This window comes from Neolamprologus brichardi, chromosome 15 (genome assembly GCF_056152115.1).
Source record: "Neolamprologus brichardi isolate AB-2024 chromosome 15, ASM5615211v1, whole genome shotgun sequence".
NCBI classification, from domain to species: domain Eukaryota; kingdom Metazoa; phylum Chordata; class Actinopteri; order Cichliformes; family Cichlidae; genus Neolamprologus; species Neolamprologus brichardi.
In genome coordinates, this window is record NC_142118.1 from 35,134,844 (window position 1) to 35,206,932 (window position 72,089).

Sequence of the window (72,089 nt, forward strand, 5' to 3'; positions counted from 1 at the left end):
TTTTCACAGGAGCTCTTGATGCTTCTGGGCTAAAAGAATCAATGGAGACTCAAACAGCCATTCTACTCTTCTTGATTCTCTTTGTCTCACTCCTTTCCTTGTGGCACAGTGAAGCTGAGCCTGATCTCCATTCAGCCTGCCCTCCTAATTGCCTCATTTGAGAAAATAGAGCAATCAGGTCCCTTTTCCCCGCTACTCCGCCATTGATGCCTCAGACAGGGGTCTGTGGAGCAAAGAGTGGGATCTATAGAACAATTCTGTCTGCCTCCATTCTGTCTATCAGATTGACTGTGTTATTCAAAATCCAGTTCCTCGGTGCATGGTTGGTAATAATAATTAGCTATTTCAGTAATTAAAGTCAATCCCAAGTGCAGCCAAATAGTTTAGGTAAGGAAATAAACCTTTTACCTTTTTGGCTGTTGCATAATGCAGAGCACTTTTGAGCTAGAATGGCACAGTAGGCCAATTTAACCCCAGCAGGTTTAAAAGTCTGATTGATTGTGTGTTCAGTGTTCATGCAGACCTCTGCATGTCCTATCTGTGGTGAAATTCTTTAAAACCTCACTCTAGCATGAATTCAGCATTGTCTACAGGCTGGGGAAGAGGATGCTGGGATAAAGATCTGAGGGGCCAGGGGGATGCACAAAGTGCCAGCATGAAGAGAATTTGATACTGAATCTAGGGCTTCTGCACAGTAGAGGAAATATAGGGGGCTTAGGGACTGACAGAGACATAATTCAATATAGCCTCAGGAGAAGATGGAAGGTGAAAAAAATACACACACACACATGTGCACACACACACACACACAAAAGAAGAGAAGCAACACACTCCTCAGACCGTCCACTACCGTTGAGCAAGACTTATGAGTATTCACAATTGGTTATCGAGGGTCGAGCTGTACACGGCAGGATCCAGATTGTTGCAGTCAATGAAAAGCTGTCCAGTGGAGAGCTACATTTCTCTTCCTGCGGTGACAATAAACCTCATGTCAAAGAACATGACTGATCGCTTTCACGGACGCCTCTAAGGTTACCTCAGCGATAAAGGGTGTGATGAGCTAGCAGACCAGCCGTTGTTCCAGGACAGTAAAGCAAATACAGCCTGCCCCGGTGCCTCTACAGACCAGATGGATCTGCTGTATGGGAAAAAAATCTGGTGCATTACACAGTGAAGAAGAACAAAGCTGCTTGCCTGGCAGGGTCCACCGACAGCCTGTACGAGGGATAAAATGCGCATTGTTTACATGGAAAGGTGACAGTTGATGTAAATGCACGAAGCTGACACAGTCCTTAATGGAAATTAAACAGGGCACACAAGCAATTCCCCAAAGGTTTAGAGTTGTATAATTAGAACAGAAGCGGGTACCCCAGTAGTTAAATTATGACACAGTATTCTTGTTTTTATCAACTGCTAACTGGAGAGTCAGCAACAACGAGCTGTGTTGCCAGGCAGGCACATGCACGCAACATCCCAACAAAAGGAATTTGAACAAGCTGTAGTTACTGTACGAATGTCTGGTGTTATAAAAGTTTCCTTGTAAAACGAAATAAATAAATAATGAATACCATCTGCGATTACGCCTTTGTACCCCAGAGACGTGTTTTCAACACAAATATTTTTCTCCTCGACCCGTGTTGTGACAGGCCAACAAAGACCTCTGCACATTTAGTGGTTCCCCTGATGTGAGGGTTGAGAGGGGAGGATGGGGAACCAGTCAATCTCATCCTCAATGGTACATTAAGCCCTTTCAGTGTTTCGTGGCACTTAAAAGTACAGCCATGACCTTTCAGCTGTGCTCTAATTACATTCATGTCCTGGGGTCGGCAGCAATCACAAAACAACCCATCGTCTTTTATGAACTCACCACTGGGACATTGTCCCACACGCCTGTCACCTGGGATCTTGGCTGCCCCCAGCGATCCCCCCCTGTCGATCCCCCAGTATGTGAACGGAGCGGGCACAGTTCAGCAATGCAATGCTTCTTTCTGCTAAGGCATCTGGCTCCTTTCACACATCAGCCATATTGGCTCCAAACGGGGCTCCCTTACCTAACTGGGTTTTTTTTGGAGGTTAGCGGGTGTCGGGGAGGCGAGTAAGTTGGGTGATGTTCAGCAGCCAACCCTGCGTCAGGCCCCAACAGCTCAGCATGGGCATCTATAAAGGCAGCCGACATCTTTCATGGCAGCAGGCTTTTGAAGGATCCAGGCTGGGATTTGTGCCCAGCCAAAGGCTTCCTCCTTCCGAGATGCTTCACTGCACCCACTTTCATTTCTAATCTAAAAGGGTCTATGTGGTGGCGTTACTGGGGAGAGAAGAACTCCAGAGGAGTGGATTTTTCTTAGGCTGAGTTTATTGACACTGTTTTTTTTTTGGGTTTTTTTGGTGATGAGTGATACTGTAATTTAGCAGCTTTCACTAGAGTGCGTTCGGATGTGGTCAGCACAAAAGTACTCCTGTGGTTTATCAGCTATTAGATTTCTATGCATGATTAATGTGGATCTGCAACACTATCATTCAAATCCTGAGCAGTCATAGTTCCCATCTAATTTGTGACATCTAAATAATTCCCTGTCTTTATGGCAAGTTATGTCCAGCCGCATTGGTTCACTTCATTTAACTGCAATGCCGGTGGCAGCATGCTTCATCTCATAGTGTTATTTTATTTTATTTTTTTTATGTCCGTCGAGACGCTGTGATCCATGAAACTGGCAGGGATAATGCCAGGCTGAGAAGTCACAGAGAGCCAACACTGATAGACTCCTCTAAGAAAAGGTCATAAAAAAAAAAGACAATTTAGTGGAGGGGTTCTTACAGTTTCATCAAATGAGATAAGATTGAATTCTAGCAGCCTTGTGTGCACCTAGTAGACTCTTGACAAGGAGTTATCAAAGCGCTAATTCAAATCACACAACTTAACTTGCTACCCGAGATCATAGAGAAATAGAAAAGAAAAGAAAAGAAAAGAAAAGACCACTACGCAAGATCTCTTTTGAATGGTCAGCAAATACAGACTTAACTTATTTTCTTAAATGTTTGCAACTACATCCAGCGCTCTCATACTTAAAACTGCCAGATGTACCATGGTTTTCTTACATCATTAGCTTACATGTCCTTTCAATCAAACACACTGTATTAAACATCCCTTAGATACCATGTTGGCTTTTAACAATAGGAATTTAATACGTGGAAGCCACAGGATGTCTTTCTCTCTTTCATGTTACATCCCTGTGCTTTTCTTTGGCAAGACAGTATATTGCATTTTGGCATGTGATTTGAGACTCTGCTTAGAGGTTGTGATATTCTTTTGAAATGTATTCTAATAGTACCCCGTGGATCTCAGACAGAGTCCCAATGGCTGACCAAAACAGGGAAAATCTGATCGTTTAGGAGGCCAGCCCAAATGGAAGGAAGTGAAGGAAATGTCTGGGTTTAATTAATGGTTTGCCTTGTCAAAGGCAAGCAATTAAAATGTAATTAATTCATTTCTATGCCTTTTTGCATCCACTCTTTACATGACTGCCATCTCTTGGCCTCAGTAGGCTGTTGTCTCTGAAAGCTCCACTTGTTTAGTGGTCATACGAAACTTTAGTTGTCTCCATTTTATGGGCGTGTCCATCTCCCCTTAACAATGTCTTGAGACAAGTTGAGAGCTGGGCAAGTTGAGAGCCCAACAGCTTCTTTCTGGTGGCTTCCACATGCACAGTGTGGATAAACTGCTGGTTGGCGCTGGGCGTGGCCTGCGGTGCCATGCAGCAAAGGCGGACACACCTGCACTGCATCCGCAATCATGCCAAGTATTGCACTGGGTCCTGTGATTTGTGTTTTTGATATGTGTGGCTGGCAGCGCCAGAGCTGCAGCCTGTTGTGAGTGTCGAGCAACTGTGCATGTAAATAAAGGATGCAAAGCATGTTCATGCTGTCGAGTCTGCTGTGGTCATTCAAACTGGTATTTCACAGTATAAACATGGATGATCAGTGCATAAGGCAAGCTGCCACTGGCTCAGCTCTCTCTGCTCTGAGATTAGTTACGATCTGCACAAAGCTAGCACTAGTACTTAAACGCACTTCGGTGATTTCTCATTGTAAGAGATGAGCTTCCTCTTGCTAACCACCTTAGTTAACATGTGTGATGTAAAGATGATGACATGTGAAAAAGTTGTAAATATCTCTTCTAGTACAAAAAGCTCCAACCATGTCCGGCTTGGTAAAACAGGCAGCGCTTTCAGACTAGCATCTATTAGAAATTACTTGGTTGACTGAATGTAACTGTTTGACTACCTGTTTTACAAACACCCAATATTCCATTCATATTTTCATTTATAATTTAATCTATCATTATTTTTGTGTCCATCCATCCATCTACTTCGCTTATCCGGGGCTGGGTCGCGGGGGGCAAACAGCCTAAGCAGAAGCCCAGACCTCCCTCTCCCCGGCCACCTCCTCCAGCTTGTACCGTCAAGCACCTTGGTCAGTACTTGCTGCTTTAAAGTGCTTTATAAATAAAGCTGGCTTGACTAATGTGCAGGAGTGATAATAATCCATTTAACACAGAAGAATAATGCAGAATTATTATTTTTACTTTTGTACAGTTTTATGTGTAATGAGATGTTTTCATAATGTAGGTTCAAAATATTCTTCCACCACTTGTCATTGTTAACTAAAACTAAACCCTAAATACTTTTACAAATGCATTTTTTCCCGTTTTATCCCTATGAATGGAAAAAAACTTGACTACACAGACATATTTCAGCATGGCTTAATACACATTTTTCACTATTATTTATCAAAGAAGAATTAAATCACACTGTCCATAATCTGAAGAAGCCTTAGTTAATGTGAAGAAATGTGTGTTAATTTGTCAGGGTTCTGGGTCTGAGCAACCCAGGATCCCTGAGCAGTTATGGACTGGTTATATTATATGGTGTTGCTGTCTCTCTTCTTTCTGTTTGCGGATGTGTGTATGTGTTTTTGCGAGCACCGGTCTGCGGGCGCCTTCAGGCCTCGTGGGTGTGGCCCTGCTGGTGGACTGGCCACACCCGAAGCCACACACCTGCTCCTGATCAGGCCTCGTCGGGGGAGCTACTTAGGAGAGTCTTGGAGCTCCCACCGACGCGGGATCATTTCGTGAGACTTCCCGTCAGTTCTCCAGTTGGTCTGTTTGTGAGTGTGAGCTTACCTAGGGTACTGAGGGTACTAACTACTGCCTCTATTTTCCCAGGAAGGATTGCTGGACGAGAGGGCAGCAGACACAGAGTGCACTGGCACGAGGGAGCGGACACACGAGCACAAACACTGGGAGAAGACACGGAGTGGAAGTCGGGAGCACACGGGGATGTATTGTTGTGTGTACAGTTTTCACTGTAAATAAACGCACTGCTTGTACATAGAGCACCGCGCCTGGGTCCTCCTTCCCCACACCCCCCCACGGTTTGCCACGCCAAACCGTGACAGAATGATCCCGCCAGGCATGGACCCAGCGGTCTCTGAGGAGAGGCTCAGGAGGGAGGTGATGGACAAGGTTTACCGCCTATGCGAGTTGTGGGGGGAGAAGCCCGCGGAAGGTTTGCGTCACGCCGTGGAGAGGCGGCTGCAAGAGACGCTGTTCAAATTCCCCTGGCTGGTGGACTCCCTCAATTCAGTAGTCCTGGACTTCCTGCTCTCAACTCTCCACCTTCACTCTCCTACTCAGGCTGCTCGCCAGCCCGGTCAGCTGGTGGATGCACAGCCTGACACGCCGGCCCCGACGTCTACCCGGAAACGACGTGCGCGCCGCCGGCGTTCCTCACCGCAGCCGACTTCCCGGACATCTCAAGAGCCGGCTGTGGTGAGTAATAAGGACACTTTGTCATTTCCTACCCCATTTGCTTCTTTGTTTTTAGTGGATGGTGACACCGCCGACGCTGCTGTAAGCCAGCCAACAGTGCAGCTAGCGTCTCCTCGTTCAGCGATCTCCACACCGCTCAGCTCTTCACCATCTGTAACAGTGCCACCTGCTACGACGCCGCAGCCGGTGGAGCTCAGCGGGCGGGAGGAGCCCGCGCCGCAGCCGGTGGAGCTCGGCGAGCGGGAGGAGCCCGCGCCGCAGCCGGTGGAGCTCGGCGAGCGGGAGGAGCCCGCGCCGCAGCCGGTGGAGCTCGGCGAGCGGGAGGAGCCCGCGCCGCAGCCGGTGGAGCTCGGCGAGCGGGAGGAGCCCGCGCCGCAGCCGGTGGAGCTCGGCGAGCGGGAGGAGCCCGCGCCGCAGCCGGTGGAGCTCGGCGAGCGGGAGGAGCCCGCGCCGCAGCCGGTGGAGCTCGGCGAGCGGGAGGAGCCCGCGCCGCAGCCGGTGGAGCTCGGCGAGCGGGAGGAGCCCGCGCCGCAGCCGGTGGAGCTCGGCGAGCGGGAGGAGCCCGCGCCGCAGCCGGTGGAGCTCGGCGAGCGGGAGGAGCCCGCGCCGCAGCCGGTGGAGCTCGGCGAGCGGGAGGAGCCCGCGCCGCAGCCGGTGGAGCTCGGCGAGCGGGAGGAGCCCGCGCCGCAGCCGGTGGAGCTCGGCGAGCGGGAGGAGCCCGCGCCGCAGCCGGTGGAGCTCGGCGAGCCGGTGGAGCTCGGCGAGCCGGTGGAGCTCGGCGAGCCGGTGGAGCTCGGCGAGCCGGTGGAGCTCGGCGAGCCGGTGGAGCCAGCGCCGCTGCCAGCCGAGGAGCAGCTCAGCGGGCAGGAGCCGGAGGAGCTCAGCGAGCCGGTGGAGCCAGCGCCGCTCGTGCTGCCAGCCGAGGAGCAGCTCAGCGGGCAGGAGCCGGAGGAGCTCGTGCTGCCAGCCGAGGAGCAGCTCAGCGGGCAGGAGCCGGAGGAGCTCGTGCTGCCAGCCGAGGAGCAGCTCAGCGGGCAGGAGCCGGAGGAGCTCGTGCTGCCAGCCGAGGAGCAGCTCAGCGGGCAGGAGCCGGAGGAGCTCAGCGAGCCGGTGGAGCCAGCGCCGCTCCCAGCCGAGGTGCAGCTCAGCGGGCAGGAGCCGGAGGAGCTCAGCGAGCCGGTGGAGCCAGCGCCGCTCCCAGCCGAGGTGCAGCTCAGCGAGCCGGTGGAGCCAGCGCCGCTGTCGGAGGGACCTCCACGTCTAGCGCGCCCTCCCCGCCGTCCACATCCAGCGCGTCCACGTCAGCGACCAGCGCGTCATCAGCCATGTACCACATCTCGCTGTTGCTCACCGGAGCAGCACCGCCGGACCCGGGGCAAGCCGCCGGAGGAGCAGCTCAGCGAGCCGGTGGTGCCAGCGCCGCTAGCTGATGAGCGCGGCAAGCCGGAGGGGGCCGAGCTGGAGCTCAGTGAGCGGAGGGAGTGGGACGAGCCGGAGCAACCCGCGCCGCAGCCTGAGCTGGAGCTCAGCAAGCCTGAGGAGCTCAGCGGGCAGGAGGAACCCGTGCTGCCCACGCAAGACCTTGGAGAGCCGGAGGGGTCAGCACGTCCGCGACCCGCACGACCGCAACCAGCACGTCGTAGATCAGGTGCCACACCTCGCGGTTGCTCGTCGGAGCCACGCCGCCGCCACCGGACCCGTGGCCGCCCACCGCAGCTGCCACGCCGCCGCCACCAGACCCGTGGCCGCCCACCGCAGCTGCCACGCCGCTGCCACCGGACCCGTGGAAGCCCGTCGCTGCTGCCACGCTGTCGTCACCGGACCCGTGGCCGCCTGCCGTGACCGTTTCGCAGCGGCTGCCGGACGCATATCCGCCTGCCGCAGCAGCAACGCCACCGCCGGACCCGTGGCCGCCCGCCGGAGTTGCAGCGCCGCCGCCGCCAGATCCGTGGCAGGCCACCAGAACCGTTTCGCCGCCGCCACCGGACCCGTGGCAGGCCGCCGGAGTTGCTGCGTTTCCATCAAGGGGTTAGAGGTAGGCCACCTGAACTGTTTTGCCGCCACTGCCTAACCCACAGCAGGTCCCGCTTGTTTTGCCGTCCTGCGGGTCGGCCGCCAGAACTGTGTTTGCTGCCACTGGACCGGGGGATTGGACTGTTGGACTGTGTTTTTCTTTTGTTGCTTTGTGGTGGCTGTTTGGCGGAGAGGTTTTGGGGCCCTCCGTCCTGGACCCCCCGCCACCCGCCCTGGGTTGGTTGTACTGTGGTTTTGTTTTTGCTTTTGGGTCGTCGGGTGCCGACCCTTGGAGGGGGGGTACTGTCAGGGTTCTGGGTCTGAGCAACCCAGGATCCCTGAGCAGTTATGGACTGGTTATATTATATGGTGTTGCTGTCTCTCTTCTTTCTGTTTGCGGATGTGTGTATGTGTTTTTGCGGGCGCCTTCAGGCCTCGTGGGTGTGGCCCTGCTGGTGGACTGGCCACACCCGAAGCCACACACCTGCTCCTGATCAGGCCTCGTCGGGGGAGCTACTTAGGAGAGTCTTGGAGCTCCCACCGACGCGGGATCATTTCGTGAGACTTCCCGTCAGTTCTCCAGTTGGTCTGTTTGTGAGTGTGAGCTTACCTAGGGTACTGAGGGTACTAACTACTGCCTCTATTTTCCCAGGAAGGATTGCTGGACGAGAGGGCAGCAGACACAGAGTGCACTGGCACGAGGGAGCGGACACACGAGCACAAACACTGGGAGAAGACACGGAGTGGAAGTCGGGAGCACACGGGGATGTATTGTTGTGTGTACAGTTTTCACTGTAAATAAACGCACTGCTTGTACATAGAGCACCGCGCCTGGGTCCTCCTTCCCCACACCCCCCCACGGTTTGCCACGCCAAACCGTGACATAATTAAGGCCCCTTTATGAAAATGCAATGAATATTAACAGAGAAAAGGAGCCATTTAAATCCACGTTACCCTGAGTTTTCTTACCGACACTCCCATAGTAAATTGCACCCACTGATTATGTTATTTTCCCTATCAGGCGTTTCACTTGGGGAATCTCAACATATTGTTGTGGTGTTATGGGAAGAATGAGAATAGATAGTCACTTAATTAATCAGAGACAACTTAATTACTTGACTTTGCGGGCTTCCAAAGAAACCTGGTAAACACAGGGGAAACATCTAAATGACTCACTTGCACGTCTCTTAGAGGAAGAATTAAACCGTAATCTCTCTCATCATTAACACATCACAATATATTACAGTTTTTACGACTGCTCCAAGCCGTTAAGTGGGCAGTGTGGTTACAAAAGAAAGCCCTGATTAGTAAGAAACAACACATTGTAAAAGGTAAGTTTAAACGAGTCATATTACGTAACAGCATATTACTCAAAGAAATTCTAAAAGATGGTTTGATTTTTGTCTTTTGTGTCTGTCTCTTTCTTTTCGTAGGTAAGCATTTGTGCATTGTGTATTTTTTTGTTTGTTTGTTTTTTTTAGAAACACAGTCTATAAGAGGAAAACAAAGTTTCTCCAATACTGAAAAGCTTAACGGTCAATATTTTGAATGTGCAACTTTATCCTTCAACACAGTCTGAACTCTCTTGGGCGAGCTTTCTTTGAGTAGTGTTCAGGTTTAGGTCTCCAGGCTTGTTGAAGGACATTCGAAGCTCTTCTTTAGATGCCGGCTGTCTTTTGTTCCATTCTCTGTCAAGATGACCCATTACACACATTCATGGTGAGGCCAATCCATGACTGATAATGTTGGGATGGCTATACTGATACTTTGTACATACACATATACATCATTGTCATGATGAAAAAGGAAGCTGTTACTAATCAGATGCCTTCAATATGGTGTTGCACGGTGGATCAAAACCTGTCGATACTTTTCCGTGTTCAAAGTTGGATAAATCCCAAACACCACTGGCTGAAATGCAAACCATGACAGAGCCTCAACCGTGTTTTACAGTTGGCTATATTCCAGACCTCCTCCTTGTATACCCATGGTGATTTGAACCAGAAATTTCCATTTTGGATTAATGACTCCCTAAGACCATTAACCACTCATTTTCAGTCCAGTTTTTGTGTCATTTTAAATCCCCCAGCCCTTTCTATCTTTTTCTCTTCCATAAGAATGACTTCTTGACAACCACTCTTCCACTGAGACCATTTCAGAGAACAATAGATGGATCAACTGAAGGGCCGGATGCATCTCTCAGATGCCGTGTCAGGTTTTTGCTGGATTTTTTTCCCCCCTGTTTCTTAAATACACATCTTTCGGATACTGTGGATAGTTTTTCAGGCCTGCCACTTTTTCTTTTGTTCCTCCACTTATCCAGTTTGCTCAGATATTTTATAAATACACTGCACATCATGCCGAGGTATGCCACGTTTTCAGTTTCTGGCCTTTTGTTAGTACAGAAAGGCTATTCTGTTTAAACTAAGCTAAAGAAATGGAAACAAATTATATGTTTTTGCTACAAGGTAGGAAGATCATAAAGGCAGAATTTAAAATTAAAAGGTTAAGCTGTTTAAAACTTGGTTTGCGTAGCCTAGTCAGCCACCCCAACACAAGACTAGAGTGGTTTACACATAAAGCATTCACATTTTTGATAATACTGTCCTCATATCCAGAGAGATGGAGGCAAGAATCAAACATGTCACTTTAACTTAGAAGATTAGGGTTTGAATTCAGGATTTGGACATTATAATTTACAAAAAAAAACTTTAGAGAGAAATTAGAGGCTCAGTTTAGTGAAAGACAGTTTCACATTATCAACAGCATGCTAGAAGTTTCTCTTCTATTACCATGGTTATAAGGCTGACAAGGCTCGTTCTATTTGATATGTGATTGGCTTTTTTTTTTACAGAGAGATAAAGAGTGAGGTTGTCAGTTATAGAAAAACTAATCATCGTAACCCTCTCAAACAGTATTGTTGATTTCCTTGTAAGGTTGGACTGTTTTTCAGGACTTTATTTTTAAAAAGAACAGAAGGATAAAAACGCATTAAAAAAAAAAAAGCCAGATCGAGTTGTCATTACACTGATGTATGTACACTCCATTATTCTCTGCACCAAGCTTCTGTGGAGTGTCACACTCCCGGGTGCACCAGAAGGTGGGTAGAGAAGATTAAAAAGACAAATGAGAAGTTTTGAAAGAGGCGGTTGAATGGGACGCGCTATCGTACTGAGATATGCAGCCCATTCACAATTGTAACATTATACATGAACATGCATCAGGTGCCTCACTGCCCAAAATATTACGTCTAATGTTGTTTTTAAGCAAAGCTTGACTGGAATGAGATGACTACATTTGTAATAATGAAGGCAAAGGTAATTTCTGGAAACATAATGGCCACCAGTGCACTTTAGTGATGAAACTATCCACCGTTCATTGTATCTGACTCAGAGTAGCAAGGAAATTATTTAAGCTGCATGCACCGTAGTGGAAAAAGTGCCTTTGCTCCATTAATAGTAACTCTATGCATTTGAACTTCCAAACAGTAATGGTTTAAATATTTTGTTTAAAGCAAAAGCAAAGCAGATTTGGTGATATTTAAAATGATCCACAGCTGTCGAGTGATGAATTCTGGAAAAAGGGGTGCATGGATTTGTCTAAATAGCCAAAAAACTCACAAAATGTTGAGTTTTTGAGAATGGACCATGAGCTGTCGACACACATCACTGCTAGTTGCTAAAGGGAGCTGGGGCCCCTCTGCCATGTATCATTAATGAGTTAATGCATGGTGCGCCACTGCTGCAGCTGTAAGCCGGCAGCATGTGTGGGGGGAGGGTGCGCGGGGGGAGTTATAACACCTGCCTTTCTAGCTCGCCTGGGCTCTCTCTTGGCTCGGTTCCACGTTGGGGTCAGCTTGTCTGCTAATCTGCTAATATGGTGGATATAATTGCGATTGAATGGTCGGCAGCGTCGTGTGTCCAGGGGAAGCAGTTGTTCTTCCCCCACTGCCAATGTTGTGATACCCAATCAGAGGTAATCAGCACTATTGAACCGATCAGCCTAATGGAATCAGATGGGTTTTAATTCACACACCTGGCTGTTGTGTGCATGCGGATCTGTCTTTTTCCGACTGTTTTGCTCCTTGGCAAGTGTGCGTGTAGGCTGGCATGTTTGTGCACCTGTTGTGTATATATAGAGCAGTCTCTTGTGAGTCTGAATATACACGTGTGCATAATTGCTGTGTAAATGTGTACGTTTGCATATGAAAGCATAGAGACTCCGCACTGTGTCACATGTGAATTTGTAACCATCGGATTTATCCACCACTGTCCGTGCTGTCCTGAATGTAGAGTATTTCCTAGAGTATTTAAATGTAGAATGGGAGGGAGAGCCTTCAGTTTTCAGGCCCCTCTTCTGTGGAACCAGCTTCCAGTTTGGATTCGGGAGACAGACACTATCTCTACTTTTAAGATTAGGCTTAAAACTTTCCTTTTTGCTAAAGCATATAGTTAGGGCTGGACCAGGTGACCCTGAATCCTCCCTTAGTTATGCTGCAATAGACGTAGGCTGCCGGGGATTCCCATGATGCATTGAGTTTTTCCTTTCCAGTCACCTTTCTCGCTCTCTATGTATTAACAGACCTCTCTGTGTTGAATCATATCTGTTATTAACCTCTGTCTCTCTTCCACAGCATGTCTTTTATCCTGTCTTCCTTCTCTCACCCCAACCAATCACAGCAGATGGCCCCGCCCCTCCCTGAGCCTGGTTCCGTCGGAGGTTTCTTCCTGTTAAAAGGAGTTTTTCCTTCCCACTGTCGCCAAAGTGCTGCTCATAGGGGGTCATATGATTGTTGGGTTTTTCTCTGTATCTATGAAGCGCCTTGAGGCGACTTTTGTTGTGATTTGGCGCTATATAAATAAAATTGAATTGAATTGAATTGAATTGAATGTTTCCTTTTGCAGGCTCCAGTATATATCACTTCCATCACCTGCACTCTGCTGCAGCCAGTCAATCAGTCCATGTGAGGAGAAGATGCACCAGTCTCTTAACATTTGCATCTGGATTCACGTTGAATCTTATCCCTTGCTGCAGCGGTCCCCAACCTTTTTTGCGCCACGGACCGGCCTTTAAGGTGTCGCGGATAAATACAACAAAATAAAACTAGTACCGGTACCGAAAAAAAAGAAGATTTATTCATAACACGTGAAAAGACCCAGGAAAACCGAGGAAACGATAAAAACGATAACAAAATAACGCTGAAAACCGATAAAAAACCCTGAAAACTATACATTTCACACCTGAGCCTCAACTCTCGCGGCCCGGTACCAAACGACTCACGGACCGGTACCGGTCCGAGGCCTGGGGGTTGGGGACTGCTGCCTTGCTGGATGTGTGATACTCTCACACGAGCTGACTGTGTAGCAGAGGCCAAGCTCTCAACGCGAGTCTTATCCACCATCCCTGGTCCTCCTCACAAGGCTGGCAGGGTTGGACATCTGTGCAGCAGCATCTCCTTTGGTGTCTGAGTAAAGTATCTGTATCTTCTATGAGTCACTCAGTTCTAGCCATGTTAGACATGCTACAGACAGCCTATAATGCATTGTCAGATATTGAATTTTTATACACTTGCCAAGCGCCGTCTCTCTTATCCTATCATGGATTAGCGAGCTGCACGGTGTGTAACACCCCACTTTCCCGCTGCAGCAGGTGTGTTGCGTGAAAGGAATTGAATTTTTATTCTGCTTTTTCCACTCGCGGCCTGACATAGTAAAATATAAGTCTTAACTGCCTTCTACTGAACTTCACACGTGGGCTGGGTGATAATCTGCATGTAGATCCTGGTGTCTTTACCACCTTATGACTGTATCACACTGGGCTTTCTAGACGTCTTATTGGTAACATAACACATCACATTCTGATGTGATGAATTAAGAGGAGCGTGGGGTTCGGTCTCTTGCTCGAGAAGCCGGGGATTGAACTACCACCCTTCTGGTTAGTAGATGACCCCCTCTACACATACGCCGGCTCTTCTCTTTGACTGAACTTTTCATCTGAATTTGAGCCCGCATGTCTGAGTCTGGATTGGCTCATCGTACCTGAGCATGTGTGCACTGCCTCGTGTGTATACCTCCTGGTAAAGATGCTTGTCTGAGTCTGTTTCCCTGCATGTACATGAATCAGTGGAGTTGGCTACAGCAGACATGAGCAAAGCAGGATTAAGAGCATCTTCATTCTGGCTAGACAGCAGTCCGTGTTGCTCTTGGGAGATGCAGCAACACGGAGAGAAGAGGGGGAAAAAAAAGAACAAACCATCCTTCTTCTTCTACCCCCGTCATCTTTTCTGTCTCGCAGTGTTACACCCTCCAGCTCTCTCTCTGCTTCTTCTTGTTCTTCTTCTCTTCATCTCTCCACTGCATTCCTGTTTTTTTCTTTTTTACTATCCCGTCTTAAGTCCCCCCGCTCTCTACCCCCCGACAGTAGCTGCTACTTATTTCTCTCTTCTTTCTCTCCTGGACGGCGCACCACAGCGTACAGTTGCTGGCACAGGGGAATAGCAGACGGCCCTTTGTGAAGTTCAAGGCAGTTCTGAGATTTCCGGGAGGTTCATTAAGGAAGCTTTTTTTCCATGAAAAAAAAAATGCCCGTCGCTCTGAGAGAGCTGGACCGACTGCATGTTCAGGTCATATGGACTTTGAAAGTTCAAGGAGTTTTAGGACTTTAAAGACCATATTTATTCCCCTGCACACATTAGTGTTTCCTCATTATTTTATTCTGCTTCCTTTCAAGAAGAAAAACTCCCAGACACAGCACTACGACCACTGTGGGACACCAAAACAGCAAAACTCATAATAAGCATTTATTTTATTTATTTTATCTTCAACCATACCAGAGATCAATTTCAAATTTACTCTCTCTCCATCGTCTTACAGCTTTCTTGTGCTGCTCCAGCTAGAAACTTAAAAAATACACTATATTGTCAAAAGGGTTTGCTTGCACGCCTTAACATGAATATGAAAAAGAGTGACCTCCCATTCTTAATCCGTGGAGTTTAATATCATGTCAGCCCACTCTTTACAGCTATAACAGTTTCAGCTCTTCTGGGAAGGCTTTCCACATGTTTTAGGAGTGTTTATGGGAACTTTTGATCATTCTTCCAAAAGAGCATTTGTAAGGTCAGAGACTGATGTTGGACGAGAAGGCTTAATTGCTCTAATTCATCCCAAAAGTGTTGTGTCGGGTTGAAGTCAGGAGTCTGTGCAGGCCAGTCGAGTTCTTCCACACAAACTCCCTCATCTCTCTATGGACCTTGCTTTGTCCACTGGTGCGCAGTCATGTTGGAACAGGAAGAGGCCGTCCCGAAACTCTCCCCACAAAGATAGGAACATGAAATTGTGAAAAAATGTCTTGGCATGCTGAAGCATTAAGAGTTTCTTTCACTAGAGCTAAGGGAATAGAATAGAATAGAATATAATAGCCTTTATTGTCATTGTACAAAGTACAACGAAATTGGAGTGCCACTCCCTTGGTGCAAAATGCAATAATAAATATAAATGTAAAATATAAAAAGTACAATAAAACACCCGAAGTACTCAGACAATAATAAGTACGATATATACAGGATAGCAGCATAATATAGTGACAATGGCAAGTATGGTATAGTTAAGCAGGTTCAATTGTTTTGTGCTTATTTACTACGGTGATAGCTCTGGGAAAGAAGCTATCCCTGAATCTGTTTGTCCTGGTTTTATGTGACCTGTACCGTCGGCCTGGCGGTAATAGTTCAAACAGTTGATTACTGGGGTGAGAGTAGTCCTTAATGATATTGTCAGCTCTGCTGAGGTATCGAGAGTTTGCAATGGCCTCCAGACTGGGCAGAGAGCAGCCAGTGATCTTCTGGGCTGTGTTGATGACCCTCTGCAGTACTTTCCTGTCTGCAACTGAGCACCCTGCATACCATGTTGTAGGATGCTCTCTATGGTGGCTCTATAAGTGAGCTCAACTCCTGAGAAACAACCCCATAGTCCATAGTCCTCCACCAGTCTTTAAAATTGGCACAATGTACTTAGAAAAGTAGCATTCACCTGGCAATCGCCAAACTCAGACTCATCCATCGGATTGCCAGACGGAGAAGCGTAATTCTTTAATCCAAAGAACACGTCTCCACTGCTCTAGAGTCTAATGGCAGGATGCATTAAAGCTTGGATGTAGCTGCTCAGCCATGTAAAACCATTCTATGAAGCTCACTACGCACTGTTCTTGAGCTAATCTGAAGCCCGCATGAAGTTTGGAGGTCTGTAGCAACTGACTCTGCAGACAGTTTGCGAGCTCTGTGCACTATGCGCTCTGATTTTATGTGACCTAATACTTGGTGGCTGAGTTGCTGTCGTTCCCAATCGCTTTCAATTTGTTATAATACCACTAACAGTTGACTGTGTAATATTTAGCAGTGGCGAAATTTCACAACTAGACTTGTTGCACAGGTGGCATCACGGTGCCACACTGGAATTCACCGAGCTCCTGGGAGCGACCCATTCTTTCACAGATGTTTGTAGAAGCACTCTGCATGCCTTGATTTTATACACCTGGGGCCATGAACGTGATTGCAACACCTTCAATGATCTGGATGGATGAGTGAATACTTTTAGCACTATAGTGTAACCAGTGAATCTGTAATATTTACTGTTTATAGTTTTCTGAATTGCATAATATTTACTAGGCAGGCCCAAGCTTAGTGACTCGCACACAAATTCAATTGCCCGTTAAATTTCAAACGTTTCTCCGAGAAAGCAGATAGTGTTCCCAGTTATGGAAAGCAAGAGGTGATGCCGATTACCTTTCATCTCATACCAAAAGGCTAAAATCAAAACATATTGCCAATACAATATATCAGTCTACCTCCCACAAACACTGGAATAAACACACCCAGTAACATAAGTCTTAAATATAAAGATGGGGGCTAGCATTTTTTAAAGAAACAAGCAAGATAAAAGAATGGAAACATGCCAGATCCAAACACTGCCGGGAACAGAGTCGAACACAAATGTCAAGTATTTACACAATCGCTGCACATACTTGCTTTATTCACACACTTGTCAGATGAAATGAGTATCTCCAGATGTGTGCGGCCCTGACAAATATTCTCATAATGTTAAACAAGCCCGTTCCCTTTGAAGCCCTGTTAAACAGGCTCCCACACTTTACTGCAGGCACTTTGTCACACTCAAGCTGACGCCTTAGTATTTGGTCATGCAGCATGAACATGCGTATACAAACACGGGATCATTCACATAAGTGCAGAGTTTTGTTAGCGCTCTTGATATAAGTGCACAGGCCAGGTTTCTCTCTCTGGGTGGACCGTCTCACTAGTCAGGGTTGTTTTTACTACCAAGTGTACTGCATCTGAAACTGATCCAAAAGGGAAAGAAATAAAGAAAGAAACTCTTTACTACTGCCTTTCCTTTGCCTGTCTCAGTTCTTACCTTATATTCCTTTACCAGATTCCATATGGTGGTGATACAAGATGTGTAATTTATGTGCATAGCACGCACTGACCCCAGGAAACTGGCAAGCTGCAGCATTTGATTAACGGCCCAGACTACTTTCTGGATTCACAACAGATAGTCCTCTCACTGTAAACTGTAAAACTTTTTGTTGTCTTCTTTAAAAAAGAAAGAGCAAAGTGCTTGCTTGTCTATCTGGAGCAGCAGAAGCACTCAGACCTGTTTTTTAAAAGTGTGTATTTATTTAGAGAGCAGGGCTTATCATATTGCTCCTGATGGCCCCACTGGATGTTGGTGATTGTTCTGAATAGCCAATATATCAGAGGCAATTGCTGGTAATGTAATTGGCTGATAATGGCCTCATGACATCATCTGCAATTCTCTTCGAGGCAGGACTGAGAATCAGGTTTATGCTGCGTGGGTTATTGCACAGGGACTGGGGGTAAATGGAATTAAGTCAGTACTGGTAACAATTTCGTTAAAATGAATCCACTCAACTTATTGTAAGCCTCAGCATTTCTATTAGTGAAAGAAAAATATCCCCTCTAAGACTTTCACTTTGCATCTATGTAATAGGATTTTTCCCATAACATCTCTTGATTAAATTTATGGAAGGGCATTTGCTTGCGATATAATTCTTAATCGTCACAAGACTTTATCCTCCCAGCTGGTCGCTCTTTTGAAGTCAGAGCGGAACAGAAAATCGCCATCACCCCGCGTAACACAAAACACATAAATGTCAGTTCCTCGTGCAGCACGAGGAGCTCCTTTACCTCTGTCTCCCGGACTGTAGCTAGAATATGCTCTGTAATTGAATGAGACGGCTCCAAGCGTGCGTCATAGGTCACGAGTTCAACCCGCAGTCACCTCTCTGGCCATAACTCTCTCCACCTACCTAATTCTGTCACTCTTCGGTTCTTTCTGAGGTATCGTTTCATAAAGAAGAATGAACTGGATGTTATCGATCAGTGGCCATTGAAGAAAATAGATGGTGCTTCTTTACTGACTCTCTGCCTCAGCCTGTCTCAGTCTGATCTGTGTTTGTTGCTTTCACCTTAGCCCTCCACATTCTCATTGTGCTTTCTCTCTTTTTAAGCGCATGTCCACCCATGCACATAAAGAGAAACCAAGGCTGCTGAGCTGGTAAAATAAACAAGTCAGTGATTGCATGAGAAGGGAAACTACACCTGCCTTCGCTACAAGACTGCAGAGCTCACAGTTTGCAATAATGGCTTTGCATTTGCTCTCAATTCCTTTCTTTAACTTACAGGTTAGAGGTGGGCAGATCGATCCAAATATCGATACTATCGATAGCAACGCTGGTATTCTGAATTTGCAAATAAATGATCATTTAGCCGATAAATCACGACACACTGCTGTCTCTCTTCTACATAAGCTGCCTTTAACCCTTTCATGCATGAATTATTACAACCTCAATCTGGATTTTTTAATATTTTTATTCATCTTTGGGCACGAAAAAAAGATTTTTGAACTTCATTTTTTTAAACATGTACTTTTCAAAGAGTTTTTTTACATGTCCACTTAGGTGGACAACATACATTTTGACTAACAAATAAATAATATACACTGTGTAAAAACTATAACATAACAAAAATATTTTAAATATATTTTATAACAATGTAACAATATATGTAACAAAAATAACTGTGGGCATGGAGTGACACATCAGTGTCCAATGTAGTGGTTAATGTGCAAGTATACCATCAACACCGACACAAATACAAGACAAGACAGCCTTTGAATAGCTGTCCACCAGTGTTGGTCAAGTTACTTGAAAAAAGTAATCGTAACTAATTACTGATTACTTCCCCAAAAAAGTAATCCAGTTACTTTACTGATTACTTATTTTCAAAAGTAATTAATTACTTAGTTACTTTTTAAAAACACGATTTACAACCTGAATAGGTGATAAAGTGATAGATCTTTCAGCCCAATTCTACTTTTTCTACATAATCCATCATACAAAATGTAATCAAATGGAAAAGTCTCTTTTTAAAACTTGTTTTATTAGTTTTAATCTTTTAACTTTATGCATCAAGCAAAAATTTAATTATATGCAACATTCTCTGACTGGAAGAAATTTGTTTAATATTTTCTGCACATTCCAGCACATAAAATATATTTTTTTGTGTGTTTACACTCACTCTTTCAAATAGATGCAAGTAAAACACAGCAGAAAATAAATAAAGTCAAAGACTAGCGGTCCTTTTGCTCTATTTTCACCTATAAAGCAGGAGTGGGGCAGGCGGAGGTTTGTCCTGGTGCAGGTGTGCCACAGCGGTCAGTGGAAGAATCCGCGAGTTTCTCTGTGAGTTTCCCATTATGTCGTAGCTACTCGGTGCTTGTTTGGAAGTTTAGGGGGTTTTTTTCGCTGTAAAAAGAAGTTTTCTTCCCACGCACAATGGACACTAATGTTTTTGTCACTTTTTATGGAATCAAACTCAAAGTAAGGTCAGTACTTCCACGCTTTAAACGCTGCACGCTCATACTCTCTCCCATACTCGATATATGATCCATTGTTGATCTGCACACAGTTGTTGTCACGAACGTCGCACTCGCTTACGTCACTGTCATGAGACATTCTCGCAAAAAATCACGGTTTTAGTAACGCAGTAACACAGCGTTCCTACGGGAAAGTAACGGTAATCTAATTACCGTTTTTGCAATAGTAATCCCTTACTTTACTCGTTACTTGAAAAAAGTAATCGGATTACAGTAACGCGTTACTGCCCATCTCTGCTGTCCACTGCAGTGACCACTATACGTGAAAGGTAAAAACGATCGGTACTGGTATCGGCTATACTGGCCCTGCTATCAGATCAATACCAAAATTGGCAAACATCACACAGAACTACTTAGAGAGCCTCTTTTTCAAACAGTAGTCACAATGCAAAAGGTTTTATGTGTGTATGCTGTATGAAAATAAAGGCACGAAGACAAAAAAAGGTAACTGCTGTCATCAACTTGAAGGAGAAAGACAGAGAAAAATGGAGACAGTTAAGGGGCTCATTGTGTCATTGTAGAGTTCAGAAGGAACAGCACGAGGGGTCTCATGCCAATTGGTTTCCTGTGCATGCTAACACCCACCCCATACCTCTGGTCCCTCTTTACCCCTATTCGCCTCTTGTCACAGGTGAAGGAGTTTCAGAATAATTACCTCTATTCCCGCTTTCTCTCGATACCGCCGTTCTCTATTCCCTATCCCTGCTGAATGCATTTCAAACATTCATTTCCATGTTCATTTCAGTTTGGCCCAGGAGAAAACACCTGTCGTAGCTTTAAGCAGCTGTGGGGTTTTTGTTTTTTTCCACTGGGTCCCTATAACTTTGCAGTTCTCTGACTTGATAGTTCATTCAGTTCACTGGTAATTACATCTTAACGTTTAACTTGGTAGGCTGTGAAGATGGCTGAATGAAAATGAGAAGGGGTGACCAGGTGGAAAAGAGCCAATTTCTTAGCAGCCTGGGTGCAAGCCTTTTTTTTCTTTAGCCTTGTCTCTTTGAAGGTCAAACGATCAACACCGTGACTAAATAGCTTGTGCGTGTGTATGTGTTCGTGTATGTCGCATTCGCTGATGTACATGCCCAGATCCAAAAAAATGTTGTATTTCATAGTATTTCATGAAAATTATTATGAATTTGATCTCAAAAAGGTGGGAGGGGTGTAACTAAAAGCTGGAAAAGTAAGCGGTGCTAAAAAAGAAACAGCTGGCAAAATATGATCTTCAGAGTTTCTCAAAACTAAAGATGGACAGAAGTTCACCAATCTGCAAGAAACTACATCTACAAATTGTGGAACCAATTTCAGAATAATGTTCTTCAATGTAAAATTGTGACGGCTTTGAATATCCCATCATCTATGGCTCATAATATCATCAAACGATTCAGACAATCCGGTGAACCCTCGCTGCTTGTAAGGGACAAAGCTGAAAATCAATATCGGGTGTCCGTGATCTTCCCTCAGCTGGCACTGCATTAAAAAACAGTCATGGAAATCAGTGCATGGGCTCGGGAACGCTTCCAGAAATCATGGTCTGCGCACACAGCTCGCTGCGCCATCCACAAACACCGGTGAAAGCTCTATCATGCAAAGTAGCCATATGTGAACATGATCCAGAAACGCTGCTGTCTTCTCCGGGCCAAAGCTCATTTAAAATGAACTGAGACAAAGTGGAAAACTGTTCCGTGATCAGACGAATCTAAATTTGAAATTCTTTTTTGGGAAACACGAAACAGCTCGAATCCTACATCAGATTAACATCTGAAGGTCCAGCAGCTGGTCTCCACAGTTCGCAGATGTTAACGGAGTGGTGTTTAAAGCAGTGGTACAGAGCGGTAAACACTGTCCTGTCGCAACTTTTTTGAGAAGTGTTGCTGTAGCTGTTTATGAGATTTACAAACCGCTGCATTCTGTTTACATTTTGCTGTTTTGGAATTTGGGTTGTTTGTGAGCTTTGTTCTGGCTCCATGGGCAGTTAACTGTGGCTGTTAATGACAAAAAACACTGAGATGTAGGAAGTTTAAAAAAATGATGTGTTACTAATGTTAATGTACATTTTTTAAATTGTTTTTGCAAATGAGTTATTTGTATGGAATACTAATCTTTTAAATGTAAACTAACATTTCAACCACTTACTTTTTAGAAATCTTCTTTAAAAAACACAACAAATTAGCAAAGACCCACAACGTCTCAGTGTGTTTAGCTTTGTTGTCATGGTGGCTGTTCTGCTAAGTCTTTGCTTACACAAACACTCACGCACACACACACACACACAGATATATATATATATATATGTTGCCACACAGCAAGAAGGTCATGAGTTCAATTCCACCATCAGTCCGGGGTCTTTCTGTGTGGAGTTTGCATGTTCTCCCTGTGTTTGCGTGGGTTAGACAGGTTAATTGATTAGTCTAAATTGCCCATAGGTATGAATGCGGGAGTGAATGTGAGTGTGAATGGTTGTCTGTCTCTGTGTATTAGCCCTGCAACAGACTGGCGACCTGTCTGGGGTGTACACCGCCTCTCGCCCTATGACAGCTGGGATAGGCTCCAGCGACCCTGAAAAGGTTAAGCGGAAGCGAATGGATGGATGGATATATATATATATATATATATATATATATATATATATATATATATATATATATATATATATCTTTTCCTGTGTTGCCTCACAGACTCGTGCCTTAGCAATCCCTCCTTTCCTCTGTCTTCTATCCGTCTACCTCTGTGCCCTTTTATCCTTATTCCCCTCCATCTCTCCTTCACGGTACATAAACTTCCTCTCCATTCCCTCAGTTACCTTTGATGCACTCTTTGTTTTAAAGGTTCAGTCCCAGCTGTGGCCAGGTGTAGCACTTGGTATGGATCAGTGTAGTAAACAACTCTTTTATGGCTGTAGTTTATGAAGGGAGAGTGAAGGAACGGGAGACCCCGGCTTTGCAGATTTGAGCCATAGATAAGCGCTCAGGCCAAATCTTTAAAATTCCAACAGGATAATGGAAGACATTCCCCTTTATGGAGAAGCTGCTTGAAAAGTCCAAGAGAAGAACAGAGTAAATCTTCCAGACATAATAATCCACTTTGGCCATTTAATAGCAGACAAACCCCTAATGCCACGTGATAATGTTTCACAGACAGATTTGTATCTTTTTTTTTGAGGGGGGGGGGAGGTGTCGTTTGGAAATATTTCTCTCACAAAAGTGGTGTAGACGGTGCAAAAAAGTGTGCAAAAGTTATGAGATTACACAGCACTTATGTTATAAATATGCTCGAGCACTCAGAAACAGAGCGCACTGAGATCGTTCAGTCTTTCCTGATCATGATTGCTGTGTCATTTTAAGGCATTTAATGAAATAAGTCCAGTTCATCACCGCTTATCACATTAAATAATAAAAATCTGACAGGATCAGTTTAATTCTGTCTTCTTTAATGGAAGGACCACAGATCTTTCGGACGTTGATGTTTTAAACACAAAGAAGAGTTCCGTGCAGTATTGTGCTCACAGTTTGATATTACAGTACCAGGAGGGAGAGTACATGTTTCAGCCTTGTCCTTGGCTGTTTTTCCAGTATTCCCATGCCTGGGGAACAACCACAGTATGGGATCCCTGTTTCGATGACGGACGAAAGGGCAAGTCAAGTCTCCCGCTGCTCTTGAAGGACAAAAGCCAGTCATAATAAGTCAAGGCTGATCCCTGGACTTTGGGCCCCATGAAAAAGGAAGACAAAGCATCGAGTCTCTTGACAAAGGCAAGTTATTACAGCCGAGAGCCCCATGTTGCTACATTGTCACTCAAACTCTGGCCTGATAGAGGAGCGAGACTGGGCCGTTTCTGTTCATTTAATTTAAGGAAATCAAAGGTATTTTCTTTTTCGCTCTCTCCTACCTTCTCCTCAAGCACTTTCTATCCCCTTCCCTTTTTTCCCCCTTTTTTTACTTTCTCATTACTTCCACTTGTTCCCTCCTCTCCAATTACAGGCTAGTCTTTCATCTCCACAGCCAAGGAATGGAGTGATAGGATCAGGAGGAAGAGTGAAGAAAGACTCTTTGTTGCCCATACCTCCCCCCTCTGATACCCCACCCTGGCCTTCTAATAACCCCAGGGCCACTTGGGTCAGTCTAAGACTGTGGCTTATACAGTTTCATTTCTGAAAAGCAGCATAGACATAACACACTATACACAACGACGCTGCACAATGCTGTGAAACACGTCATTGCAATGTCATTCTAACTCAAAAATAGCAACCCGAAAACTGATTCAAAAAACTCTGGTTACACATAAAAAACTATTCTACTCTTGAGCGTGTTTAAAAAAATGTTTTGCAAAGTTGCAGAATTCCTTTCAAAGCAGCACAATAATGCAAAACACTGAAAGGGCAACATTTACCAGTTGCCCATTTGTCTTGAGATCCCATGGCATTGTTGCGTTAAGGAACTAAGCCGTCCATAGGGTTGTGCGTCAGGGGGACACAATGCTTCGACTTAAAGTCTCATCAATTGTGGTTTTCTCGCCTACTGGATTTTGTGGCGTATTTGAAAGACCAAGTCCTTGGCTGGTATCTTAATGTCGTCCTTGGGTTTATAGAGGCTTACTTTCTGTTAGCTCTGGTGCCCCACAAGTCCCAGCTAATCTGTTGCTATGGCTTTCTTGGCGTAGCTTTCTGATGACATTGAAGTAAATGGAGCCAGACAACAAACACTAACAAAGGGGTAATGCTATCCATTGCTAATGTCTGAGTGGGTCTCCCCTGAGTGAGCTGTTACTTTTAGCAAGTCGTAGCCTCCATGAATTTCGTATTTATTTGAGTGGCTCAAAGCCTGGCAGCCACTGACCCGCAGAGCTGTATGGACGCATGAACATAGTTAGGTCATACTAGCTCTCTAGCAAATTGTATTTACCTTCTGAAGTTGAAAACTGATGTCACTGTCTGCCTTTGTTTGCACCCACCAGGAAATCTGAGTTTACTGTGGGGCCCCAAAGAGCCGGGCCCGTTCCCAAGGGCACGGCCCCCCATTGGGTAAGGGTAATTAGGCTAGGTGAATAGGCCAGCAGCCTGCTTACAGTGAGGCCTTGTTCCTTGCTGTAGTATGCTCCTTTGTCTCAGGACTGGGATAGAGAGGGAAGGTTTCATTCAGGAAATGGATCAGGAGATGGTACTTTAATTAGAGTCATGATAATTGCGTATAATGCAGCTTGTACAATGGACTGTCCTGGTTAGGAAGAAGGAGGGTGGAGGGAGGGGCTCTCAATCACCTGGGGAACAGTCATTTCAGGGCGAAATAAATAATTTGGGAGTATGTGATTAAAGTAATCTGCAGGGTTTGAGAAAAAAAATCAGATTCAGAGAGTGTTTCTAGTTGAGCGCAAATTCCACATTGCTCTACGCGACTGCTCTATGTGCATGTTAGAAAGTGAAGATGGGCAATGGTGCCAGCAATGTTGTAAAACACGGATGCGTTCTCTATTACTGGCCATGCCCATCTTTGTCTTTCCCCCTGCTGCCTTCCCCTGGCCTGTCGCTCTGCTCTCTTCCAGCCTGTTTTTCTCTGGTGCATGGAGCTGCTACAGGCAAGATAAGGCCGGTCTCCCCGAGTTAGGGCTTAGCATAATCCCTCTTCCTTCCTCATAAAAAAAAAAGGGTAAAAAAAAAAAAAAACGTGTTCATCACACAGTTGAAGAAAAGAGGAGGAATTGATGGAGAAAGAGAGAGTAGGCAGCAGTGGAGGAAGTGAAAAGGGTAAAGAGGGAGGGAGAAAGCGGGAGACGTGGAAAGAGGGAATGTGGTAAGACTGCTGCCGCATATTTAGTAGAATTTCACCAGCCATGAAAGATGTATAAAGGAATGTGTGCAGCCCCAGTGGCATCGGAGAAAAGAGGAGGAATAGTTCTGCGTTCCCGATGATCAGAGGATGAGCTAATCCTTTGACAAGGGGGTCTGGGGAAACCCAATCCCAATGCCCAAAAGCCTGACATGCCTAGAGCTGGCATCCCAACTCCAGCGGCAGGATTCAGACAATGCGTCTGCGAGATGATGCCGTCTACTGCCAGAGAATAAGCTGGCACGTGCACAGCAGCTTGGAGATGGGTACAGACAGAGCTGCTCTCCACCTACACAAAACACAAGACGAATGATTGTGAAAATGGATAAAACAGCTCAGGAAACGTACTTCGAATGCTCGGATGGTTGTGTTGAGAAACAGAAGGATAGGATGGTATCACTCACATCAGACCTGCAGGATGAATTAAATAAAGAGACTGTGCAGGACAAACAGTTTGTGTGTTTCCTGTGGTGTATATTGACATTACACCAACAATATGAGGAATATACAGGATGATGGGAGGTAAATACGGCGCAAAACAAAAAGTGCTTTCGCTGTCAAAATGATGAATTAGTACAGTACTGTCTTGACGTGAAATTACAGGCCTGAAAACAAATAAAAACTTTCAAGGTTTTCATCTTTTTTGCACTGTTTTGCTTTCCCACAAACCCTTTCGCTCTCCAGCAAAATCCTCAAAATCAATCACGAGAATTAAAGAAAATACGATGAGTTCTGGCAGGGTCGACCGGTTGCGAGGAGTTCAAGCAAATGTCTGAAGCCGTGATGTATTCCAGGAGCTAAAACGTGACAATGAATGGGAAAATATCCTCTCAATGGATTTGACACTTAGCTAATAGCCTGTGATCGAAACAGCGGTAAAGCCGTCATTGCTTGGTAACGCAACACCAAGACTGCGTCGATGCCACAGGGTCCGGTGCTCGGTAAAGGACCAAAGAAATATGCACGATGTCAGCACTGTCTTATTGACCTGATAATGTTTTGGTGACTGACAGCTATATAGGATTTTTGACATTTTTACCGCCTCAGCCACTCCTGCTTTGAGACTCAATGAGTTCTTTGTTGTGAAGCTAACTGAAGACAAGCAGGAGGATCTGGCTGGAAAGGAAGTCAGGGGGAAAAAAAAGGAAAACTTGCCATAAGATTTGATGATGCTTTGTTTTCACATGAAAAAAAAGGCTTTTATTTCATCCTTCTATGTTTTGACAGCACAAAATCCCATTATGTCAAAAGCACAAAAACAAAGGGCTTTGTGGGTTACTATGTTGAAAAAAAATAAATGGCTGGGTTCGTTTTAGTGAAGCTTAAAAGGAGCGAGAAAACAGAAAATGGGACGGATAGGATAACTTTGCAGTGCATCATAGCGTTAATCGTTTTGCAAAATGGAACCCTAAATTAAATTCAGATGAGATGAATGTTTTAATCAATCGGCAATCTGGGGCTGACATGAGATTGATTGAGAATGTTTCATTATCAACAAACAATTTCCACTGTCTGGAGCCCTATGCTGATTTCCATTTATGGCAAACCGTGGAAGTTGTTGACAATTAACCAGTCTGACGATGCGGCTATTCATCATGTCATGCTGTTTGTTTTATTTTTCAGCTGAAGTATGTGGCACGGGTTTTGAGAACGCGCGTGTGGCATGTGAGAGCATAAACAAGTGCCAGGCTGAATGTGCACGAGTTTGTGTTCGCAGTGAAAAGAAGGCTGCAGATGAAAGGATTTCTAACAGCGCTCGGGCAGGGGGGAAAGATTGAAGGGTTAATGAAACACTGGATTTATAGGTGGCTTTAATGAAGACACGCTTACGTGAAAATCACGGCGTGCGTAGGTCGCACATCTTTCCTCGATGCCGCTTGACTTTAAAAGGAGCGGCACAGCTGTTTTTGCTATATGTGTCATGTTTGCAAACAGCATAAAGTCCAAACAACATGATTACAGAGATAAGAATGATAAAAGGGTTATTAAAATAGTAACAAAAAGGTCGGAAGTGAGACGTTTTCTTTAACGAGCTTGCGCTTGAACTCTCTGTTATTTATATTAATGTCAATCACTGACACAGTAATCAAAGTGTGGCGTTGCTGTGCTGCCACTGTGTTTGGGTGTGAGTGGGTAGTGTGGGGTGTCAGGTTTCTTGCAGGATGCAGAAATGTGGATTTCAAATCAAAGCTGTTAAAACTCTGTCACTGCATACCAAAACTATAGAAACTTGTTTCTAGCACTGAACAACAAACAAACAAGAAAACATTTTTGCCTCCATAGGTAAAAAAAAAAGTTTTGAATTAAGTATCTGAACATTTAAAAAACGTAAATATCTAAGAAATCTGTGTTTAAATCTCAAAATGACATTGTTATTTATCGAGTTCACTCGTTTATGTTCACATTAGAGCTGGCACACTGGGCTCCTCTGAGAAAAAGTGAATCAAGTATAACATTCCACAACTATAACTATTTTTTTTCTGTTTAGGAAAGCGAAGAAAATAACTATAATTGGAGTCTTTATCAAAAAATAATAATAATATGCTTCACTATTTTTTCTGGATTTTTTAAAGTGGTAAATCTGAAAATTCATGGATTACAAACAATTAGATTTTACAACTGAAAGTATCACTTTGATTAAAGAGCTTGCACACACTGGTGGATTAACTATTATGGAAATATAAAACATAATTTGGATGATTTGGATAATTAACAATAACGTTAACTTTGGGCAGCTGTGGAATAAATCTTACACTTTATTAATTGTTTATGGATTGTTATGCATTGTTCATGGAAACCCATGCCATGAAGCTCCCAGTACACAGTTCTTGTGCTGATGTTAATGCCAGAGGAGGTTTGGAACTCCCACTATATGTAAATTTACATTGTCTGACATTTTGTAACTAAGTCGCTGTGGTTCCTTTGCAATAACACAGCTGATAATAGTTAATCTAGGGGGGAACAAATTTCACAAACTGCATTTTCGTGACAGTTCCATCCCATTCCAGTATCACGTTAATAGCAGCGAGCTCTTTAGGACGACTGTTGTAAAGGCAGACGGCATGGCTAAGTGCTGGATTTAAAAAATCTGTGGCAACAGGACTGAAAGCACAGAATTCAAAGATTTAGAGGTGTGGCTCAATAATTTTGTCCCTATAGTGTAAGTTACAAAGGACAGCCTCCTAAGATAAGCTAAATTAGCTGATTTTAAATAAAGAATTGTCTGCATTCTAGCTGGTGCCCCTTTGTTTTGTACGCTCTTTGAATCCATTCCACAAGCGTGCGATTAAACACGTTGTGTTGTTTGGAGAAAGTGATGTTTCTTTGATCTGAAAACCTTTGCGGCTCTTATTGTTCTCTCCACCCACACATGTCAGAGACTGCTGTACTGAGATCTTTGTTCACAGTTTCAGAAAACATTATTGGAAATATTGGGAATCCATTGATGTTTACCTGTTGAGATTGCATATTATCCCCTACTGTCTTCCTCCCACCAAATTAACCTTTCAAGCAGTAGTAGTCCAACCCAACATGTGGATGCTTTCAGGTATACCTCTAATTGGATTTTTGCTCATGTCCCCTTTCTTGTCCAGAACCATGTTCGATTTTTGTTTAGATCATGGATCACATAACAAATTATTTTTTTATTGCAATACTGGCTATGAAATATGTATTACAGTTTACAATGAAAAAAAAAAAAGACTCGAGACTTGAGTTTGATACATTTTACTTGCGACATGGTCGACCCTTCAGTGGGACCACTTGTAAACATGAAAAAGCACCTGATCTATGCCATGTACCAGTGCCATAACAACAATGGAAAGTCATTTAGGAGCTTTGTTTCCCTAGTCCAGGGGTCGGCAACCTGCGGCTCCAGAGCCGCATGCGGCTCTTTAGTCCTTATACTGCGGCTCTGCGTGGTTTGGGAAAATAAATTAGTATTTAGCTGAAGTGTATTTTATTTGTGTTTAGTTCTTTTTTTTTAACTTGTAGTTCTAAATTGGAAGATTATTGTGATATTGAAATATAAAAATAAAATTATATTCTATTATTTTTTCATCGCTCAAAATAAGAGTCACACTCGCGGAAGCCGGTGTACCCGCCGAAACGCCGTGCATTTATCGAGACTTTCAACCCCAGGTAGGCCAATTATGGATCTTCGGATCCACATTATGTCAGCAGCTCCACCATGAACTATGTTAAAGACAAACACCGCTCACGCCTGACAGATGACAGCTTACAGTCCTGCGTAAACTGACTTCGTACAGCCCCGATTAGCAGACGCTGTGCGCAGAGGTTCGGGACCATAAGTCTTATTGTAAACATATCACGGCAGACCTACGATGTTTGCATGAACACGCTTTTCAGCATCTCTTTATTGACCACTTTTCACACACGTTTGCTGTACGCATACAGCCAGCTATAGCTTTTCACCTCACAGCCCGACATACACCACCAACAACACAACAGCACAGATAGCGCAGACGTAAAGGCAGTGAGGCATGATTGCGGGTGTGGCTCAGGTGCGTCCGCCTCCCCTGCAGCAGCGCTGCAGACCACGCCCCGCCGCACGCATTAACCTGGTAAAATACATATTTAGGCAGAATTTTGCAAATATCTATTTTTAATTTTTCAGCAGCATAGTGCTTTTTTACCAATTATTTTTTAAAAGTCAGGTCAAGGCTCCAACAGCCCAAAGGCGATATAAGGGTGGTGGCTGAGAACAGTTTTTGTTTGCTACATGGATCATTTTAGTTCAGCTGGGTGTCTTTCCTTTTGTTATATTTCTTTAAGAGTTCAAAATGTGTTGATTACATAAATAAAATGTAATTTTCTCTGTAGCACTTCATGGATTTCATAAGCAACACACTTTAGTTGTTCACACAAAGCATAAAGGTAAAAAACAATGTATACAGTGTTATCTTCATTTTAGATGTCAAAAAGTATTTGCGGCTCCCAGTGTTTTCTTTTGCGTGGAAACCGAGTCCAAATGGCTCTTTGGGTGTAAAAGGTTGCAGACCCCTGCCCTAGACACATATACAGCAGTAGGATTACAACACAAAGGTCATCTTGCAGTCATAGCGTCTGCTTTAAAAGGAGAGAATTGGAGCTAACCAACCCTGAGACCTTCACTCAGGAAATCGTGGTTTTTATCAAGTGTCCAAACTTTGATGCAGTCGGCTGGTAGGGTTTAGCCTTCAAAAGTACTTGGTTAGGCTAACAGATGAAGATGAAGATGAAGGTTTGTGCAGGTGACCACCATGTGAATAAGTACTGGTAAAATATCCAACAAATGCAGCGTGTTGTTACCATTCTTATAAACGTTTGATAACTTTAGAAAGTTTTTCTTCTAAATGATTCACCACACTTATTTTTTTTATACATTTAAACATTTTATATATGCAAGAGGAAATTTCACAAATGAATTGTGCAACAGGGGAACTCTTTTAAGACAGTCTAGCAACTCAGGATGGCAACCTTGGCAGAAACTTAAGGTGAAAGGTTGGAGCCGTCAGAAAGTTTTTGCAGGTTGGGCCAAAATGTTTTGACCAAGGATTTCCAGAATCAACTGAATGGTGTCAGGTAAGTCAACCATACACAAATGCTGTGGGTGATTGAGGTGATGCTAACCTCAATGAATGTTGTAAAGAAGAGTGTGACAAAATTTGCCCACAACGATGTGAGAGACTGATGAAGTCAAACAGAGAATCATTACTTCAAGTCAATGATGCTAAAAGTGTTTCTAGAAGCTACTGAATCGTGAGGCGTGGTTAGTTTCTCACAGAACTGCACAGAGCGCTGTGAAAGCTTTCTTTTCCCTTACGACTGTAGATTTGGGTTAATATAAGTTTTCATAGTCATAATTTTTAGGGTTTTATTGTTACTCTGAAAGCTCAGCATAGTTACTTTCTTTCAATCATACAGATTTATTTCATCCAAACCAAACACACTTCATCAAGTGACGAGATGGAAAAATGGTCAAACACAGCACCATAATTTCAGATTTATGTTAATGTTTGAATTGGGCTAAAGATTAGAGAAGGGCCAATCTGGATTTGTTGTCTCGCCAATCAGCAGACTTGGCTCTAACAGAACCTGCTCCGAGTACAAAACTCCCCCGGAGAGCCATTGTGTCTGTCTTGCAGGAAGGCTTGTATGTGTAAAGCCTCTCAGTGTTAAATTGCTGATCTTTGGGATCAACAGGCAGGTCACCAATAAACTTGTGATCAAGGAGTTAAGCCGATTTTTGTCAGAAAACCAACTCTACTTTAAAACACCAGGTATTTTGTTCAATATTATGTTGGGATTTTAACATGGAACACAAAGTAAAGACAATCTGTGATGAATTGTTAAAATGTATTAAAATATATAAACAATTGTGCTAATTTTGCTACTTTGGTGGTATTATTGTTATTATTGAATACGTAAGGACTCTATAGATCATTCATTGTACAGCTGTCTTATCAATTTTTTGAGCAAGATTCACAATAACTACACTAATTAAGCATCACTAAGACATTAGTAAATACATCATTCACTGATAAAGCTTTATTCCTACACCCATATAGTTATAAGCACAGTTGTACACGTCCCTAATGAAGAAGTTCATGTATAACACGTTTAATGGTAGTGTTTGTATACTTTTAAACAGCCATATCAAGAGCAAAACAGTTATTTAGAAGCTCATAATGTTTCATGGTGTCATTTAGAAAGTCTAAGTAAATAATCAGCATAGTGTTAAATGCACATTTGTACACATAGTGATGAAAATATGTGCTAATTATCTGCTTTCTGTGTAATTATTTCAATTTGTGGTTGCTAGTTGTTAATTATAGACAGAGGAGAATGGATGGGTAGATGTTAGTTCAGTATTTTGTGTGAGACCTAAAGTAAGAACTATCTATGCCTTCAGCTTTTATGCTCCTTATATCTGGAACAAACTCCCAGAAAGCCTCAGATCAGGTGAAACACTCAGTTTATTTAAATCCAGGTTGAAGACTCACCTGTTCTCAGCTGCATTTGAATAAAGCACAAAATCCACACTTAAGCTTAAATTTCAAAACTTACATTTTAACTACTGATTTTATCTACTGTTCTGATTTTATCTGTTTTGATTTTATATACTGTTTTTTTGTTAGTTAATTAGTTAGTTTGCTTGTTTTAATCAATTTTAAATCATGCTTTTTATTTGTTTTTGTTTCTAATGTCTCTGTAAAGCACTTTGAATCACTTTGTTGTTGAATTGTGCTATACAAATAAACTTGCCTTGCCTTACAAAGCATTTGTAAATGAAGGTGAAAGTTAGCAGGACCTCAAGATTTAACAGAAAAAGTAAACAGAGACAAAGCGATGCAGAGAGACGGGTTTCTTCAGGTTTACAGAAGACTAAACTGTCAGTAGGACCAGAGTCTAGCAGGTAAACATCATACCAGCTGTCGGTGATTTTGACTTGTTTTGGAGACACAGGACCCTGGCATCTTGTAGTCCTTTAACTGGGCCATGAACTCCTCTGTCCAATGACAGGTACAGCAGGCCAATCTTTCTCTGTCATTAAAAAAAAAAATACAATAATCAAACATGTATGTATGTTATATATGAATGTATTCATCAAGACAAAAACATTTACAACTGTGTTTATAAAGTAGTTCTTTATAAGTGATGAATGAAGCATTTACTATTTTAATGCTAGCGTGAGGACCACAATCACACAACATCCTTTCCTTTCCTCATCTCAGCAGGCTTTTAATAGGTAACGCAAGAGTATTAAGCCATCTGCATCCTCGTGTGAGAGAAACAGTTCTGAGCTTTGTTGAAAACTGTCATTCTCCTCTTTAAGCAAACACTGAGTCAACTTCATCTGCCGGGCTCAGTGCCAACCCAAACATCTAGGAGGACATGCAGCATACCACACCAGTGGCATGATGCAGAGGAATCTTAATGACCCTTTCAGGTGTGGGAGGGGAAAAAGGGATAAATAAAAACAACCATAATTGCTTGTGCTCTCTGTAATTAGCATGTCTGAGTGATGTTGAGGCAACATTTGCCCTGCAAGTAAATCGGCTGGGATGATTTTGATCGGTGTCATCGACAGGGCATTCATCTTCTAAATGGTTTTAAATCTTTATGGTGTAATAGGAGGTGTTTGTTGAGTCGTTTTTGTTTACCAATGACCCCGTTTGTTGGTCATTGCTGTTTCCATGGTCTCGTGTGGGTTCAGTGCTTACTAAAGTTTATTATGGATGTTTTAAAAATGAGATTGACAAGTGGATGCGTTATCAAAAATATTCTTAAATGTAGTTTGTTGTGGGCACGTTGCGGCTGTGAACAACCGTTGTTTCTGTTATCAAGAGCAAATCAGAAAACAGCTATAAATACGAACGGGATAAATCTGACTCAAGTGGAAGATTTAGACAAATAAAAAGTAGTTAAACTTGGCCATGTGCCACATGTTGTCACTCAAATTTTCTTTATAATCTGCAGTAAAGAAAAACAAGACATTCAAAGATTTGGGAGGGACTCTTTCTTTGTATTCTTTCACAGAGCACGATTTGTGCCCGTGGTGAAAATCTAAAGCACGACTGCTAATTACTTGGACAGTTGTCAGAGGGTAATCCTCTGCATCACACGGTATCGACACTGACAGCTCTCTGAATGCTGACTTGGGATGTCAAAGGAATTCAGACGGTTAATCCTCACTTTAGGTTATGATCAACCAGACAGGTGTAGATCCATTGAAAGCAGCATGCCTCGCTGGGAACAGATCCAAGCCGTGATCACGCAAGGTTGTTATGCTGGCACTATGTGTGAACGCTGGGTGGAAACAGCACATCGAAGCACACACTTGTGGGTAGGAGCTGTTTGCTGAGTGTGCGCGCTTTTTTATTATATGGCACAACAGGCATCTAATTGCTGCCTATTCATCCACATGATCTGGCAAAGAATTCAGAATGAATGATTAAATATGTTTGGATTTTGAGTAAGGTTCAATATCGTTTTCGTTCGCTTTGTTTTGTTGTGTTAGTCATTGTGATTTCTTGTGTTTGGTGAGTTAATTTCTATCTGTGCCGATAATTATTTGTAATTATTTGTCAATTCCTCGTTGGCCGTTTTTGCTTCTAACATTCCCACCGCCTTTCTGAAACACAAAAAAAGCAGCTGAGACATAAAAATGCCCCTTATTTTTGTTTTTGTTTTGCTTTGGCATTCAGAGAAAGTCCTACCTGAGTCATTATTTATGTGGTTTCGGTGTGTTTATACTGTAGAGCAGCAGGAGCGCAGCTACTTTGGTGCAGGTCGAACCGCTGGTGCTTTTTGTAATTTGACGATAAAGAGACAAAAACATCTTGAATCATCATTCAAATCAAACATTTCAGCTATCCAAGTCCAAGTTCGCTCTCTCTCGCTTCCCCTTTTCTTCCACCCACACACATAACATCTATACACACTGAGACGCAAACTGCCAGGAAACACAGAGGGACCTGTTGGGTTCCTCTCTCATGTCTCTGGCCTCTTACCTGTCTTTGTGATAAATGAGACACATCTGGCATTTCCCCTAGGGCAACTGGCCACTGTGTTTGCTTGCTAACAACTTCTGTGGCTTTTGCTCAATCATTCAATCACTGCTAACCTCTGTTGTTTTTTTCACCAAAGAAAAAAATAAAAATCTCTCTGTCTGTGTTTTTTTTTTTCATGAATCTCAAGAAATGTGCTTTGTCTGAAAGCTGTGGTAACTCCCACTCACTCAATGAGGTACAAAACCATATATATATATATATATATATATATATATATATATATATATATATCCTAGGCCAGGCTTGCAGAAAAAGAGGAGATCAGTCTGTTTCTCCCTTGATGATTCTTCATGGTTGTTTTCTGCCCTGCTACCTCTTCTCGTCTGATTAGAAAACAAATGAAAAGCAAACTCATTGTGACATCCGCCTCTTCCTCGCTTGGCTCTCGGGGGATGTGAACAGAGGTTGCATTTTTGGGACAAGGGAACATGAGGTGTTGTTACTGTGATGAGCAGTGCCTGGGAACTGAATCGAGATATGTGTTGATGGTTAAGTGCTTTGCATTGAGTCTGCAGGATGTCAGACGGATCTGCTTCATGTGTCTTCTCCATCTTGCAAGTGTGAGCAGAGAATTATGGCGCTTCACCTCCCGTGTTGTGGCTGTGACTAATGACGATCTAGATCCCACTCTCCAACAATGTGAAAATAAAACTGATAAATAATTTTGTAACAGTGAAAGGAGGTAAATTTTTTTAACTGTTACCACCTCCCTCTCATTGCACATTTCCTTTTTTTTTCTTCTTTTTTAAGGGAAAATGAATGCTGACATGTTTTATCATGCCCTCACTGCACTGTAAATTATGCATCTGGTTTGCTGCTCATTATTTTTAGGTAACGAGGGACTGTTCTCGGGCTATATGTGCTAGCTCCTTTCTTTCTTTTCTTCAGTTTTTCCCCCTTTTCTCTTATTTTTCCCTACTGGTTTTGTGTTTATCGGCATCATTACGGAGTGTAAATCCAGTCCACAAATCAACTGTGTTTTGGCATTAACAGAAACAGCATTAACACAAATTCTCTGATACTAAAAATTAGCATTTAAAAATGCACTGAGGAGCAGAGTTACAATGCAGTAATGCTACTGGAATGGGTAAGGGGGTAACTTAAATCATTCAAATATATATTTTCTTCCACAGTGTGTCTTTTGTCCTGTGTCTCTCGCTCCCACCCTGAGCCTGTTTCTGCCAGAGGTTTCTTCCTGTTAAAAAGGAAGTTTTTCCTTTCCACTGTCACCAAGTACTCGCTCATAGGGGGCCATGTGATTGTTGGGGTTTTCTGAACATGGTTCGGTTCGGTATTGGAGTAAATACATTTACTTCTATGGCTCATGCTAATAATAAGGATCTATAGGTTTTTTTTTAATGCTACAAAAAACAAAATGTATTCATTGATTTTTATTACATGATAATCAGGCCAAAGAGTTTCTAGCTGAACAAAAGTTTTGTTGCTTGTTGTAGTCAATCGAATTATATGTTAGTTATTTCAATAATTAATGTCAAACCAGTTGATTATTTTTATATGGAGCTATAATTTAAAGGAACTGAATATGATTTATTGAAATATAGACTTTGAGTGATAAGCTATTTGGTGATTAGGCTTCGATAAAGCTGCACAGCAAAACAAAGCCTAACTAGAAAATGCATTTTCTGAGGTAACTGCAATGTGAATGCTGATAGCTGAATGTTTTGAGCTGGAATCAAATAATTGCTGAATGTTAAGTTAAAAATGTTGAATGAGCTGAAAAATACAGAACTTTTCACGGCAGACCGGGGTGCAAGTTCATGCTTTGCAGCATACTTTATTGACACTTTCACGGTTGCTGTACATCCGCACCCAGAGCTGCAGCTCTCCCGCTGCCAGCTCAACATAACGACCACAACAACAAGGCCAACCACAGGACCCAGTTCAATATTTAATTTGGCGGGGCGTGATTGCGTCCGCCTCCTCTGCACGGCACCGCAGGCCACGCCCCCCCACATTCACCTATAAAGAAAAGTGCAGAACTGTTGAAAGCTGATGTTCACACAGAAGAAGTTGGAAAGTAGCTGAACATGTTTACAATGTACATTTGAAAAAGCTGAGTAATGAAAAAAACAAAATTTAGAATCACAAAACATCTTAATGAATATTAAAAGTTCATATTCTCTTAATCACTGTGTTACGTTCCCCTAAAAGGGTCCAGGCGATGAGGGAAAGTAACAAAAAGTGTCCAGGTTGGAAAAAGGAGACATAGAAGCAAAATGGTTAAATTAAAGAGTTTTATTAAAAGTTTTATCAATAACTCAGCTAAAAGAGATGGACAAGCCGCTAACACCATTTAAAGAAACAAAACAAAACTCAAGCGTCGGTCAGTAAATTGAAAAGTACGTTAGAAAAGAGATTAGTAACCAAATACATTCCTCGCCACCGAGCAGGAGCAAGCAATCGCAAAATACAGCTCACTACCTGCAAACACCAAACGCACAGCTCACTAGCTCCAACCACTTACATGGCTCTCTGGCACCAGAGCTCACCTTTCTCTGGGCTTAAATACCTTTAATTGCTGATGGAAGGTAGCTGTACAAAAGAAAAACATGGCACCTAAGGCAGGAGAGCTGGTAGGACATGCCCACACAGGCAACTTCAGGAGGAGGCCCTGCTAGAGCCGCAACAGCTGAATGACTGAAATGTTGGAGAATCCACTACAGACAGCTAAATGCTGTACGTTTAATCATCCCGTCACAAAAGGTGATTCTAAACATCATCATCTGATTCCAGCTGCCCAGATATGAACCACCTGTGTGCAGAAGAGAAATCCACCAATGAACAATAAGCTTGGATTTAGCAGGCCAAACAAAATGCTCTATCCAGTTGTCCTGCACTACTGACATACTATTATTCTGTGGCAAAACCCTATCAAATCTACCTCGGTGCACCTATTGAAAAACTGCATCTAAATCCAACACCCTAACTCCTGTCAATATCAATTTCAAACCACGAGGATCCCGAGGACGTGTTCTACACAACAGTGTGTTCTTTATGCTCCTGCTGTCAAAAATGTGGTCACAGGAATGATTTGAAAAGTGGGGTCATTCCTGCTGTTGAGATAAACTTCTCACTAAAAATACAATGTTTTTTCTATGGGTCTGTTAAAAGGTTATTCTACTTGGAACCACACAGTTTAAAAAGTTTACATCTCTGAGGTTTGAAAGACACACTGTTGGAAAGAGAACAACGATGGCTACGTTTTGAGGGTAACATGACGGCTGTAGAGCAAACACTGTGCATACAGCAGCAGTTGAAACAGTAGTTTTTAAGATTCAGATTAATGTTGGCAGATTGACAGATAGAGCTTATCAAACAGGCAGGTGTGAGCCTGGTTGCTACAGAGACTCCAGCCAGTGGCACCACACACACACACACACACACACACACACACACACAGGAATTCGCCTGTTTTTGACAAAATTCTTCCACCGTGAAGGCTAGGAGAGGGCTAGACGGACGAAGGCGGGGGTCGCGAACCTGAAGCTGCGAGTGCTTGGTCCAAGCTGGGCAAGTTTTTAACTTCTTTCTATGAAAGCTTGATGCGGGCCCCCCTAAACTTCTGTTAGAACGGTAGGTTATACAAAAATGTACCACTTGAGTTCTGGCTGTTGGCAGAGATTTACAGTTATTTGCACCCTTGTAGGTGGGAAAAATTGCGTTCCTGTGAGAACCGTGTGGTGGACTTCACCGCCACTGACCTACATTTATTAGGGTGTGATGCGAACTTGTGGACAGGTAACGAAAACAATACAGTTGAGGGATACTCCCGCTGCATTTTACTGTCCAGCGTAAGTCATCTCCTGCCTTTTATTTACAGAGTACCGAGCTGCTGCTTTGCTGAGTGGATTTCTGGCTGCAGGCAAAGGACCCGACACATCAGTGTGTTTTAATTTGTTTCAACTTGGTGTAATTCGACAGACTGTGACTGCTGCGGCTGTCGATTTTGCTTGCTTGTTTTTTTTATTTTTCTGTATCAGTAGGCACCGCAGATATTGATTGTCTTTTAGTGTTTTACCCTTTTTTATATATATATATTGTTGCAGACGGTGAAGGCGCTGCGTGGAAAACAAAACCTTTCTTTGTCTTGCCGCTTTTTGCATGCACAGCGGTGGGTCTGAGTGAAGACGGCACAGAAGATTTCCCTTTTTCTATAGTGTCTTGCCCATTTGGGGTTATGTGTGAGTTGCCGTCCCTTTTTAACGTGTGTGATATGTTGATTTGTTCTTAAACGGTTCCCCGCAGCGCTTATCCTGTCTCACGGGCAATCATACAATTTTATCATTTTTTTGTTGTAGTTAATAAAGTAAAGTTTTTAATTGTTTTTAGCTGTTATACCGTTACTTTTATTTTGTATTATAAATTGAACTTTTTAACTGACTGTGCGCCTACGGCTCCGTCCTATTTTTAAGTACCTACCACGGGTCACACGACGAAGGAGATGAAGATGGAGGAGAAGAAGAAGAAGGCAACCTCGACCCGCGAGGACGAGGCCCCACCGAAGAGGCTGTAGCGGCAGCGCAAGATTGCCTGCCATATACCGACCGGGACCGGAGGTCACCGTCGACAAGAGACTGGTGCCGTTCAGAGGTACGAGTCCGTACGTGTGTTTGTGTATGTGAGTGTGGGATGAGAGGAGGAACAACACTAGCTTTGTTTTTGTTGGGTTTTGGTTTTTTTTACACCACTTTATCTTCCACGCTTCCACGCATTTTCTCAAACTCACGTTTCTTCTCCGTTTCTACCCTTATCCCCCCCCCCCATATCTCTCTCTCTCTCTCTGACTCGCTCGCCATGAGGAAGGTGTCCGTTCAGACAGTACATGCTCAGCAAACCGGCCAGGTATGGGATCAAGATATGGGTCGTTTGCGACGCCCGTTCCAGCTATGAGTGGAAGATGCAAGACTACACCAGCAAGCCCGACAAGCGCGGCCCTCCCAAAAAGCTCCTGGCCACTCGAGTGGTCGTGGACCTCACCAAGGGACTGATGCCAGAATGCAATGTCACCTGCGACAACTTCTTCACCTCGCGTGAGCTTGTTGACTCCAGCCCCGAGCCTCAGCCTAGCCGCCGTGCCCCCATGGCAACCGCAGCAGTGGAAAACCTCCCTTAGTGCTGCATTACAATCGCACCAAGGGAGGCGTTGACAACCTGGACAAAGTTGTGGGCACGTACAGCTGCAGGAGAAAGACCTGCAAGTGGCCCGTGGCCTGGTGGTTGACATGGTTGACGTTGCAGCCCACAACGCGTTTGTGCTCTGGAGGGAAATTCACCCCGACTGGATGGCGGGCAAGCTCAACAAACAAAGGATCTTCTTCGAGCGACTGGGCAAAACGCTCGCGCTCCCCATGCTCGAAACCAGGGCCTCGGCCCGAGGTAGTACTACTACTCCTCATACTACTACCATTACTACCACTACTACTACTACTACTACTACCACCACTATGCCTCTTGCGGGGACACACGACTCCTCTCTGGTGGTGAAGTCGAGAGGCGAAGGTGCCGCATGTGTCCCAGAAGCAAAGATGTCCGGACCAAGGTCCTGTGCCACGAGTGCCGAGTGTACGTGCGCTCCAACTGCGCGGCCACTCACTGCTACCACCCAGCTTTCTCCTCACGGCGCCTATGCCCCCAGAGAACTGGCGGGCACACAAGGGCTAATGACAGGCCAGTGAATCCAGAGTAATGGTAAAATGTATATATATATATATATATATATATATATATATATATATATCAGTGCTGTCAATAAATTAAAAAAAAACAAAACTAATGAATCTCACAATTTTCTGTAATTAATCGTGATTACTCGCAATTATTTGATCAATAGCCTGGTTGCAATTACTTTTTTTTCAACCTTATATTTAACCTCCTAAGACCCGAACTCTTTCGTGGGATGTATTTTTAATTTCTCTTTGCTATTTGGGCTGATTGGGACCTGATGACTGTAAAAACAAAGAATTACGTGATTTTTTTTTTTACCTGATTTTTGGTTCTGAGAAAATTGAGATCCACATATGAAGACATTAGTTTTAAATTTCAATAGAACAGTGGCAGTATAATGTCCTCGTAAGTGGATATCAGGCTCTTGTAGAGCAAGATTGAGTATTTTGGTCTAGACAACCCAAAATGTGATGTCCACATATGTGGACGCCAGGTCCTAGGAGGTTAAGCTTGTAACTGACATTTATGCAATATAATGAAGTAAATGTAGAAAAAACACAAAGAATGTGTTTTGGCATTTGTACGCGTTTTGTCTCTATGGGCCCCATAAATACACTTTTATTTATTCACTCCACATAAGATGTAATAAATAAATGATAAATTACAAAAAAACATGTCACGACTGGGGCAGCAGCTGTGTGATGTGTGGAACAGAGGACTCAAATGCAGCACTTACTAAGATGTGAGGGTGGTTTATTAAGAATACAGAACACAAAGTGGGGATGGCAAAACACAACTGAGGATAAACTAAACTGGCAGAAACTAAACCATAGAATAGAAACCATAGACAGCAGGGAGAGCACGCAGAGGATTCAAAAAAATTTATTTCAGTGTTTGCTATTATCCATATACACAGACAATAGCAGCCCCTCTCGCTCAGTTTTTGCATTTGTGCTTGCTCGCAATGTGTTGCTTGCACCCTCAACATTTCTGCCCGTGCGCGCTCAACTCTTTCTGTACACCGTTATATTTGTGCCACAAAACCAGCCAATCACAGACTTGGATGCAAAAAAAATCTGACTGTTTTGGTCTCCAATCAGCTCGAAATGACGAAAAGCAATATCCCAGAATGCATTTCGTCCAAAACTCAAAAGAGGCAGCGGCAGACGAACGCAGAGTTGCGGAGTTTGAAATATTACTCTTTCTGGATCACAAGATAAACTTTTAAGATATTTTCAGGCGAGAATGGTGCTGTGTAATCTTCAAATATGTGCTTGATTTATCAAGACATCACATATTTGCTCTACATCAGCGGTCCCCAACCTTTTTTGCGCCACGGACCGGTTTATGCCCGACAATATTTTCATGGACCGGCCTTTAAAGTGTCGCAGATAAATACAACAAAATAAAACTAGTACCGGTACCGAAAAAAAGAACATTTATTCATAACACACGTGAAAAGACCCAGGAAAACCGAGTAAACGATAAAAACGATAACAAAATAACGCTGAAAACCGATAAAAACCCTGAAAACTATACATTTCACACCTGAGCCTCAACTCTCGCGGCCCGGTACCAAACAACTCACGGACCAGTACCGGTCCGAGGCCCGGGGGTTGGGGACCGCTGCTCTACATCACATAAGTGCTCTAACGTGTTCGCGACCGACACACCACTAGTCAACGTAAGTGGAAGTAGTTAGAGTTGAAAGATGGGTACGCTCAATGAGGATTTGAAGGGTCTCCCCACTGAAATACATTATAAATTTTTGTTGAATAAAGTTGAATAATTTAAAAAATATAAAAGTTAAAAATGAGAAGCATTAATGTCCAAAAGAAGAGGAATCTAATGGTGGGTTTTCTAAGTTGAACGGTGTTGAAAGAGATAGATGGCAAAAAACGTATGGAATAGCTAACAAAATATTATAATAATAAAAATTTATCAGCATTCACACTAATAATGGCAGGATGTAGAAAAAGACCATTGCTCTCAGAGTCTAGGTGCTGGATGTAGCAGAGGTGAAGCTGGGATGTAAAAATGAAAGTCTGAAAGGCAGATTGATGGAAGAGCACTGAGATTTAAAGAAAAGAGGCTGATTGGCTAAAAGATTGTTGGCAAGAACACAACTGGAAAAGTGTGTTGATGACAAAATTAAGTGTGTCCATGTGGGAAACTGGAAGTAAAGTAAAGAATCGACTAGCAGCCCAAAGACCCAGGAAAGCAGGCAGATGAGTGAATACAGATTTTCCTTATTGAACTTACACAAAGCTTCCTGGCTTCCTTTAGGGTGCTGAACAGTTTCCATCAGATTTGGCATAGATTCAGCTTGTTTATGACGTCATTAGGTATGAAATAGAAAGCTGCCTTGCAGGCATCCCAAACCTGCTCCAAGTTCTTTGGTTCCAAAGCGCTCTCCATCATTTGTCTTCAGATGTGCTCGATAATATTCATTACAGGAGACTGTGCTGGCCAGTGCTGAAGGACTTAGATCTTCTTTACCTTGAGAAACGTCATAGTGGAACTTGATATGTGCTAAAGAGTTCCATCTCCACTAAAGAATCTAACCAGTTATAGTTAAGGAAGAATCTCTTGATATTTAGTGCTGTCAGTGTTTCCATCTACCTTACAGATCCCCCTGGCACTTCCATACTGGATGTAACCCCAAGCTATAATCTTCCCACGTCCAGACTTGATGGTTTTCTGGCTAACCCAAAGGTCCAAATGAGTCAATGACAATACTGGCAGTGGTTACGATCTGAAAAATCTAGTTGTCTGCTTTCCAACCTTTTTGCAAACTTTATTGCTTGCCAAATGAAACTCAGTGTTTAACATTGGTTTTTAGGCAGCAATATGACCATGGAGGTTATTTGATGAACAGTGCTTGTAGAACCAAGTCTTGCTGGTATCAATTCACTTCTTCTGAAACTGTGCAGCAGCTGACAATGGGCTGGCCTAGTGAATCAGCACCCTGTCTGCACAAGTAGTTATCTTATGTGGAGATCTGGGTCTGTCACAAACATCTCAAGTCTCTTGGTAGCACTTTTGAATTCTCGGGATTTGTGGTTTGAAGACGTCTGAACAGTTGTTGCACCTAAACTGAGGCCCTGTGACTCACATTTCTAATAGCCACCCAATTTAGGTTGTTGTACTCTGTAATCACTTTTCCTCTGTCGTTCCCCAGCTCCCTGCCTGGAGTTTGTTTCTTTGGAGAACTCACCCGTGTTCTCTTGAGGATTATTAAAGTCACAGCCTGTCTTTTACCATTCAGTTCTCAGAGTCTGTTGTGGTCTTTGCAGGGTTGAGTTTTGAACCTTTAAGAGATATTTCCAGGTTGGTTTCTTTATGTTTAAATTCAGCGGCGTTTTTAGTGGTAGTTATCTGGGCTCTGGTCATAGTTATACTTTGTGTGTACTCATTTATTGTTTCGGTAATTTTTGTTCTCTTTATCATGTCAGTGTCAACTCTCCTGTTTTATTTTATTTTTTATGTTCGTTGTGTTCAGTTTTGCTTCCCCTTGTCTCATTAGTTAGATTTTGCTTACCTGCGTCTTGTTTTCCCTGGCTCAGTCCTCTATCCCTGGTTACTTCCTGTGTGTTTTTAAGCCCTCAGGTTTCCTCAGTTCCTTGTCGTGTAGTACTGTTTGTTTCACTGTTTGCTCCTCTGTGTATTTCACATCTCTGTTTACTGGACTTTTCACCATCCTAATAGATTACTGAGGCTGAAGCAGGTAAAGGTTTACTTTTGTTTATTCAGATCTGTCCTGCACGTACACCCCACATACGACAACCACCTACCCTCCTATGCCTATTACGCTCTCTTGAATAAGTAAGGCCTCTGAGATTCCTCTTGGCACACCTTTGCAAATCTCTAATCTGTTGGCTTTTGCTAACCACCATCATTTTCACCTGTCACAGAAGACTTGCCCAAAATCTCACCTGCCTAACATTAATCCCATTTATTAACTTTTATTTGCGGTGAGTCTGATCCACAGGTCAAGGCATTGCAAAATCATGAGAAAGACTGCATATCTAGGATTTATTGTGGCCTACAAATTAAAACCATTACATTCCAACAAGTCTTTCATCCAAGCAAAAATTGCTATATTGATTTTTCAGAGCTGTCCACCATCACACTATGGACTCACTCATTTTGCCACCAACTGCTGATGTTTAATTCATTGGGATTATTTTGGCTCATTCTTATTTAATGTATTAACACTCAAGATATTATCTATAGTCAATATTCAATGTAATGTATATACATCCTGGGACTTTTCTAGAGTGTAGGCTATTGTCAAGATTAATTCATATTGTAATATTGTATTATAACTGCAAACCAAATAAAAAGTGTCTCCATATGTTTTTTGCTGATGTCTGTGTGTGTGTGTGTGTGTGTAAAATATTCTGTGTTTCAAACAAGAGAGAAAAATGTGAACTCTTCCCTTTAATTTGTCTTCCCAAAACTCTCATTCATATGTTACAGTGCCAAAGTTAAAAAACAGAAAAACAATGCACAAATCGAACATACTTGCTTCTGACACAGCTTGAGCTGTTTTGAAAGCAGGCAACACAATGCTGCACAGAAAATTTTATCCATGTTCAGTCAAGAGAACACTGGAGGAAAAAATGTTTATTTGGTAAAAAAATAAATAAATAAAGGAGCAGTACATTGACAGCCTCAGAAGTACATTGACAGCCTCATCCATATTCATGAAGGCTTGTGACATAAAAAGAGGACACAAATGTGAACATGGAAATGGAAATGACACATTTATATGATTCCTTCTCCACTTTCCTCCCTAATCTCCTCAAGTCAGCTGAGTGCTCACTTTTTTCTTTTCCTTGTGTTTTTCTTTCTTTTTTTCTGTCAATCACACTCATTTCGTCAATCCTCTCCTCCCCTTTTCCTTGGTCGTATTCCGGGGTGCAGTCAGTGCTCCGCCGTATCTGCAAAGCTGTGTTGCTAATGTCGGACAACACTGTTGAAGACAACCACCTCACAAAAGTGTTACTTTTGGCCTAGTCCTACGTGGCTGCTGTGATTGTCACGTCCAAACAAGAAAACAGACACTGCATTGAGAAGAATTGGGTGCATCTGATACATTTAACTCCATCTGCTGCATTATTGGATACAGCTATTGATTTTCCTTTCATGATATGGAGATTCATTCACACAGAAGTGGCCATCTTATCCCTAATAACTTTTTAACCTTGAGAAATATGCATGCTGAGGCAGTTCAAGAAAGCGCGTTGTGTCCAGGACTAAATTGATGAACTGGCATGCATTAGCATAGTTCAAGTGTTCCCCTAGGGAGCGCCAGCAGCCTGAAGCTGCGCGTGCTGCTCTCTTGTTTGTGAGTGAGCATTTGTGTGCGAGTGCGCGGGAGGGAGTAACACCCACTTTTGTGGATGTGTGTGCATCTGTGCGTGCGCCTCTAGACTCCTTTTGTGCAGGTGGGTAGATGCATGTAAGCCTGTCAAGAGCACTTGGAGAGGAGCTGCCAAGGTGAGAGAGAGACTGACCCAGGCCACCTGTCCCTGACATCCAGCTCATAGCTCCTTCCCTTCTTGCCTTTCTGCCCCACACTCCTCTCTTTCCCCTCAGCTATTGGTCTTTCCACAGGTGATTGATTAGGCCGGAAAGCCTAGCATTTGAGGGTGAGGGGGTGAGAAGCAAGGAGGGGAAGTAAATAAATGACCCCGTGATGAAACCTCTGCCCTGGTTAGTCAGGTCTGACTGAGAGACGGGTAGACGGCACCTGCGTCATGTGGCGTCTGCTGTCTAATAGCGAGAAATACTGCAAAGTCTTAACAGCTCCCAGTGATAAGATTATAATTCCTACTTAATCATGCCCCATTAACAGCGGTGATTCAGAAGTGCACTGTGAATTTATATGACTACACTGATCAAACTCTTTCGCAGAGGAAACATGTCGGGACGAGTTTCAAAGACACTAAAATGATCTGTTTTTGCAGCATGAGTCTCATTTTTCTTTTTTTTCTTTTTCGTCTACGAGAAGAAGTTTGTCTGTCAACCAATGGCCACGGTTCTTTCCGTTGATTTTTTTTTCCCACCTAGTTTCTGAGCTTAAAGGGCCTCGTTGATGTGAAATGGGGCGAATCCTTCCCAGATGAATGAGAATACCTTGACTGGTTGCATATCAACAGAGGGCCAGTCCCACTTTTAAAACTGCGCAGACTTGGCATGAAAATGGCCACCCCCGCACTCAACCCCTTTGTGTTTATACTTCTCTAAGACTTGGCAGATAAAACATAGTCAGCGCTCACTGCCACTTAATGATTAAACGCATTTTGTAGAATCATTATCGAGGATTTGGATAACGTAAAGGTTTTAAAGAGGTCCGTCCGCCCATACACCTACAACACAGAACGCGAGCCACTTCCTTGATTTTGTTACCAAGACATCCTTCGGACAAAACCATATTCCGCTGTGGCATGACGTAACCTTTTTCTATTGTCACCAGCCAACAGGGGCTGGTAACAACTTTAGATGAACTGCACTCAACAGCGTGGCTGTGCGTGAGGAAGGAGAAAGAATAAAGGCATTTGCAGCGACTTGTACATGATCAACACAGGACATGTGATTCATGCACATTCTATGCTCATTTTTCAAAAGTAGAAAGCATTACCTTCAGGCCTCCGATCATCCATTCTGCATTTAATCAGGTAATCCAATAAACTGTCATTATAGGCTCAGAGAAATGGATGTCTTACCTCTGTAGCAAGCTCTGTCGCGGCAGTAGGCAAATGTAAATAACTCAAAGTTAAGTGATTAAACAATCCGTTTTGAGGAAAAAGATGGAATTATTAAGTAGAATGTGGTAAATGTCAAATGCAGTTCACCGTGTTTGTTATCTTTCTACGCCGTTTCAAACTCATTACAGCCATACGAGGTGATTTTCAGAAGAAACCAAAGTGAGATGCGCACAAAAAATTACATTTATTTAGAAATATTAGGTCTTTAAAAATAGAGCTCAAATATTATTAGCAAACATTTTTTTACCTGGCCTCCTAATGCTGGGATGTTGCCAAATTTGAGTTTGAGTGGTAGCAGTGAGGGTAGCTAGAGGTTGCCGTTACTCACAAAGAGGGTGCTATACCAAATAACCTCCTCATGATTGCTTTGGTCTATTGCCTATATTTTGTTGTGGAGGACGGCGAATTTTCTACAAACAGTCATTTACTCACAGATCCCTAGCGAAACCGGAAAGAATATACAGCAAAATAGAGAATGTTGCCTTTAAAGTAAAAGCTTAAGCTGAAATCACAGCCGTGCATTGTGTGATAGCACATATGTTTAAAGCGCTGGATCAGTTATGTCTAATTACCTGCAAAGTTTTGGAACTGCTTCTTCCATATTTGTTTGGAGTGCACGTCAGAGCCAAGACTGCCTGAAATGATGTCTGTGTAGCATCAGATTTGCAAAATTCGAATTAACTCACAGCGGTAAAATGTTACTATTGCAAGCCGGGTTGAGAAAATGCATTACATGAAACACAGATGAAACCACTGTGGCACCCATTTTTTGTCAGGTACAATTCTGGAGCCTTGAGTTCTTGAGTTCAGCATTGGTGTGGTAGTGTTGCACTTCCATAAGGACCAAAACAAAAGCACTGAGACCCACTGGAGGAGGTGATCTCCATTTCCAAACGGTTTATTTATGGTGAGAATGCAAGTCCAACTATCAGGTTTATGCTGCAAGGTTGAGCTAAATGCTTTCTGCATCCTGGGATGCGTCATAGTATCATGGATGTGCAGAGTAACCACACTGTAGCAACTAGCTGTTAAATGTACTGAGGGCTTCCCAGTCCAGATCGCAGCACCTTCTTCCTGTACTCACATTTGTTGCTCCTGTTCCAGACACATCTGGCTAACAAGCAGCGTGGCCAGATGCTACCCATCCAGTCTCAGGGCAGACAAGGAGTGTTACAATATTCCATATTATGTAAACAGTCTCAGTGTCATGTTTTTCTCTTTCAGACACAGCCAGGTTCCTGCCAAACTAAAAGCTAAATTATACTGTAATGTTATTTAACCAGAATTAAAATCTCCCTTTCACTTCAGTTCAATATTGACTATAAATAATATCAGTGCAACACCACAAGAGAGTATCAGGTAAAGAAATAAATATTCCAGTTAGTGGTTCCTAACTAAACAGTCTTTTTTGATTCAGTCTTTGCTTGTTTTCGTGTAAGTGGGTGATGTGCAGTGTTTCACCATTTTTTACTCACATCTCTGTAAATCTCTGGAGGGGGATGGAATTAAACCTTAAGCGTGAGAGTTGATAAATATGTGAAAATCACTCGGCTCTGTGATGTATTTCACAGCATAATGTTCCAACTAGTGAATGATACAGTGTCTCGGCTGGTAAAGGGCTGATCTTTTCACACAGGTGTTTGGCTGCAGCATCAGCCAACAGAGTGCACCGTTCCTTCCCTTCATAGCCATAACAAAGGGTGTCTAGCAGGATGCCACAGATAGCAGACCCGTTTCACAACTGCAGTTTTTTGAAAACTCAGATGTAGATGATGTTTGAAAATCGGTGAGAAATTCTGTATGATTTTTGGTCTAATCTGCTACTCTGACGCAGGGGGGTTGGGAATATAGCAGGATCTATGTGGTGTCTCAGGTCCATTTCTTATTTGATTATTGCTCACACTCTGGAGTGTTTTAAGATGCAGGGTCAAAACCAGACGGTGTTGGTCTAAATTTTTATCCCCATTAAGATAAAAAGTATGCATTTGCGTACCTCTTCCATCAATTCAACAACCAGTCTCCTCAGTTCCCAGACATTTACTGACTTTTTTTAAAACAAGAGGGGATGCTATGCAGAGATAAACACGGGCGTATTTACAGTTTACACAGTTTCACAACCTTTTGAGGATTGTGGTTGTTACATGGATGTAGCCCATCAATAAGTAGTTTATTAGAAATGTTCCTTCAAAGTAATCTTTCCATCACTTTTCACTAACAAACAGTCCACCTTTCTTTTTGCTAAACTGAAATGAAATTGTAAGTTTTACATCTCCAGCTGATCAATTCTGACTGAGTAGTCCTTAACTTTAAAAGAGATATCTCCCGTTCTGCCTCTGTTACAGCTTCTCCACCTCTGAGTCAAGCTGTATTTCAGGAGTTTGTGTTTGCTGATATTTTTGGCCTATTACAAATGTTGCATTGAAAACTAACTGTTCCTGTTGATGTTACTACCTTAATGCTTGCTTCTAATCTGTAGTGCTACTTAGTAGGGATGGGTATCGTTTAGGTTTTATCCGATACCGGTATCTGTATTGGTCCAAAAACCTCTCATATTCAGCTGTTTTTTTTGTAAAAAGATAACAATGTTAGCCTTTTCTGCAGCTATAGGGCATATATGGTATCACTCTTGGCTGGAAGCAGTGCTTAATCAATGGAAAAAACACAAACTTTGTCCAAAAACCTCTCATGTTTAACTGTTTTCCACTTTTTCTTTGGTCATTTTAGCCTTTTTGGCCAGGGTGAAGGGAGTATCTGCCATCAAACAAGAAGACAGCTGCATGTAGCTATGATGATGTTTGCTAGTTCACCTTACATGCATTAATGTAATAACGTGGTTAGCCTACTCAATGTAAATTACACACGAACAACATTAAGCTACTCACGCAGAGAAGAACGGCTGCTGCTGCATCATCATCCTCATCATTTCTGCTACACTGGCAGGGCTAGGGGCCAGGACTCTCCTCTTCGGGTTTTTGGGGGATGTTGCTAACTCCGTGTCCGATAACAGGCACCACACCCGCAGTAGATGTGCTCGGTGTGAGATCTCGCAGCAAGCTATCAAATATGACATCTCAGGAAAAAAAAGCACCGAAATAAAGCACCGAAATGTGCGCTGCTTTTCGGTCTGGTTACTACCGTTTATGTCAGAACCATACCGGTACCCATCCCTACTACTTAGATGCTAAAACAGCAGTGATAAGTACCGGTGATGGGTACACCAGCAGTGTTACTGTTCCTTCGATTTACGTTCAGATGGGCTTGAAGCAGAGATATTTGTGTAAAAATGTAGTGAGCAAAAAAAAAACCTCAAGTAAAGACACCTGACAAAGTTTTGTACTTGTTACTTCACACCTCTGCTGCTGCAAGAGGCTGCCACTCAGCACGGAGCCAGGTTAACAAATGGGAAATGCATTTAAGCAACAAGCAACGTATAATACATCACTGTTTTGGAGAAACAACTCCAGTACACCTTCTAAGCTCCACAGTTTTCTTCCGGAGGAGACTTCTTGCTGAGTCAGCAACCTGTGGCTCGGTTAACTTTATTATTTCTGTCCTCGTTTCTTTACAACCAAATTACAAACTCGTGGTGTTGAGCTTCATCAAAATCAAAAATGTCACGAGTTTTGCACAAAATGTGCGACACATCCCACAGTATACATGCACCATGCTGCTCTCAACTTTTACATTAGGGCACAGTGTGCTAGCCCATTTCATCATTTATTCATCTGGGCTAACAGCATTGTCTACAGGGAGTCCATGATCTTTCCCTCCAAAGAGATTCACTCTGCACTCCACCCACAAAAGCCTCTCCCTATTCTTGTAAATTGCATCTTTATGAAGGAATAAGAACAGGCCATTTTGCTACAAACATGGTTGTTGGCTCTTCTGGGACTGCCTCAGACCTGTAATTGACTCTGAGACACTGTCCCTGTCACGTCCCCTTTTCCCCCAGCTGGGGGGGTTTGTTACTAAGTACAGGGCTGCATGAATTGTGGAAGGCTGGGGTGGGATTAAGAGGGTTGTGCAGTGAACGCCATTATGGCTGCTAAGACCCAGTGGCTCTCTGGTGTGTGGACAGTGCTAAAGGGGCTGGTACAGTGGCATTTTAGCATTGTGTTCCACTGGGATTCCAGTACTCTGCCTTTTAGACCACTCACAGTCCCAAAAGTCACTAAACTAGAGGGCATAGGAAGTATATTGAATCGTCACATACTGTAATCATAATATCATTGAAGGAATGGAGGATGCAGGTAGAAGTCCCTGTTGTACAGAGCCAACAGAATTCTGCTAATAGTGTTAAATTATTTTTCAGAAAATTGACAGTTTCTGACAAGATGATTATGTAAGATTCATTTTTTACACATTGTTGAGATGGAATTGTGGATGATTTTATTTAAAGAAAAACATTCAGTTAAATTAGTTTACATTAATTGCTGAAAAGTAGCTATTTCATTGGTTAAAATTGAGTACCATATATATATATATATTAGGGGTGCAACAATACTCGTATTGATATTGAACCGTTCGATACAGTGCTTTCGGTTCAGTACGTATATGTCTCGAACAATACAAAATTTATTTGATCAACTTTTCTTCTGACGATGCTGTCTGTGTTGAGCGCTCAGTGGATCTGCGCTCGACAGTGCAGCCTAGGCGGAGTAGTTGAACACAGATTCACTGAGCGTAGGGCAAGCTAGCAGACAGAAGTTAAGCTCTTGTTGCAACATGGCAACATGGCACCCTCATTCAGATCTGGCGTTTGGAACTATTTTGGTTTTCATGTGATGTATGACCCTGAAGGTAAGCGCGTCATGGACAAAAGTAAAACAGTATGTCGGATGTCCCATGCAATGCTCAATTACATGGGTGGGAACTACTGCGTTAGCGCAGTTAGCTCGTTAACGTGTTGGCCGTCCAGCCCCACGCACGGGGCGATCCGCGGTAGCTCGTTAACGGAGATTTGCTGTGTTGTGGCGTTAACGTCATCTCAACGAGATTAGCGCTGACAGCACTAGTGGGAACACAATTATGACTGCACATTTACTCCGACATCATCGTAGTGCAAAGACAAGTGGAAGCAGACAAAAACAACAAGCATGCATGCTACAAACTTTACCCAAGTCATTTAGACAGCCGTTAGCACATGATTCTCCTTATGGGGACCTGATTATGTGTTATCCACCTATACATATCTGCTTTTGCGCAAAATTATCTGTGTGCGTGTGTCAGAGGAAGGAATGCAGCGTCCACCTGCGGTTGACCTCTCGCTGGCAGCTGGACAGGTGAGCTGTTGGTGCCTCATTATATTCCAACCCTGCAGAGCTTAAGCTCCTAATACCCCGAGTATCCAGACTGCAACATCAGCAACACACATAGGCACACATTAACACATGTGCAGTGTTTTAATCCCTCACAAGCGCTGATGGAATAAAGTAACTGTAAGCAAACTCAAACTCAAAAACTGCGATGCATTGTATTGAAAATGTCAATAATGAAATTTGCCCCGATGAGCCGAATATTAATGGGTGATTTCTTAAACATTATCTATCACCTGCTGATTCAGAACCACGTGGCGCTTTCCTGTTCAACACATTAAAATGCCAAAGCAATCTGAAGTCAGCAGGACAGCCACTGTATTTATGTTATATCTGCAGCCTCTAATTTGAAAAGTGCCGTTTCAAAGTGGAGCGCCATTATGCATAATGATCCATTGTGGTTATCTTGATTAAATCATGCTCAACCAACACGAGCCTGCTGTTGGAAAATCAGTTCACAAACCTCTGGGTTTCTCCGCGCATCGCGGCCGCGCTTCGAAGCTCTCGTTAAATTAGACAGACACAAATCCACCCCACAGTTTAACAATTTAATGTCGCACAATTGTTCGTTTAATTGTATTTGGGTTTTTCCTTTTTGCACCACAGTCATCGATAGCATATTATTATGTGATTCAGTGTGCGACAAAACAAAACTAAACAACAGCATATTTATCTACCCGCAGCAAGCCACAGTTTATTTTCATACGCGTCTGTCTTTTCTGAACTCTCACCACAAATTTCTCCCGCTGAATCTGGTCTGAATGGCTTGATAATGGACACAGGCTATAGTTAGCAGTTCAAGACATTCACAGACAAATCACGCCAGATGTGCGTTAGAATACAATAATCCATTACCTCTAAGTATTTGTTTGAGATAATGATTCTGCCCATAATTAAGTAGTTACGATGTGGACATCATGAACGAGCGAGAACCTCTTAAGGCTGTGAGAATTGATCGGTGCTCTGAGCTTTATAGAGCAGGAGAATGGCCTTGGTGCTTCTTACCTGTCATTTAAAGAGAAAAATAAAAGAGATATTTTTTTCCAAAAAGTATGTGATGGGTCACGATGCACATTTAAAAATAACTCCACAGCGGCGTATGACATATTCTGCAGCTGCGTGTTCATCATGTAGGCATTTCTACAGAGTCTAACCTCGTATTTAACCTTTACATTGTATCCCGTATGTTTTTGCATCTTTTTGAGCTAACATATGCATGGCACACACATGCACATCAGTGAAAATAGTCTCGAGCTTGTTGATATATCCACAAAGAAATGCCTTCAAATGAACAGTATTGACTTGTTCAGCTTGTTCTGTGGAGCAGAGCGCCTTTTAACAGGCCCACTCTGCCTGCGTCTCAGGCCTGCTCTCCTTGGCAGTTATTGGCATGCCACACTTATTGATGTCTCAAATGCATGCTTTGATTTCTCCTCTCTCTGCAAACTCTGTAACGTTTCAAACTTCTTCCTTTTTCCTAAGACCTCAAAAAGTGCGATAAACTTTCTGCGACTCTCACACAAAGTTGCAGCTGAATCAACCCAGAGCAAAATGTTGGTATGTTAGTGACGATCGCTGGACATTAAATCCCAGGAGTTAATTTTTAATTCGGGAAAGCTACCTGTACGGTCAGTAAATAAATAAATAAAGTGACTAACAAGTGAAGTTTGGTGAAGGGCTAAGTGGGCTTCCGAGTCAGGAACAAGAGGTCTGTAATCAGCAGCAAATACGCAAATGGACAAACACGGCCATGGCACTGTTTTGTTTGTAAATATTTAAGCTAGGGAGCTGTAAAAGAAGATTGAGGAGAGTGCTGGGGGGCACAATTAAGGCTGTTAAAGCAGAGCCAATTCACCAGTCTCACCAGCCGGTAATGATGCACCCTACCCCCCCGACACTCCAAATAACCTTTTCCAGAATGCTGTCGGTCTCCAAAGTTAGAGGCACACACTTTACAGAGGTGCAGCAGAGGTGAGGGGGTCAAAGGTTAACCTCGGATCATTGGGCTGAAACAAACTTTGATGACAAGTTGTGTTCCCGATGTGCCATCGGGGGAGGTCAAACAGACCCTAGAGGAGCCACGGGCTCTTCATCACTTTAACTGCCGAACAGGGGGCCTTCATCTGGCTGGCACCGCAGCGCGAGTGGCCACAACTTCTGGTAAGTGCTTTGTGAAATATATGTTTTCTCAACGAACGTGGCGAATGCCCCAGTGGAAAACCTCATAGTCGGAGTCTTTTGACAAAAAGTTATTTCCAGGGCAGCACTTTAGGATTCTACTCATGCCAACAGTATGTGCTTTTCTTGTTTGGTTATATTGCTACATCAATTAATTATTTCCCTCACAGCCAAAGGGCTTATAAAATAATCAATAGGACTGACTATTTATGATAAGAAAAATATATAAATATATATGTGCACACAGACACAATGTTGCATCTGCTAATGCTTGGCCTTTGATTATTGATGGGCCATTTGCAGACAGTCTTAACTGCGCAATATGTCTCGCCATTACTTTCCTGACCTCATTCTAGCTTAGAGACAACATTATTCATGTGAGAGCCGGAGGACAGGAAGTGAAAGAAAGATGAAGCCTGTGCGGAAAATGGTGTGAGTGTGTGTGGAAGTTCCAGAGGTCTCCAGAATTGCCATCAATAACCCGCCTCCTCGCGTCGTATGTGAAGCAGGGAGAAAAAGGTGCGAGGCAGGGAATAAGGGAGTGAAGGAAGGCTGACATGGAGGGGGGCTGAACCAGAGTAAGTGTGGAGCAACCATTAACCTAAAAAAAAGTCCAGTCCAAAAGCTATTTTTAAGTTTCTCTTTCTTTTCCTTTCCGCAGCTTGGGGTAATTTAAGAGTGTCCAAATTCAGACAGTGTGTGAGGGAAGAAGCATTTATCACCTGAAAAAGACACAAGGTGTTCACTCAGAAAGAAGGATGAAGACCCTAGGAGCGGCAAGAGGCAGTGGGATAGAAGGGGGTGGAAAATAAGGCACCGGTGGCCGTCATCACTTCCCCTCCATCTTTGAGTTTAATCTGTGTTTTTTTTGTAAGTGTCAGAATAAAAGTAGTTTATTAAACAGCCAAGAAATCCAAAAAACAAACGTTTCGGTTCAGTGCACACTGATGGTAAAAACCACAGGCTTCTTTGGGGTTTTTTTGGTTACTGCACATCGCAACTAAACATTTGCTCATTTTCTCACCTGTTAGCTTCGGTGTTACTCCTACTGAAGACACAGTTCACTGCTTTGCATCTTTTTTGGGTAAATGCGTTTATAACACTTCCCCCGAAGCTGCCGTTTCCCAGGTTCTCTCGAGCCTCTCTTAAACATAAAACAACAATCTGCCTGTAATTATTACAGGCTAGTTTACACTCTACCTTCTCAAATCCACATACTTGGGTGGATAAATGTCTTTCAATGTAGTATGTGCAATACAGATCCATCTGTTTTTCAGCAGATCCCGTTCTTAATTTTTCATCCTGCTAACTGGAAAGGAGCTTTGGTGTTTCACAAAAAAAATCAATAAAAAAATCTCTCTGGGGTTCCATAATGATCAGTCCTCAGTCCACTGCTCTTTAATCCCTACAACTGTTTTATATCATTAAAAGCACAGTAACACAACACATTATTAATGTCCACGATGCACCGATTGCTTTACATTACTCTAATGATTTCAGTTCTGTTAACGACCTAGTCAGCTGGATTGATTGTATTAATTGCTGGATGTCTCTATTTACCTCCTCTTAGAGATAAGCAGAGTAAAGTTGTTGCTGTTGATCGAAAAAGTCAGAAAAAATCAATTTCGCCTTGGCATCAAGTGTGAATTGATTTCTTTTTTTCAGTGTTTTTTTTGGTACTGACTTAAAAAACTGACTCAAAAAAAAGAGAGCAGCTTTTTAGTACCTCTTAAAACTAAATAAAAGTTGCAGCATTCATATCCCGAACTGTTGCCTAGAAGCTTGTTCATCCATTCATCTGAAGCACGTTAAATTACTACAGCTGAACAGCTCCAGCACATTCATTATGTGCCAGCGTGGGTTCTTACATGCACTTCAATATACTGATGTTACTTTATTGCCTTCCAATATTGAATCACCTTCAAAATCTTTTAATACTTTGCTGGTTTAACTGCTGAGTACATATCCAACTTACTCATTGATTATTACCCCATTAGGCCTCACAGGTCATCAGGCAGAGGTCTTCTAGCTTATTTTTTACAAAAATAAACTGTATTCAGGCCAGAAACAGCTATATTCTGCCAACAGGGCATCAAATCTCTCCAAGCATCTGCAAAGAAAACAGGCTGACACAAACTTAGAAGCGTGTAGCCCCGAGCTCTGAATGGTACTCAAGCTGACTGCGCAGTGACCCCAACCAAGAAACCAAGCCTGATTTTGAAATGATAATTGAATAACTTATCTGAATTCATTTTGGTAAAGGGCTAAATACTGAAAGTCTGTGATTCTAATCTTCTTGAACCAAATACAAATGCACATACAAGTTACTGCTGGAAACCTTAGATCTTGACTTTAATCCACATGTTACTTCTGATACCTCCAACCTAAACATTCTTCCAGACCATGCACGCCCTCCATGGCAAAAGCACTCCTCTACCTCAGGGGTGGCTGTGGATGCAGTCTAGCAGGTCACCTGCCAATCAGATGGTTGGTGGTTTGATCCCTGGTTCCTCCAGCCTGCATGCCAAAATGTCCTTGAGCGAGAACTGAACCCCAAGCCGCTCCTGATGCAGTGTGAATGTTATGTAGAAAACACTTAGGCATAGAAAAAGTACTTTTATGAATGTGTGTGAGATGTACTGCAAGTGAATGAGCCTTTCAGTATGGTGCACTCTAAGTGTTCAAGCAGAGTAGAAAAGTACTACATAAGAACCAATATCAACTTACCATTCATCCCTGCAGTGACCACGCCGAGATGGCCAGTGTGACCCACCACACTGGAACTATACTATTATTATGGGTCTCTACCTTACAATATTAAGTGGCTCCAGGCAACTGTTGTTGTGATTTGGCAATATTTTTTTTTACTGTTGCAGATACCCAGGAACTGCAGTTGGAAAACAGCTAATACAGTGTGTGCCTGTATAGTATGAGATGTTTTTTTGAACATGGACCTAAATAAATAAAATAAACTCAAATTTTAATAATCCCAATGACCTTAATCCCAGACAAGGCAATGGATTCTAACTGAAAACTGACAGTAGCAAAACTGAGATTTTAGCCACACAGCAGCTTGAGCTAACACTAGTAGAGATTTAAAATAAAACAACAAGAAATAATAAAACAGCAAGCAATTTTTAGAGAGAAATCTTTCTGGTGAAGCAGAACAATATCTTAGTGAATAGGTTAATATATGCGGTGTTAGGACGCTACAGAGTAGGTCTTAGAATATGTGAGCGATGATAATTCCAGAATCACAAAACAATGCACGAGTCCTCTGTTCCCTGAGCCTTAGTTGTTGCTTACACTGAGCTGTTAATGAATCTTGACATAAAAGAATTGTGTGAAGACACTCAAAGGATCATCCATCCCGGCAATCCATTTCTGCCACTTATCGAGTGCAGGATCAAGGTGCTAGTCAGTTAAGCAAGTTAATCCAGAAATCCTGCTCCCCATCGAAGTTTTTCAATCACTATAAGGGATCCTACGGTGTTCACGGGCTAGACGAGATGTATTATTTTGCTGAAATCTTTCAGCTCTGTGTTTTCCCTCGCGCAGTGGATATGTAAAACCTCTAACCTCCACCCAGGAGACATGTTGATTAAATTCTTGAATCAATCATACCAGCTCCTATTTGACACAACAGGAAAACTCTACTCCCTGCTCTATATAGGTAATGTCCATAGATGAGGATTGAAGTCTACCTCAATTGGAAAGCTAAAACTTCACTTTCTGCCTAATCAGATGGAGCGCACTTCAGCGTTAGAGAAGAGATTAGTCTGCTTGTCAGTTTGTGCACAACTGTCTATAACCAGGAAGTCAGGTTCATTGTAGAAATGGACCAATAGAAGCAAGGCTTGGAGGCTGCCTTCTGGTAAAGATCAAATTAGAATGTGTCACACCAATATTGTCATCTTAGAAAGCAGGTGTGCTTAAGCCATGAGCCATGCACGCATTTTAGGTCATTTTAGGTGCTTTCAAAATCTGACGAACCAGTAGAAACCAAAGATTCAGCCCAACCCACATAAAGAAAGAGAGATCCATCTATCTGTTGCTCGTCTGTGACCTGACTTTGTGCGCCTCAGTCCCATAAGTCTAATCTTGCTAACCCTCAACTGACACTGAGTTTAGTTCTTTCTGGGGTGTAAACAAAGCTGGATATCAGTCATTTATTACATTTCCCAATTTCCAACCTAGACACATAATTACAACATATTGGGCTAAATATTGAACACCGATTTGAAACATTAAAAGGTGGAAATATGTAGAAATTACGAGAGTAGCTATGCAAATGTCTACAAGGGGGAAAAAGAGAGCTAACTGATAAGTTTGAAATGTGCCTCATGCTGTGTTTTGTCACTGTTCTGCTTCTCTCTCTCTCTTAGTCCAATTAGAAACTGGGTCTTGGCCCGCTTTGCTGGCAACACAGTGTTAACTTAATGCAGTGTGAAAAAATCATTATGCCACACTACAGATGGGCCCAGCCATGCAGAGGAACCTTTGCGCTCCCTTCAGGAAGCCAATCTTAAGCAGGGGTACTAATAAAATGATGACAATGATGTGTATCAGGGCACAAAGGGTAACCTTAGAGATTGAGGGAAATACATGAGAAAAGCAAGCAAAATGAAAAAGTGAATCAGCAAAGAGCCATCTTAATGGGAACAATTAGGAAATATATGTTAGAGCTAAGGTAGAGGCCCGGTATATAGTAAGTCAAGCTGAAAGGTATGAGAACTGCTTTCAAAAAGAATTCATTTCTCATATCTGTTGGCCAAAAAACATTTAGCTTTCCTCTGGAGGACTCAGAAGAAGCCAGAGAAATCCAATAATTGATCTTTGTAAGAAATCCTTCAAAGACATTTAAAGAAAAGCTTTCTTACAAATACCAGGTACAATGTATGTCCAACTCTCATCATGAGATGCTCCCGAAACAATTACTTCTGTGAAAGATGAGGATGGCAAATCAAAGAAAGTAAAAATATAATAAATCAGAAGCATCTTACGTCAGAACATTAAAAAAAAAAAGCTTCCTTTGAAGCTTGAGGCAGATGGTGGGTCGTGATAACCTTTCCACCCTTGTCCCCCCTGGGTTCCAAACAGGCGAAAAGCATGTAAACATGTTTTATTACAACATAAAACTCCAAGGAGGTCGAAGCATGTCTGGACTTCCTTAAGAGCTTTTATTAACCAGAGGAAGGCATGTTTTCTCTGAGCTCTTAAATGCAATGGCTGTAAACATGTATGACTAACTGCACGTTAATGGCTAGGAGGTTCTGACTGGAGTATCGGATTTAGCAGCTTTAAAACTGTGATATTCTGCATGGTAGGTTGGAAGATTGTGGTTGACTACTTAATTACTGAAAAAGGGAGCAAGTAATCACGCAATCAGTGTCTTTGAAAGTAAATGACGCACAGCATACTCAAACTAATTGCAAATATTCTAAATTCTAAGTTAAAGACAACCGCAATTTGGCACAGCAGCACCTGACCCTGAAATCAAGGTCACTGAGGTAAAGTGAATTTGGACTTTAGCCAACATGCAGTACATTCAAAGCGACATTAACCAGACAACATTGTTGGTCAAGGCTATTTTATGGCTTTAGGGGCATTTACAATGTGTTAAACTTACTGAATGGGCATATTTGAGCCCAAACACGATCTTACTCTATACCTAACCAAATACCAAGTGAAAGGAAAAAAAGGCTGAAAATAAAACAACAGCTTCCTGTACGGAGCACATATGGTGATCATTTACTCCACCGCCACACCAACCAGCCTTCTGCGTCTCACAAAAGTACTTGTTCTTGATGTTCAGTACTGCCATCATGATACCACCAGGAGGATTCTTGATCCACCGTCACCGGGTTCATTGCCTGTCCAATGAGACAACCTTGAGATGGGTGTGGCTTAAAGAGAACCAGGGGCGAAGTTTAATACATCTTCCTGGATTTGTACTCCATTTAAGACTCAATGACAACCATGAGAAATGCATTCAAACTATGCAATCCAGTATAGATTTGCTGATCTGTCATGAAAAGTAATGTTTTTATCAAACGAAGTATAGAGGGAATTATGATACCAATCTGAAGTCAGTGTACTTAAGATCACTTTGGGAAGTCAATTTATTTTTGTTTCAGGTTTCTCACCTGCAGTGCATTACTTTAAATTCAACTACAAGCCTGGAACAAACATCCAAAGTCCAATTCGACAAAGTTTGCCTCTAAGTATCCGTGGTATCCATTTGCAAGTCTGTAACAGCAATTACAACACCGAACCACATGCTGATAACAAAGTTAAAATAATTAGTGGGGATACAGTAAGACAAAACCACCACAGAGAAGAAAATCTCCCAAAGCCCCAAACAATTATGGACATATCGCACACAATCCCTGTGTAAACAGAGGGAGGAATGCAGCGCTGCATTCAGATACGAATCTTGAGAAGTCAAAGCCAGCACACACAAGAGAGGCAGAAACCATGCTGAATGCCGGAAACTTCGCTTAACGCCAAGTGCTCTTCATCGCGGTAGGTCTGAAAAGGTCTACAGTGGTTTGGATTCAGTCTATCACAGGTACACAGGATCGACTTTGGCCCTGGAGTGTGTAACACCATAGTGTCATAGTTAACCTTTGTTTTATGCCCGGGTATTCCATCGACTGTGTGTTCTGAAGGGCTTAGAGGAACATGGCGATAGCTAGACAGGGGAGTGGCTGATATTTCAACAATTGCTAAGTTTAAAGAGCTTGCCTAAAGGAGGCAGTAGATTGGAGGTCAGACTGACTGTGGATGACCCAGGTCATTTTAGAGCATGTCACATGACATTTACCTGCATGTGTAAGTGAAGAGACCTCTCTAAAACACCAAAATTGCAAATGCCAACCCTTAACTGTACATATGAGTGGTATTTAGCGTGTGATGAGCAAACACACATGCCTGCTCGACTATTTCTTTCTTATTCTTCTTTAAGTCTTAAGCTTATTAAAAATTTGAAAACCTGATTGCATTTTAGATAGCACAGAAAAAAGAAAACAGATAGGAGTCAGAGAAATTACTAGCAAAAGGGAACATACAAACATAAATACATACATACACCATCATTATGGTGTGATTGACGTCTCTGACCACGCTCGAATACAAGAAAACCTCCACTGCCTTTTAGTGAATTCGTACTAAAAACTTAGTGCTGTGTTTAATGTTGTTTTTTCTACATTGCAAAAGTAAATAGGCTTGTTGAGTCATTAAAATCCAACTAGAAGTTAAAAAATAGGGGTGCAGCTCCCCGAGAGCATGGCTACTGCTGATGTCAGGTCCTACCCATCATCAGCTTACATTTACTGAACAGTTCCTCTGATGAATGGATAGAAATGAGATGGATAAATTAATAACAGTATTAGTGTCGTGATAATGGCAGTATGAGTGAAAGCATTTATTAATAACTCAGTCACAGGTGGCCAACCTCATTCCAGGTATCCCTGTTTCATAGTTAGTTGTTGGTTTATAACACAGCATTTTACCTTCTGCTGAATATATTAAGTCACTGTGAGTTAAGATGAAACATTTTCATTTTATATATTTGCTACTGTAGCATGGCTTCATTTGGCATAGACTCTCAAGGCAGCATTCGTACCACCGCTGCTAAGCACAGAATAATGATTTCTTTTAATTGCAAAATTAAAAAAACTTAATGTTGAATAAGCTAATTAGATAACTTGTGATTAATGTGTAATGTCCACATAATGAATACTTGCAATAAACATGCATATGTGTTTTGCACACTGAGGTTTTAATAATGATGAATTTATTTATGTTCTTCGTGTGAGGTATACTCATAGTGTTACCCATTTGGAAGTTTAAAATTTAAATTCTGAACATGATAAATGTGTGAAATATTTGAAAAAATACATTTTAAACCTTGTGTACTGTATTTCAAGCCTGGAAATGAGTGACCCATCAGTCACGTTATGTCCACACACAGTTGTGACACAGCCTGTGTTTGGACAGGTTCTTACTAATTTTTTCACTTTTTGAGAGGACATCTCTGTTGAGTTGCTCAGTCAAAAGCAGTGGGTTGTCTGCATTTATTTGTCTGTCTTTTACAATAAAAAGTTAGCAGGTTGGGAGATTTAAGGTCCCTTAAAGTCTTTCTAAAGGAAAACTGGAAAGTTATTTCTTAACACATTTGATATGCATGTTAGAAAATTACTTCAGGAAAAATGTGTAAACTCTAATATGAAGTTGATATTTAAACAGGTTTTTATCAGGCTGTGTTTACAGTTTTTAGGGACTGATTAGATGATTTAATGCAGTAAAGAGTCCTTGGCTTGATACTACTTGCACCTGCAGATGCAAAGATAAGGACTCCCTGCCTTACGCTTTCCACATATTCATCAAGGGGAAGGCACCAAAAACAACAAGATGCTGCCAAACATAAATTAAAGCCAATGGTATTACATTTTCAACAACAGTACCACCTCATTGAATTCTTTGAAGACAGAAACAGTTGCAAGATGGGGGGAAAAATGTGTCTAAGGTCAATTTTGTTATATCAAATGAGAAACGGACACAAACTCAGTGAAAAAGGTCCGACTTTGGTGATGTGCAGCAGACACAGTGTCCAGCTGCCTGTGTCAGGACACCTTTAAAACAAACAGTGCACACGGGTGTGCACCCCTAACTCCAGTATCTAAACGGATAAGTTATAAAAAAATTAGTTGTTACGAGGAGACAAAAAACATTTAGACATTTTACCACCTGGAGATTGACACCCTTTGGGATCCAGCCTTAGGTAGCACATCTAACATGCCAAGTTTTCATCTCTGATGGTTACCCTTTGGTCATACCTTACCTGTAGGGGAATGGTTAAAAAACTGTTTTCCTATTTACTGCAGTCCGTTTTGTAAATCTGGCTAGGGAATTTGATGGTTAAGAGTTTGTTTCCTGTGATAAATTCATAATACATATTTTTGCTTGTTTAAAGAGTTTCGACAGCCCTTAAATTATGTCACGGTCTGGCTGGCAGAACGTGGGGATGAGGAAAGTACGACCCAAAACGCAGGACTCTGCGATGCCACAGTGCACATTTACAGTGAATAGACAGGCAAGTCCAACAATTAACTCAGAGATGCAATTTGCCAGTGGTGCTCATCCCTTGCTCCCAGTGCGTCCCGTGCTGTAGCTCCCTTAGTGTGTGTGCTCCCCAACTCGCTTCTTCGCTCGACTTTCCCGGAGGAAGAAGGAAAAACCACAATTAGCCACACACGCTAGCCGACTACCAAGACTACACGCCTAGCACAGACGGGTCAGGAGTAATAATCCCACGTCGACTGTGGCCGCGAGTCCAGGTTAAATACACGCCTCTCCCACGACGCGCGCTTCCGTCAACAGCCCCGAGGACCGGGGGGAGAGAGAGAGAAGCAGACACACGCACTCTACATACAAACGTGGACAGAACAGTAGACGACACAGACCCCAAATAATAGTCGTAATAATAATAACAATAACAATAATAATAACAACCACTGCTCACGGACCCCTGAGTCCTCCAGAGCCGGTCCGTGACAAATTATGTAATATCTGAAATATACATGTTAAAAGACAAATTCAGCCACAGGTACTGTGATCATAATAAGCCTCGATTTCTCTCGGGATGCTGTGCAACAGCAGCAGTTTTTTGTTTGTTTTTTTTTGTCCCTCCCTGTCATGGCCACACGAAGTTTAGAGAATGCTGCCTCAACCCAAACACTAAATGCTGACCCACACTCTGGCCTTGTCTTTTTTTTCCCTGAACTTCCCCTGGTATGTGTTGCACAGCTTGTTCCGACTGCTGGAGCCCTGCGGCCTACACTTTGTAATGAACAATCCCAGTGTTACAGCTACCAGACTCATACATACTGTAGCTGTAGACACAAATTCATATTTGCTACCCACTGTTTTAACCACTTGACTGCAGCTGTTCGAGCAAGCCGGGAAAGGGGAAGCAAAAATTGAGTTCCATTATGATGATACAGCATGCGTAGTGCTGAAATATGTGTTAGTATGTGTGGCGAAGAGGGTACTTTTTGTGTTCATTTTGTGTAAATCTGCGTGTCCTTGCCTTTTTCATCTGGCTCCTGTGGCTTTGACGTGTTGACCCTTCTCATCTCTCATCACTGCCTTTTAGGAATACTTTGAAATTTTGTTCAGATGACAGACTCTTGTAGAATTTTCCTTTCCAATTACATAACATTCGATTCATCATCTAAATTCTAAGAATAACAACAGAGGGACAAGCTTTCCAGACACACGCTAAGAGATGTTGCCCACAGATGTGCTAAAAATGCTGCATCTGACTCTTGTGTCAGGATGCTGTTAGCGTGGTTGTGGGAGTGGACTGAGAGGGCTTATCTGTTTGTATGCCAATGCTAGACTTTATACTTTATTTAGCTACTTGGGATTTCTGGTGTGGAGCTGATGACACTTCGGTGTCTTGTCTCCCACGCCTGCCTGGCCTGACTCACATAAGAGCTTCTAACTGATAAGCTGCGGGAGAGCAGCAGAGATATTCTTCATGGCTCCACGCTGCAAGGCTGACACGTTGACTGCACACAGCAGTTTCACAGCTGATATTTGCAGCATTTCAGATCACCTTGAGGCGACTTTTGTTGTGATTTGGCGCTATATAAATAAAATTGAATTGAATTGAATTAGAGTATGACTGCAAACATCACTGGTTAGTTAGTAGGGGCAAGGTTTAATGAATACACAGAGTCTGGAGGAGGTAGCTCAGTTACAGTCACTTTTCTACAGAAGTGGATTTAAATATGACTATTTTTGGGCTCATCCCAATCTCTGCTGAATTTCTGGACTCTTTGGCCATTTAAAATCTGAATACTTAAAGACTTAAGATTAAGATGAGATGTTTAAGACTTTCTATCATTTTCAAGGGTTAGCTGCTACATAAAAATCCACAACATAGGTCTTATCAAAAGGCAATTTCACTTTTTGTTAGTAGCAAAACTGCAAAAGTGTCTCCTACAAACGCACACATACGTCTCTCCTCTCATTACATAAATAGTCCTGCCCCTCAGGCTCCTAGTACTAGTCCTCAGACACCTATGATATGAATTTAAAAATTTTAGGTGACTTGAGGTACCGCATTCACAAGATTTTCTAAAAACTTGACCTTTGACATTGACGTCGAATTAGAGTATCAATTTGGAAATCCTAGGCAAAATCTCAGTTATCGCATTCACTTGACCTGCGACCTTGACCTCAAGGTCACCAATATTCAACCTTGTGTGAGGTTTTTAGGTGATGTGGGAGGCTTTCAGCCTGAAAGGTGACTAGCAAACATACAAACGTGTACATATGCATCATTTGACATGTTGTGACTCACTATTCTAATCTTGAAATGGTATTCGATGCTCAATTGAACTGTCAAATGCATTTTGTATATAAGCAATATGTTGGCACTACCAGTGCCCTTGGTAATATTTATGCAAAGTTTAATCAAGATTGATCAACTTTTCTAGGAGGAGACAGAGGATGTACAAACGTGAATACATACATACATAGTGTGACATAAGATAAATGACAGAGCATTCTTCCAAAACTGCAAAATGCAGTTGGTGATAACTGTATTCATTTAAATTCCAACATCAAATCCTCAACAACAAAAGAAAGAAACCCCACCTCCAATAAAAAGGCTCTGTTTCAGCTGGTGGGAACAGGGAGACCAAAAACATATCTCCTCCTCCCACTGCTGGTTAATTCCTCCCCACTACACAGACTTACACACACACACTTTCTTCCTTGTCTTTAGTGAAGTCCGACAGCTTTTAGGGAAGGCTGGATTTTTTTCCCCCTGGTCTTTCCAGATGACCTCCCCTTAACTTGGGGTCCTGGGCTTAGCACACAGGAGGAGCATGAGGGGGAACAGTGTTGCAAATTTGTCACCCAGAGTGTTAAAATTCCCCCTGGAATGTTAATCTGCCCATTCCTCCCAACACACACACACTTCAATAATCCTCAACCCCGTCGCTTAAGACAGATTGGCTTGCCCAGCACTACACACTCTTCTCTTAGCTCCAAGCTGCCAATTTTTTAAACCAAGAAACTTCTTGGACATATTTTAGGTTACAAGTGTCTCTAAAATATAGTAAAACAAGAAAATGTGTCTTTGGTCCTCAGGAGTTTGCCTTTTACCGGGCACTTAATTACCTCCAAATCAAGCTTCTGCTGATGAATAATACATGTTGTGGAAAGAGGCTCACTGCAAATGCAAACACTACTATAAAATAAGAGGTTCAGCATGCGGAAACTGCAACACCTCTAAAACTTAGCCCCTCGCTTAAATTAAAGTTTTTTGTTTGATTCAGATTTTTTCAAACAAAAGTGCTCAAATTGATTTTTAAATTAAGCCCTTAATGTTTCTAAGGGTATTTGCTGTCCTCCAAAGTATTTGCTTTCCTATTATTTCTCATCATCATATCATCTTAAATATTATTCACTAATGTGGTAATTTCCCTCAATACCTTATACATTGATAGATGTCGATATATGGAAGCAGCGCCAGCTTGTGAACTGAGATCCAATGAAATCCAAAATAATTATTAGGTCCACTGTTGATGTTTTTCCACTTCTACGCTGTGTGATTTGTATGGACTGGTGCGTGTGTGTTTATGTCTAGCAATGCTTTCACTGCATGCATCTTTTCCTAGAAAAAGGAGGAAATGTTTACTTGCAGAATGATTTCCTCTGTTCTAAAAGTTTCTCTTTTTTTCTCCTAACGTAGAGTCTAGTTATTTCACATACGCACACAAAGAGAAACAGGAGGAAACTTGGCGCGTTTTAACATCTTGACCTTCAGACATGATTGAATCTGTTCTGGTGCCAAGTCAGACAAAAGGCCCCTGAAAGCAAAGAGTCAGCACATGACTTGGCCTTCATGTAGCCATGGACAGAGGAAGAAGGGAGGAGAGCGAGCAATCATGCCATGCACAACATTTATTTATTCAAACTGTCCATCTGCTAGTGTGGAATGAGCAAGCCTAGCACACACAGATATACATTTGCATGCATGGACATATTTTGCACACACACACAGACACACACACACTTCTTGATTTATCATCCAGATTAGTTATTTTATTTTTGTGTTAATGTTTTTCCAAAATGTTTTTTTTTCACAAAGTTCACAAAGATTAAAGACTTATTCATTCAGGCTCATTAAAATTCAGTTCAGTGGCAACTCTATAAAAGTCTTGATAGATTATTAGTTGTTGTGAGGACCTAGTGAATAAGGTGGGTTTCCCTTCGAAGGAAGCAGGGCAGATGGTTGGTATGTCTCCAGTGGAGCTTCTTGGTTGATAAGGAGAGGAACGCCCTTCAAACACTATGTCTTCTCAACAATTTATCTGGAGATGGAACCTCTATTTTTCTTGGCACCTTTGAATCCATTTGCAAAGATTTTTCTATGGGTTTGCACCTTTCGTCCACACTTTCATGGCATTTTCGATCACTGAAAACAGAGATTTTTAAAAACTCCTGCCAGTTTTCGCATTTACGTGTGTACGAGGAAAACAGAGATTTAGTCATGCAACGTCAAAGGTGTGTGCCTTTTTTGATGCATCACGTTATTATTTACATGAGATTAATTTCTGCAGTGGCAGATGGAGACAAAATACTGTTGCTGTTAATCTGACTATCTGCAGTTTTTACACACTTACATATACACACACAGTTACTGTCCCTCCATTTAACTTGAACTTCGGATGTGGCTTCTACATTTGTGACATTCAACACAGATGCTGTCACAACCCAAATCCCAACGTCGGTTTTGAATTAATGTACTTTTTAAAAAGTATATAAATTTAAAATTTATATATGCTGTATGCATTTTCTTCATTCCTAAGTTTTGAGTCTACAACAGGGGCCAGCAACCCTGGGCACGCGTGCCAAAGCTGGCACGCGAAGGGTTAACTGATGGTACGACCATAGCTGAACCCGCCATCGGGCATATCGGGCATTTGCCCAGTGGGCCAATGGTGATTTTTCGTTTTTTTTATGGCCGATGATTTATTTTTTTATTTTTTTTGTCACGGCATGAACAATGAGAGGTGGTGGATTGGCCAGATGCTGGCCGATGTGTAGAAATAACTCAGTTGTTTGGTGGTGGCTATGGCGGCGCTTCAACAGAGGCCAGGTGGATGAGGGAAATTCGAGGCAGGAGAGGAGAGACCCGCAAGTTTCTGTCCCAAGTCCCGTCTCTTTTGTTTGTTTATCGCCCACTTTGCGCCAGAAAGAGGAAACCAGCGGACGTTTAAGCTTGATCAGCTGTTGTTAGAATTTATTTAATATTAATTTCTAGTATCAGCTGATGTTTGTTGGAGCCACAGCTGTAAAAGCTGCTGGTCATGATATCGGTTTGGTTATCTGGTGAGAGGGAAACATGAAGATGAAACCAGGAGATGTCCTTACTGAATCATCAGAGCTGAACAGGTGATGGAGAAACAGGTTTACCTTTTAGGTGACATGAATGAGTTGAAGGGAAGTTATGAACTGTTTCTGAGAAATAACATCAGGATCCTTTTTTACGTTGCTGACAGCTGGTAACTGTGCAGGGGCGGGTCTACCAAATTTTTGCCAGGGGGCCAGGTAGGGCATTAACAGGGAAAGGGGGGCACAAAGAAATACTTTCCTTTCTTATTCTCATTTAAAATGTCTCGTTTTTAATAAGTAATTATCTGAATCTTACAACCAAAGTTTTTATCTGATGTAAAATGTATAGAAATCATAAATATACCAACAAGACGGCATACATCACTGTCACAACAGCGTTTGTTTTCATTCAAAGGCTTTATGGCTTTTCCTGTAATACCTGTTGGGCTGGTCTCTAGTCCAAATGCCCGGGCCGATTTCTTGTCCCAGTCCAGCCCTGGGATTTAATTTGAGCAGGTGCATTAAAAAATAAATGGCCAGGCCAGCGGTGCACATCGCAAATTAGCTCGCATAGACACATTAGCTCTATAGTATTCAATGAGAGGACCCTGCACATCAGTTCTCGATGCGAGGGGGGTACCCTGCGCGTCGATAAGTGAAGCAGAGGGAGCCTGACCATGCGTCACATATTTGACAAGTTGGGAGTGAGAACGTGTTGCATAGACACATTAGTTGTGCCGCTTCTTAATGACGGTATCTTAGCTAACAACTCCAACTACCAGATTCAACTTGTAATTGGCTAAAAATAACTTACTGGTGAGAGGGACGTTGCTAGCTGGCAGTTTTTTCAAGCGATGTTGAAATTTCCACATTCTGACACTTCAAATGCATCAGCAGCTGTCCGCTCAGCGCAGCATCAGCACCACGGAAATACACGGATACATCTGTAGACTCGAGACAGAATTCACAGTGCGTTTTCGTGACTTTCAGGTGTATGGATCAATGTTTTTATTTTCTGATCAAACCAGAAAGCTTTAATGAGCAGCTGGGTTTGTCTCGCATTAACTGACTGGACACAGAGGACATCGAAATGCAGCTGATTGAACTGAAAAGCTCGAGTCTGTGGGGGTCAAAGGTTGCAGAACTATGAACGCAGCTGGAATCCACAGCTGTGCGTGCTCATGGAGCTGCATTTTTACCTGCTGGAAATCACTACCTGACAAGTTTAACTGTCTTCAGAACATTGCAGAGGCCTTATTGACATTTGGCTCTACAGAACTGTGTGAGCAGATTTTCTCTCACATGAGTCCTCAGGTATCCGTCTGAATGCTGGACACTCGGAGACCTGTGTCTCTGAGTGGGAGACCAAAGATCACATTAACATGTGTGTCTCTGTATTAACAAATATGCCATATTGGCTCAGTTTATTTTTCTTATCATTGTTGTGAGGAGACCATAAATAGCATTTGCATTTTCTGTTGTACAGTTCATTTGCTGTTATGGATGAAAAGTGTCTTTTTTTTGTTTTAAAATAGCTGATAACTATTTGCTGATAGCTGCCAGCATCTGCAAACAAATACAATTCTATAAAGTTGTTCTATATAGTGTGTAACTGTTAATATAGAGCGTTATTAAATTTATTGCTAATGCAATCATATGGCAACTTCTGAAGAAATTTTAGATGGCACTCATCATCAGAAAGGTTGCCTACCCCTGGCCTACAACAACCAAAATACTGTCTTTAGTTAAGAACAATTGAAATGTTGAAGGCACTTGAAAACTTCCTCCACACCCACACACACGCAGGGCTTGGGCAGGTGTGTCACCAGGGTGCAGGGGAGGCACTCCCCCTCTGTCCCCTTCTGGCCGCCTGTGCCTCAATTTTATTCCGCAACCTAGACAACCACATTACTCATACTCTCATAACACATACATATAGGGCCTTGGGGGTGGGCACATTGTACAGCGTCCAGAGGATGGTTTGTGTATTCAAACCCACCTCTGGCGCTGGTGCCCTACCCTCCTCAATTTTAAATGCATATAGACACTGAGGGTTTTCGGGAGGAGCCGTGCTGCTCTCTGGCAGGAAGCACCATGCCCTCCTGTGTTTTAAATGCACTTTAGAACAGCACGCAGCAACACTACATATGAGCGGGCGGAGGGAGGTTTGGGGTCTTCACTCACCTGCGTTCTGTTAACCCTCGGGGCTGGGGGGCTGGGAGGAGGCGCTGGCCGTCGGATTGCTACTGCAGATAAGGAGGCGGTCTGCTTTCCTCCACCCCAGAGAGAAGGGTTACATCTCCTGGGTCCAGGTACGGTTTGCCCGTCTGGGGGCGGGGGTATCCGGACCTGGGATATATGTATAGTATGTTTGGGGAGTGTTAATGTGTGTACATTTTGGGGTGACTGTAGCTCAGGTGGTAGAGCAGGTCATCTACTGATCGGAAGGTTGGTGGTTCGATTCCTGGCTTCGCCTAGTCTGCATGCCAAATATCCTTGGGCAAGATACTAACCCC

At 42.7% G+C, this 72,089-nt stretch overlaps 1 protein-coding gene across 1 annotated transcript; it reads left to right on the forward strand.

Moving 5' to 3' along the window:
• Positions 1–5,446: 5,446 nt before the first annotated feature.
• On the forward strand, positions 5,447–40,897 carry LOC148098633 (uncharacterized). Its single transcript, XM_087852883.1, has 7 exons — positions 5,447–6,013; positions 6,296–7,234; positions 7,505–7,644; positions 7,726–7,908; positions 39,635–39,778; positions 40,026–40,305; positions 40,400–40,897. The coding sequence occupies exons 1-7, from the start codon at positions 5,456–5,458 to the stop codon at positions 40,895–40,897; spliced, it is 2,742 nt and encodes a 913-aa protein (XP_087709009.1). The 5' UTR covers positions 5,447–5,455.
• The last annotated feature ends 31,192 nt before the right edge of the window (positions 40,898–72,089 follow it).

Excerpts from the sequence above, each read along its gene's own strand:
- LOC148098633 (XM_087852883.1), top strand. The coding sequence starts at position 5,456 with ATGATCCCGCCAGGCATGGACCCAGCGGTCTCTGAGGAGAGGCTCAGG. Across the intron at positions 7,645-7,725 it reads CTGCTGCCACGCTGTCGTCA|CCGGACCCGTGGCCGCCCGC; the intron begins CCGGACCCGTGG and ends GCAACGCCACCG. Across the intron at positions 39,779-40,025 it reads TATACCGACCGGGACCGGAG|GTGTCCGTTCAGACAGTACA; the intron begins GTCACCGTCGAC and ends GCCATGAGGAAG.